The 61,368-nt window shown below is 36.2% G+C and overlaps 2 protein-coding genes across 2 annotated transcripts in view; one reads left to right on the forward strand and one right to left on the reverse strand.

Annotated features, from left to right (window-relative positions):
- Positions 1–25,843, forward strand: part of LOC306863153 (F-box/LRR-repeat protein 7-like) — a 36,306-nt gene extending 10,463 nt beyond the window's left edge. Inside the window, exons 3-4 of the mRNA XM_079406366.1 lie at positions 20,586–21,179; positions 24,555–25,843. Of these exons, the coding sequence (XP_079262492.1) occupies positions 20,586–21,179; positions 24,555–25,291 (1,331 nt within the window). The 3' untranslated portion in view covers positions 25,292–25,843. The remainder of the gene's footprint in view (positions 1–20,585; positions 21,180–24,554) is intronic.
- Positions 25,844–30,428: 4,585 nt separating this feature from the next.
- Positions 30,429–60,660, reverse strand: LOC306863508 (integrin beta-1-like). The gene is made up of 16 exons (XM_079406882.1): positions 60,448–60,660; positions 44,814–44,880; positions 44,415–44,500; positions 42,677–42,896; positions 42,412–42,582; positions 41,708–41,946; positions 40,979–41,134; positions 40,793–40,888; positions 39,677–39,766; positions 39,463–39,603; positions 39,162–39,364; positions 37,605–37,843; positions 36,415–36,637; positions 35,170–35,399; positions 33,984–34,150; positions 30,429–31,959 (listed from the first exon to the last, which is right to left on the reverse strand). The coding sequence occupies exons 2-16, from the start codon at positions 44,878–44,880 to the stop codon at positions 31,894–31,896; spliced, it is 2,394 nt and encodes a 797-aa protein (XP_079263008.1). The 5' UTR covers positions 60,448–60,660; the 3' UTR covers positions 30,429–31,893.
- Between the last annotated feature and the right edge of the window lie 708 nt (positions 60,661–61,368).

Consider the following 61,368-nt stretch of genomic DNA (forward strand, 5'->3'; position numbering starts at 1 on the left):
TGTATGTTGTGAAGGCAGTTCACCATATTTTTGGGTGTGGTAATTTTTGTAAAAACATACATCTTCATTAATTGAGACAGAACTTGCTTTTATGGGTTCTACTAAAACATAATAACTATAAATCCCATGATTGCATTATATTTAAACAATATGGTAGTACAGGGTCTAAAATAAACACAAAAATAAAACAAACACACAAAAAAGTTAATTAAAATAAAAGTATGTGTCCAATTAGTAAAGTAAATAAAATGGAGTAACTAACCCTATTTTTTAAGGAATCGCAATGTAAAAATGATGATCAAATGAAAGAATGAGGTCAAATTTTCTCATCGCTTGGTAAATTTTCCCACAAAAATTCTCTTTTATACTGGAGACACATTTCACATAAAGTATGAGGAATAAAATAACAACGCACTTTTGTGACAGGTCATTTATTGTATGCCATGATCTATGCTTTTATACACAACTAATGTCACTACTAAAAACAGCAAATAATTCATTTTCAAAAGGATTAATATATGCATATTTTAATGCAATTATACCAAACACAATTTCATGTTTGCAAATGGATAATAATGCCCAGCTGAGCTTAACGGGGAACATATTGTGCTCTTAGCATGAACACTTTCTTCTCTATTTATCATTGAACACTGACTGGCTTTCCAAAGTGTGGGAAAGTCTCGACCCAAACCATTAAAATGCTGAGAATGTCTTGTGCCAACCATCCTACCATCACTCATATAATTCTGGCCTCAAGGTCCATCAGTTTTGGACCTTGATGAATGTAAGAAGGATGATGCTCCTTACTGGTTGATTTTGAAAGACTGAGTGCTTCTCAGATCCAGTGCTGTCGAGGTTTGGTAGCGAACACACATTTTAAACACCTGCAGCCTTCATCTGTTTTCCACAATCTCTGAGGCATCTGGTTGTTCAGCTGGAAAGAGGAACAGTAGATAGACCACCCTCGCTCATCTGAACTTCAGCGGATATTTGAGAGTTTATTTCAAAGAACACCATGACACTAATAAAACCTCTTTGAGCCTACAAAAGATAATGCTCAACGGAACATCTCAAATATCTTCCCATTATATGGAAACATTTAAAAGTGGGACCGTTTTCTAGTGGAGCACACTGCTTTGCCATCTTAAAAGGAGTCTCCTGTCTCTGTTTTTCAAGAGAAATACAACACAGATTTATCATCTTATGAATAGCTAAATTTAGCTCCTTACGAATTGTCAATATGAGAGAGAATTTGACGAGGTGCTTAGCTAAAGTAGTTAAAATGCTCACAAGTCCACATTCCTTATTTGGGATGTGGTTCAAAATATACACTATAAATTCAGGCCTGGCCTAGGAATGGTTGTCCCTGGATAGTTTTCTTTGGCTCGCCGTGTGTTTGAGGTGTGGTTTCACTACAGATTGTTCAAGGACGAATAACAAATTATGAGACCAGAGCTGTTAGCACAGGAGGATTATTAACCCACTTTGTGGTGCCACTTGGTCAGTTTTCTGCAGTGAGGAATTAAACAAATACCTCTTTCAATGAGTCGTATTGAAGTTTTCTTTTTAAAGACTTTAATGTACTATGTAAATACAGTGGTGTGAAAAAGTGTTGGCAAAATATGTTGGTGGTAGTGTGATGGTCTGGGGCTGTTTTGCTGCTTCAGGACCTGGAAGACTTGCTGTGATAAATGAACCATGAATTCAGCTGTCTACCAAAAAATCCTGAAGGACAATGTCCGGCCATCTGTTCGTGACCTCAAGCTGAAGCCAACTTGGGTTCTGCAGCAGGACAATGATCCAAAACACACCAGCAAATCCACCTCTGAATGGATGAAGACAAACAAAATGAAGACTTTGGAGTGGCCTAGTCAAAGTCCTGACCTGAATCCTATTGAGATGCTGTGGCATGACCTTAAAAAGGCGGTTCATGTTCAAACCCTCCAATGTGGCTGAATTACAACAATTCTGCCAAGATGAGTGGCCAAAACTCCTCCACAGCGCTGTAACAGACTCAGTGCACGTTATCGCAAACGCTTGATTGCAGTTGTTGCTGCTAAGGGTGGCCCAACTAGTTATTAGGTTTAGGGGCAAGCACTTTTTCACTCAGGGCCATGTGGGTTTGGATTTTGTTTTCCCTTCATAATAAAAAACTTCATTCAAAAACTGCAGGTTGTGTTTACTTGTGTTATCTTTGATTAATATTTACATTTGTTTGATGATCTGAAACATTAAAGTGTGACAAACATGCAATAAAAGAAAAATTCAGGAAGGGGGCCAACACTTTTTCACACCACTGTATTTCACAGAATTGAAAATTTCCTCCCTAGTCCAACAGGACCATTTATCAGAGATTTGGCTCAGTCACAGTACTAATGGATAAATAGGCTACTGCTAGTCCTAAAAAAGTGCATTAAGCACAAAATGAGTTGTTCTAATTTAGCAGACTTTAAGTATACCAGTTCAGTATACCAAACGCACAACTGCAAGGTATTTTTATTAAGTACATAAATATTTAAATGTAGTTGTAGTATGCAGGGCTGCTGCTGGCCAAATGGGTGCCCTAAGCAGGATTGTATTGTTGTGCGCCCTCCCCCAAATATTACGGATGTAAAAAAAATAATAAAATAAAATAACACCCACTATAGGGGTCAAAATAGAACTTAAAAAAAGTCAATAAATAATAAATAAAATAATAATATAGTTGTCTGATTGATTTTGTTTTTTAGTCTCAAGCATTCAAAAATCACACAAAAGAAAGTTGAGCAGTTTTACTACGATAAAACCATGGTTAATTTTTGTAAGGGTTGTGATGTCCACATGTTTTGAAGACCGAGGCTGTAGCATTTCTATTGCAAAAAGGTGGCCAAAAATGAAAAGATGAAGTGGATATTTGAATTAGCGTAAATGTTAGGTCAATATTAAAGGACTTGATCGTTCTGTAATATATTACCAGACCTTTGTCTCCCTTTACAAGCATTTGTAAAAATATGTTATGTAAATATCTAAATTGTTTATTTTGTATTAAATTATGTATTTTAACAGTGTTTTTCAATGAAACCATATAATTATTAATTAACCAATCATTATTGCCTCATTGTTTTTATATAATGTATTTTAAGTTATTTTAAAGGCCGTTGTTGGCTTAGGTCTGTTTTTATAACCACAAAAAAATATTATCTTAATACTTCTTTGTATACTAGTATTTGAAGTAACAAAACCATTTTTAATATGTGGTTGCCATCCATGGCTATTAGAACCATGATTTTTGGTTTTATTCGTAGTAAAACCATGGCTAGTTTTCGTAAGGGAACATGGAAAGTCAGAGAGAATATTATATGCCTTGTTGGTGGTTAAATTATTACCGACATTAAAACACGTTATTAACGTCAACAGCCAAAAATGTTTTACAGAATTAAGAATGTAGCCTACCTAAAAATGATGCACGGGTTTTTTTTTTTTTCTTATTCTTTTCTCGGCACTGGATTGCTGATGTCTTTTCACGGGCATAGCTGTCCATCGATTATGATCATTTGCTTTCAGCCGCAAACATGAGGGAATGGCGCGTCATGGGCCTACTGACCATCGCGTCTGCGTTCACCATAAAACACATTTTTTTATAATTATATACATGTTAATGTTTAGGTTTTTATTTATGTTTATTTAACTTTCCAACTTTGAAAACTATGCCAAATATTTAAACTACTTCAAACTTAAAGCTTTTAAAACTAATTTAAATTTAACCTAATTCTTATTTTTTTTTTAACTGCTATCTCAAGTCAACAGAGAGTTTGCCCTCACAAACCTTTTATTTAAATAGATATATATATTTCATAGATATATATTGAGTGGTCCAGTACATTTTATAGTGTTCCAGTTGTTTCCATTTGTTACTGTAGTGATCTTATGGCATTCTAAGAGACTCAAATCGCTGTTACACACAGGGAGTAAAGTGTAAATCCTTCCATATATTGGAATTTCCTTAGAACAAGTTTATCTCAAATAGACGGACTTTCCCTTCCTCAGACAAATGCATGGAGGAATTCCCAGCAGGACTCATCAGCAGCCTCCTCCTGTGCTGCTTCTGCAGGAGTGATATGTGGACTCGTGTTTCTAGCTCTCTGTCCACACTGTGAGGTCAACGGAGGTGCAGTTTAACAGTCCGAGGTCTGCAGTGCTGTCGGTCTCTACTGTATTCAAGCGTTCTCTCTCCTCAAGGGCTCCTGTCATTAACAGTTATTTGTAAACCTCTAGATTACTAACATTCCCTCTTCATATTTTTCTCATCATACAGAATTGCACAATGTGCGAGGTGTCATTGTCAATCTTCTCATGTGCAGATAATAGAAGCATGAGTGGAAATTTGTTATACTGGGCTTCAGAGACCTGTGCTAAGGAGTAATGGGGTTTTAAGTGAAGCCAAGTGACAGCACTGATTACTGATGGCTAGCACTAAATAACAGCAGATTGGACAGATCAGCCCAAGTAAAACCTATTAATCAATTTCTCCCGAATCAGACCGACTGCATTGCCAAAGACTTTCGGCCTATTGCATAAAGAGAGACATGGGAGAGTACGGCAGATTTATTTAGCTGTGGATTAAACGGTACAATACCACAGTCAAATGTCGTAACTTAAACCTGGCGTGCAAGAGTGTGCGGTTTATGCAGAAGCAGTTTGGTATATCTATTTCTTTAGGACATTTCCTTCATAGATCATTGGGAACTGGCTACAGCGTTCTATGATGCAAACAATTATGGAAACTACCTTCCGATGGTTTATTGCTTATATTTCAAATGCTAATGAATTGTCTCTATGTCTTCAAAAACAGTTAAATGACAATGTTCTCCATCCAAACAAAATTTTAATAAAAGCATATGTATTTGTTTCGTTTGCAGTGGACCAGCATGATTGCAAATGTGATATTGCTTTAATATAGCAGTTCAATAAACAAGAAGTTGAGTAACTTACAATTTTGGACTCAAAATTCATCTTTCTCCATCAATGAAAATTGGTTTTAATGCATGATCAAATCAAGTGAATTATTCAACGACTCACAGAGACAGTTACTGAATTTGGAACCACATACTTGCATACTACTAGTAATATTTTTGCCATTTCATTATATGGCAGAAATAGTAAGAGTACAGTAGTATGCAGGTCCGAATTCAGCAAATCATTTATTTTGTTCCTGAACGAGTGAGTGGTTTTGAATGAATCAGTTGAGTCAATGATGACAGTCACTTGTCTCCACCTACTGGCGTAATGCTTAAAAATGTCTTGCACATATTCAAGATACCCTGCTAATACTTAATACATCAAATATAAAACTAGGCTTGAAGGTACTATATTGCTACTATATTTGTACTGTAGTTGCATTTTTTGTGGAACAGTTTCTATGTGTGCATTCTTAAGATCTGTTTCTGTCTAATTGACCCTACTCAACGTAACTCAAATTATACAAAAATGTTCGCTGAAGTTGATGGAAAACAGATATTGAGGTTTCAGTCATGTTTACACAAGACAGTGGAAGACCATTCAATATGGCTTTTTTGTAGAAGCTGTATGCATTTTAGATTAAATGTGTTCATGTGCATGGATGAATGAGCCTACCATGCGAGTAATTAATCTGGCACGAAAAACCGTTCACTAGCGACTATCCTGAGCAGTGATATGAAAGGCAGTAGATGGGAAAAGAAAATTCAGCTTTGCACTTTTAAGAGTCCTCCAAATAATATGTCACTGGCAAAACATCTACTATACTATAAAGAAATATTAGCTCACCATACCGCAGTATAAGCACCTTTTTTGTAGTCCTCTTAATTTGTTTCTGATGGACTGCAGGTGTTGCCGATTCAATTTCTCCACCTATATATGTCTACATGAATTGAAAATGGTGTTTCTGTTTTAAAACACTGTTCACACTAGCGTTTTCAAGCATTTTCCAAAGGTTTCTCATCCGCACTGAAACATCAGAAAGCGTTAAATTAGCTGTAGTGCACATGCGTGAAGCCTAAAAAAAAAGCACGACACACTGAACAGACATGATCCATTTTAATGCAATTCTTCTGACAGGGATCATTTTATTTAGGAAAATAACTCACCATTCACTGACGCGTCCTGGACGCACTCACTCACGATTGTATGTCTGATCGCAACGGCCCTCATCATGTTTTGCCGCAAACAGCAATCGCGAGTGAATTTTCTGTCATCTTTGCAGGACTGTGATATGAAGAGTGTACAGAGTAACACATATTTAGCAATAGTGTGAAAGTGAATAGCACATAACAGGCACAATACGGGTATGAACATAGATATATATTGGTACAATATGTGTCACATGACTAAACATGCGTCATCGTTTTCAAAAGCCTCCGTTTTCTCAGTCCATACTACAATGCGAAAACGCCATTTTCAAATTTATTTTCTTAATTTTCCTTGACAAAAACGCTGTCTCTGTGTGGACGGAAGGCCAACACTGAGAGACAAAGATGCGTTTATTTGTGTGGACAAGGCCCTAGACTCATGACCAAGTCGTTTTCATTTCCCAGGGCAATGCTGACATGTGCACAGGGCAAACCTAATTGCTTAATTACATGTTATTGGGTAGTGCAATCCACAATTTTAAGAAATTTCTGATAATTCCCTGCTTTATTGCACCGAGCAATTTCAAAGGATACACACCATTGTGTTGTTCCAGACCTGTATGGATAAAAACACTGAGACATGTTCTACAGAAGTAAGAATGTCATATTGGTTTGGAACGAGTAAATGATCACAGAACGTTCATTTTTAAGTGAACCAATCTCCAGACAGCCGTCAGCTGTCAAGTTGGTATTATGAATGCACTGGGCAATGAAAAGTAAAGGCTTCATTCAGTCAAATTTGTGGTTTTGGCTCTCGTGCACCTGGTTCAGTCAAGAATCGAACCTTATGTTCTCTGTTTCACCTAGACCTAGAGTTGTGTTTGGGCTCTTCAAAGGAGGCCCCCTGATGGTATGAACTTCTCAATCATTAAAAACACAACTGTGAAAATATGTAACTCCTTACCCTCTGATTGAACCATCACACGAGCAGGAGCTGGGTTTTGACGGAGCCAAGTTTTGGTAGAACTTCACAGGGACCCTTTCACAACGTATGATTCAACACCTCTCCGTAGAGGAACGCAATTTTAACTGCGAGGTTCCTAAACAACAAACTTTTACGATGTGTTTGGGGATAATAGTTCATGGAATGTTGGAGCATGGCTTTCTCTCTGGTTAAACCCGAATCTACGGACCCAATCTGGACAACATAGCATTACCTCATCAATCCCTCTCTTTCCAAATCAGAGGGCTTAGTCAGTCAGCCCTCCAGATGTCCATGACCACATTACAGCAGTTGCCACAATTTGCTTCTTGTCATAACTATATAGTGCAGGGGGCCTTCCCAGAACATCTTGCAACCCATTATGAATGTTTGTCTGTGATTTGTGTGATCTGCGAGCGTTTAACTGTGTCTGCTGTGCACATGTCTGGTAGATGTCATTAAGTTTCAGTCCTTGATATTCCAGGCAAGTTGCTCAAGAACTTTTGATAGCCTATATTTCAAGGTGCTAAATGATACTGCAGTGCCATGATAGAAATCGGATGGAGTTTGAGGTGTTAAGCCAATGATTAGGTGTAAAACGGACCAGATCTGCTGGACTGGGTCTTGAATGGTGAAATACAGCTTGGGAGGGATGTAAAACACAATAGTCTGGCGGTAGTGTTGCTTTTGCCCTTATATTTCTGCTGCATGTAAAGATCTATGAGCTGTGGAGAGGAGAATGGGACGGATCGAATATCCTTGCAGCAGATTTTGTAGGCCTTGGAGGAGGTCCTTTGGGTATTTTTGTTTTTCTTGGTGAACTCTCCAGAAGGAGGATCTCCTGCTCGCACATGCTCAGTAAAGACCCATTTCCCCTAGAGTCTCCTCTATTGAGGATGTGAAGGGAGATGCTTACTGTGTTTCAGTGAGGCCTTCATTGAAGACTTGGGCGGTGGGCAACTGCTTTTCCATGTTTTTGTCTCAACATCCAATTATTAGCTCATACTTATGGAAGTCCTCAAATCATGCAACTTGTTAAGATGAGATGAGCTATTTCTTCTCTAAGTAATCCAATTTTGCCAGACGTACAATATAATTGCCAGAAAAATCCCATAGACTTGCATTGAAGACTTGGATATCCTAGAGACTTGAGTGAGGACCAAAACACTCCTTTGAACACCTTGAAAACTGCATAGCAACACTCCAGCAGCTCCTTAAAGCTTGTTCATACCTAGACGAAAATTTGGTGTGGAAATTCAATGTGATAAACTTTTTACTCGCATGAAAGGATGCAACATGAACATTCACATGCAGTCAGTGTAACATAATTTTTACAGTCATTTTGAGTTGTAGAGTTTAAGACGACACAGATGTAAAACTAGATATAACTTTAAGCAGAGTAAGTGATGTTTTCACACTAAAATCATCTTAACACATTGTTTACATATTTTAGCTATACTATTGAAAATCTAATGTTTAAAAACAGACCCCATTCACCAAGTCCCTCATTGTAACCTATTTTATTTTTAATTTTTTTGGTAAACAACATTTTGCCAGAAGCGCTATTGATTAAGTTTAACTTGTACTGAACCCAGGAATATTCCTTTAATGAGTTCATTTACTGTAGAAACCATTTTAAATCACTGCTACACCTACCATTTATGTCCCAGACAATGTACTTCCCTCATTTTGAATAAGCGGCGTGTCTTTGCCAAAGTCAATTGAGTACAGAATAGTAGAGTGTTTCTCACACTCTACGAACAGCTTTCATTTGGCAGCACTGCACATGTGGAAAGATCTGATGGAAAGGAGCTCATCAAAAAAGCACTTGAACGGCGCTGCTGATGTGGATCGTGTGCATTAAGCTACTGGCAGTCAAACACCGGCTGCTCTTCACACACTTGAGTCATCTTGGCTCCAGAGCTTTAACTCATCACCAGACTCCCTGATGAATAACTTAACTGATATTTTACTGCTGCCTGGACCTTGGGAAAATTAGTTTTGAAGAGCCAAATTTAGCCTCCCCCACGCTCTCTCCTTCATCATCTGCATTTTTTAATAATTACCACTGACTTGTTCTATTCCCTGCTCTGTCATCACGTATTTCCTCACAGCGTGTGTAGGTGATACTTTTCACTTTGCTGATTGCAAACGCTAAAATCACTATTATTATTGGTCATATTTAAGGTTAGAGGTTGTTTACTTTAGGTACTAAGCCTCAAACTAATCTGCCCACACTGTTTGTGATAGTGACATGATTGATAGGAGAAGTCTTCGTTTGCTTTTCTAAGCAGTTACACCAGTAGTTTTCGCCTGGAGGACAATAAAAAGGCTTTAAAAAAATCAATAGATGTCTTGTCTAGAGATCAGGAGATGGATTTCCAAAAATCTTCTTAGGAAAGAAGTCAAGAAGTTTGTCAAGTGCAATCTTGAAAAATGTATAAGGTCTTAAAAAATCTTAAGAACATCTTTATTTATTTATTCATTTATTATTTTATTATTGCTAGTATTTGTTTCAAATTTGAAAAAGAAAATGAGAGGCTTTGGTGTTTTACTTTTTTTGTTGTTGTGTGAAAAACCACATTTTTTAAATCTGCCTTTTATTTTTTAACACTTGAGCTGAGAATTCTCAAAAATAACTGGTATTTTAAAATTGCTTGTAAATCTCTTGTTATGCTATTATTACCATATATATCGTATTCAGTCTTTTTTAACCAACTTGTGTTCTTTCAATTAGCACAGGTTTTGTGTTTGTTTTTGGAGCAGATTGATCATAGGCCTCATTGATCTGAGCTTACGCACTTCAATTTTTAAGTGAAAAACATTATTTGTGGATCATTTTGGCAATCTTCACTCAAAAACCAAGGCCTAGGATTGATCTGCTTCAAAAAGAAGCACAAAACCTTTACAAATGAATAAAAAGCTTGAATCCAATATTTGGTAGTAAAATAGCATAATGAGAGGTTTACAGGCAATTCTTTGTAGAACGGTCATTTTTGACTGGGAACACCACAAGTGTCATAAAGTGGGGGGAATCCTTAAAAAAAGTACAAAAAAGTCATTATACTCTGTGTGAACAAAGTTAGTAAGTTTTAGTCCAATGTGATAACACTAAATAGCATTTTTGGGGAAAAGAAAATCCTGTCCAGATCAAACTGACATTAGCACATGAATGTTTTGTGAATTTGGCTCCAGATTATCATTGAGACTTGGAATGGACTTATTAAACTCGGGCCAATAATCAAGCATACAGAACACCAACTGCATAGAAATGTGTTAAAACATTCAGAGCACCTGGATTTTGTAACGCAGGCTGAAAGTTTTTATCCCATTACTGTTCAGTTGCTGTTCCATTCAAGAACATGCAAGTGCAGTGATGTTCATTATCTTCAGCACTGAAGGCACACATCAAAGCGCTGCGTTGCGTCCAATGATTAGCTAATGGATGATCACTTCTTGTGAACTTTTTGATCGGTGCTGTTTTGTCCATCACTGGGGAATATGTTCAGCCAAAAGCCCTCGCTGTGGTTTCCCACTTGAAATGCGCGAGCTTTGCTTTGTCCAAGTTGAAGACCAGATGGTTAACCTGTTTCTCTGATATCTCATGCCTGTGGATTCCTCCACCATATGCAGACTTTGGCAGTTCACATCAAGGCCAGTCAGCTGGAAGAGATACGAGTCTAATTATACATTCAAAAACCGCTTGGAAATAGTGGAGAAATTGGCCAAGTGTGAAACATCATACGTGCTTCCGAAAACTGGCCTACAGACGAGCAGTTTATAGTCAGATAGCATTGTACCAGGTTACTTCTCATGATTTACTGTGCTAACTATATAACACTTTTTCCAGGCCTGAAAGATGTTTTGTCTGAATGGTTTTGGCTGTTCCTCTGTGTTTTGTCTAGCATGCGTGTGTTTGTTTTAGTTCTAAGTTTAGTCTACAGTTGGCAATTGGAAATGAACAGATAGACCGGCTTTGATTACGATTCCAAATCCAACACTGCGAGTAAAGTTGATCTTAGTTTCTGGCTTCTAGGCTTTGGATCAAACAGGAGAAGGAATGTGAGGCCAGCCACAATTCAATTGAAATTCATTTGGAAAAATGGACGTTATTAACTCTGCCTGCTTGGCTTTATATGGAACATTCCTTTGATCAGTGACACGTGTAATTATAGCTTATTAACTGCTTATTTGCCATCAACAGCTAGCAGTGGATCTTGTTTTCACAGGCTTGTATTCATTAAGAACTGTAAGAAAGGTCGCAAAACTATTCATTTCCTAGCAGTGTAGCTTGAGTGTCCTGCCAGTTTTGAGAGTTAAATGCACTAAAATGCTATTAACCCAAGCAATTCTCTCGTTCATACTGTATGTAGTGTTGATTCATTCTAGCAAATCGTTTTTTTAGATGATTCATGTCAATGAACAGACTCAAAAATGATTAATCTTTAAGTCACTGCACTGCAATTTAGGTCTTATTTTTATATCAAAATATTTAGTTAAATGCTTAGTCTATTACTGTTTTATCTCAATAATGGTCCTTTTTCTCACTTGAAGCAAAATATTTAGTTAAACGGTCTGTTTATTATTGTTCTCCATTCAAATATGTTCAGTGTACTGGAGTAATATATACAATAAGGTTAGTTATATAAATTATTATAGTTTGTATTAGTTGTATTTACCAAATTATTAATTTAGTTGTGTACATATACTGTCACGAATCTGGTTCGTGGTCTTCCGTCCGACTGCCACAAGAGGTCGCCTCTCCATCATATTGACTCTCACACCACACATCACACTGGACTGCATTTCCCATCATCCACTGCACTGCTCACACAGCTGTCACCAATCACACGCTCACCTGAGAGCTATTACACACGCTACATTACGCCTACTCAGATCGCCAAGTATTGTCTAGCGTTTAGCACTCTCCTAGTGTTAGCTGCCTTACGGAGCCATTTCCGTCTTAGTTTCTAATTTCTAGTTCTAGTCTTGGTCTAGTCTTGTTGTGTTTCCTGATTTCCTAGTTCCTGATTCTTGCTAACGTATCTTGGATTAACCCTTTGCTTGCTGTTTCGGACTGTGTTTGCTCCTCGCCTGAACTTTTGCTGCCGTTTACGGATTATTCCGCTTGTCTAGCCTTCTGAATGACGTTTGCTGTCATCTTACTCAAGCCCGTTTAGGATTGCTCGTTTGTCTTGCCTGTGCCATACCTGTTTGCTGTTTTTCGACCCTGTCTGTGTTTTTGACCATGTTTCATAATAAAAGCTTGCACATGGATCCGCACGCCTCCCGTCTCGTCAGCTCCGTTACATATACCATGTTTTATTAGTTTATTAATAAACTTAAAATAAAAAGTAATTATTTCATTAATAATGGTTTTACTGTAATGCTGCAATACTCTACATTGCATGTTAAGCAGACCAGTTATTGTTATTGTTAATTAAATCTTTTTTTATTAATTGAAATAAAGCTGAGATTAAGTAAAATATATGTAAAAAATAAAATAAAATAAAAAATGCTGCCTCTGAATCCAACTGAAATAAAAAAGGTTTGTGTGCATTACTATAGGTAAAAAAACTAAAACTGAAATAAAAATAAGCCAAATATAATAAAAAGATAAAATGACAAAAGCAAAATACTGAAAATGAATACTGAAAATATAAAAATCAAACTATTTCAAATTCTACAATAGTATATAAATAATACCAAAATAATACTGAAACAGACTCAGAAAATACAAATACTCTCTCAGAAAAAAAGGTACAAAGTCTGTTCAAAAGGTACTAAAATGTAGCTTTAAGGTACTAACATACACCTTTTAGGAGTAAATAAGGTACAAAAGTGTACCTTTTGAAAAGGTAGGCTTTTGTACCTTTATTTTATAAGAATGTATTTCATACGGAGTTCCCTCTAAATATAGGCAGCTTTAAAGATCAAATAGATCAAGTATATTTTCAAACATATATAAAGAACTGATTTAAATGTCATTGTGGCATGTTTCTGTGACAGACGTGTGTTGAATTGGCTAAATGACCCGCGGCGCTGGAGCGCTGTGCATTATGTCTTACGCTGGTTTTCAAGAGAGCGGTTAATTTAGCATCAGCACTCACTCCACGGTCAGCCCGAATTAGCTTGGGGTCAATACATTGCCTAAACAAAGGACACATCCATAAACACTGGATTCTAGCCAAAGTCTGCTCCATTATTTATGGAGTGCTTGAATAAACACATGGGCTTGTGGGACCAATGGTCATCATCATGTTTTTTTGTACAGGAATCCCAAGTATGAAAGCCAGTGCTCTGCTGAATAGAGCCAGGGCTTTGAGTGGTTGGGATATTTGATGGGCAGCTTGGTAATGACCCATTACACCACAGCAGGAACCAAACCTCCCGGGACTCGTTCCAGCTGTGTGCACCAAATCCATAGATGCTGACTGTATTGCACGCTACGTGTCCCTAGGGAACCGCAATATGAATGGACCACCCAGAACCGCCGCTTCGGTTGCAGAGCAAAGCAGGGGATCTAGCAGCGAATTCCCTCGGTGCAGTTCTCGAATGCTTAATCTTTCACGGTGTTTTCCTCTTTAAGCCTGAAGCTGATTGACTCTGTGAGCCGCTGCTGCTTGTGGCCGCTCAGAAAGCCTGTACTGAAGGTCACAGGAGGAGTAATTCAGAGCCCTTTCTGTAAAACCTGTTTACTCGGTCTGTCAACTTGTCCTACTGAGGATTTTTAGTGCCGTTGCACAATCAAAACAGGCCCTGGTTTAATATATTGATATTATGCAAACAGCTCGGCCTGAGTGTATTTATAGAGCAAAAATGGGAGCCGTTCCACGAATACCACAGTTGTCACAGACGCAGTACTGGAATAGCAATCATAAGAAACGAATGCATCAGCATCATTGTGCCAGCTGTTACAGTCTCCATTTATTCAGACTTTCCAAAAGAAACATGTTGATATGAATAAACAGATTATGATAGTCATCATGTTAAAACAGGAGGAGGAGGTTTCCTCATAAAAGAAGGCGGAGCCACAGAGACACACCCACCGATTACATAATCACCACAGACCAATGGGAGTTTGAAGGTGTTTACTGGGCGGAGCACACTTTTACATAAAGTTTGCTGTTGTGAACTGTTTAAAACAAACTCCATACAAACTTTGTTTTGGCATGAATTGGTTGGAAATTATATCACACTGATTCATTCTTTGGTTTTGAGTGAAGTATATCGGGGCCTTCCGTAACGCAAAGAAAATATATATTCATTAAATACTAACCTACAATATTTAATGTGTACTGAAATGTTACAGAAGAATATATTGTTAATATATTACAATATATATATAATATTATATAAAGAATTGCTACTTGTCATATATTGAATTTTTTTTTTACTTATGTGTTAATTATACAGTTGTGCTCATAAATTTACACGCCCCTTGCAGAATATGCAAAATATTAATAATTTTAACAAAATCATGAAAATTGCATGTTATTGTTTATTGTCCTGAATAAGCTATTTCACATAACAGATGTTTATATATTCTCCACAAGACAAAACAATAACTGAATTCATAAAAATGACTCTGTTCAAAAGTTTACATACCTCTTAATAATCTGGGTTGTTTCCTGTTGTAAACTTGTAAATTGGATGAACAGGGTAAATTGTACTTATTTTGTCTTCTGGGAAACATTTACGTATTTATGTAGCTTCTTAAGTGCAAAACCAAATGAAAAAAATATGATCTTTAAACAAAATAAGAAACTTTTACACATCATCATCGCCCCGCTCTTAATGCATTGTGTTGCCTTCTTGAGCATCAGTAAATTTATTTATTAAATGTATTAATTTATTTACAGAATTGATTCAGTTTTGTAGATATCCCAATGATGTGAACTCTGTGGCCATGATAATCGTGTAGCAGCCCTAATTCTGACCATGAAACTCCTATTTGGCCAGGAAAAGTCGTATGACATAAAGTGAGCAAGCACAGTACTTTTTGCTTTTGATGTGGCATTTAGGGGTGAAATAGATAAATAGAAACAGAAAGCATTACATCTGCATACTGTGTTTCTGGCCTATGTGGCCTCGTTGGACTGGCAGAGAGGAACACTGGACGAGGCATAATGGATTGAGTCTGTGATTTGAACCCAGTTTGTTTTATTTGTCTTGGATCAGTCTCGTAATGGTGTGGAACGTGGCCCCGGCTCAGTGAGTGTCTCTGTGAGGGTCTGGAGGGGTTTCGTGTAGCTGTCTTCTGTCAGGACGAAGACATTTAGCTCCCTCGAGAGTGAGAGTCTGTGTATGTCATCATGACCCTGTCGTGAATCAAACTGATCTCAGGTCAAGTCTGGAATACAAATCTCCTCGACTTACTGCACTTGCAAATACACACACACGCAAAAACTACAGTAACACACAAATCTGCACAGCAGAGGGCTTTGCGTGTCATTCATTCTCACATGAAGAAGAAGGGAAAGGAGTCTGTCTGTCCCTGAACATGCTGTAAATCACTGTGGGATGGAGCAAAAGCATTTAAAACAAATTAAAGTCATAATGTAATCCATCTGAAGACCACTAAACTCAACTTTTATTATAACCGATGGCATCTGATTTGCAGAACCAAAGTCAATAAGATGCCCTAAAATAACCAATAATCAATGCCATTACACCCCCCCCCCCCCAGATCCATTCATTAAACTGCATTAGGAAATGTAAGTCATATATACATTAAGTTTGATACACCTTTTGTGTGATGAAGGTGCTTTAAATGTCTGAATTGTTTTCTGAAGAATTTATGTATAAATAATATCATAATGTATAATGCAGTCATTTCATAGATAATTGTAACCACTGTTGCAATGCATTATAATTTTTGCATTCATAATTGTCTCGTTACATCTGAAATTGACTGTTTGTTGTTGAAGTATACTTTCTAAAGGTTGTAACAAGGAATAGTTAAGCATTCAAATGTATGCAAAGTATTATGAAATGCAATGTAAGATGAATTACAAGTCATAATTAAAGCAATAAAATACTTTTATAATGTATAAAGACTTCAAGTATTACCACATTAATTAAGTTGGTCAAGGTGATACAATATTAATACCATAATGGAGAACTAAGCTTCATTAAAAGCATGAAATTCTTTAAATAAAATTTGTATAAAATAGTTTGGCATAGTTGTTTACTGTTATAATAATATCATATATTTTGCTTATACAACTGCTTGAATCCTAATTGATTTTGTAGTGCGACCAACTTGCAGAAAAAAAAGTTATGGAAATTATGTAATTGACCCCCAGTTTTTTTTTTTTAAATATCAGGTAAGTTAGTTCAGGTTGTCACTCAACATATAAAGAAATATATAATCTTATATTTATAGATTTGTACACTGGATTCATGGTTTTTCATTGTACTTCTTACATTTCTTGCCTGGTTTCTTTCAATACATTGCTGGTGGCTTCCTGTGATAGTGCCGCATTCATAATCATTGAGCTTTTTGTTCTGATCTTTGTACTGTAAATGTTTGTGTGGCTGCATGATGGATGTTATGTTGGTGCATGTAGCTGAAGTAGCCAAATCCGTAAATTAGAAATGGGCGTCCACATACTTTTGACCATATAATGTGTATTAAAGGTGCCATAGAATGGAAAACTATCTTTATCTTGGCATAGTTGAATAATAAGAGTTCTGTACATGGAAATGACATGCAGTGAACCTCAAACACCTTTGTTTCCTCCTTCTTATGTAAATCTCGTGATTAAAAAAGACCACTGAAAAATAGGCCAATCAGAACATAACACCGCCTGTGACGTAATAGTCGGGATCACTAATAGTTACGCCCCCAACATTTGCATAAACCCGCCCATGTTCTAGGCCAGCCGCCAGCCGAACCATCAGAAGTTCTGCAGGTATTGTGAAGAAATACGAGCGAGGACAACAGCAAAAATGGCAGATCATGGAAATAAATGTTATGTTCCAGGCTGTGCAGGGGGTGTGAAGAGCAGGGATGGGTTGTGTCTGTATTCAGAAAGGCACGGAAAGCAAAAAACACGTTCTAATAAAATAACAGGAGCCACTAAAGAGACACGGTTAGCTCCTTGCTAGTGGTAGCCTGTTACAGTACATAAGATTTCCCTTACCACATAAACAGAGTAAGGAGAGATAACAGAGGATGATGGCGAATGATTTACAGATCCTGTGCACCACTGAAGCATCTGATCTTGTTAAATGTGTGGCAAGTACTGCTGCTCCATAGTATAAACAGAGTACATCTCGAAACTGAAAGTGAAAGTAAAACGCGATCATGCATTCCAAAGCAGTTTCAATGCCCAGCATATTAATAGTGGCTCCCTGATGCCCACATTTTATTTACAGTATAATTACCCAATGATATAACTGAAATATATTGAAATATATATAACTGAAATATATTGAAATATATATTTTCCCTCTGAGCTCCTGAAATGAGACGCACTGTGAAACAGCCAATCAGAGCAGAGCTTAACATTATTATTCATGACCCTGCCAAATAAGCCAATAACAGACCGTTTCATTCTAGGAGAAATATTAATATTAATATTAGAATATTAATATATTCTATGTAGATATCAGAGAACAATTTAAAATATTATATCAATGCATTCTATGGCACCTTTAAATACTTCTTTCAGCGCTTCATCTGAAAAAAGAAAAATACACAGGAGACTGTTAATGTAGCGTTTATAAATGCAAAAAAAAAATGGCTTGCAGAGGAAAATTCTGCTTCGACTAATCCATCATGTCAGAGGGATCTGAGCCACCAAAGTTCCTTCCTAAAGAAAATTTCCAGTAGATTTCCTGTAATTTCCTTTAATCTCATTGATTTCACATAAACCCTCACTTCCTCAGAAGAACCATCCTGAAGCTTAGCACAGAGCTATTAATCGAGATGTTAGGGACGGGAATCCATGAATCCTAAAGACAGCCTTTGGAAATGTTTTCATCCTTTGTGCTCATTCTTGTGGAGGAGGCTTGACTAGGACGTGAAATAGAGAGCAAGGGAAGACAAGAGCTTAATATAAACTGTATTTCCCCTTAATATTTCTCCTTATTATCTTTCAGTTTATGACTGGCCTATGAACCAGTTTCCTAAACGGAAATCTACACAGTAAAACTGTTCAGCCCCACACTGACCTAAGGAGAAAAAACTGTAATTAATCGTAAGACAATGGAGACATCAGTTGCGTAACTGCATTTAACTGTTACTTTGTGATGTATAATTTATATAACACGTTATTTTGCTATTTATTTACATATAATATATGCTCACTTGGAAACTATGTGGAATGAATCAAGCATAATATTCAGTAAACAATGAATTTAAAGTATGGTACAGTCACATTAGTGACACGCATTAGTCACTTTCCCAATTGCATGAATTCCTATTGAAAGTACTGGATTGTTCTCCATGAAAATTCATTCTGTCCTTTTACTCACCTTCGTGTTGTTTTATACATGGATTTCTTTCTTCTGTTGAACATAAAAGAAGATATTTTGAACAATGTTGATAACCAAACAGTTGACGGTAGCCATTGACTTCCATAGTATGGGGGAAAAAATACTATGTCAATGGCTACCGTCAACCCTTTAATGACCAACATTCTTCAAAACCTTCTTTTGTGTTTAAAGAAAGAAAGAATTCTGGGTGAACTGTCCCTTTAAATGTGATGCAGCGTACTTGTGTTGTCACATGACCTCATTATTTGTATCATCTCAGAATGCATAAACTTAAACTAGTCAGTGGCATCTAGTTAGCACCTGTAAGTAAAAACAGTGTGATGTTTCATTTGGTCTAGAAACATCCTAAAATCTTGCCAATCCAAGTTGAAAAAAAAGGAAAAAATTGTGGTTGATGTTGCTTTTGAGAGGGTCATATGTCATGTTGGAAATGCAAGGTCAAGTCAAGTGCAGTGCATTGTGGGATATATTAAATCTTTGCAGACGTTTTATACAAAACAATTACAGCACATTGAATCTAAGGAATCAAACCCAGGTGTTGGTTGTGACTTGTTTTATAGCTCAACATTTTGAGCTAAACCTTTTTAGTTAGTAGTTTGTGTCAAAAAAACTAAACTATAGGCAAAGCAGCGCAGGGCAATCCACGGTTATGATGAGATCTAGCAGAGGACTCTAAAGCTATGTACCGTGCCACACAGACTCCCTCTTGATCTTTTCCAAATCAGTGAAACATCTGCGAAGAATGAAAGCTTCACCATTAATGCAGACTCAAGCGTGGCAAGCCCTTCAAGTGCATTTGAGATAAACTTGACACTTTTATCAGCGTCCAATAACGAGACAGTTTTGAGAACAAAGAGCCTGAGAGCGTCGCTTGAGTTAACACCATTTGTGCTAAACCTGTGTCTCAAACCAGCTGATGGCTTCCATATTTGAGATCCTTTGAGCTTCTAGACATTTATTGCATTATCAGATTCTCTCCTAACAAGAATCAGGTTCTCTTTTACCTTTTATACAATAACTTACATTCATTTAAATGTTTATTTTGAGTAAAAGACCATTCTTATGTGAGAATACTTTGGTCGTTCTCAAATCTGACACGCATTTGCTTTAGATTTTAATCTCATTGATTGAAATACACTACCAGTCAAAAGTTATTGAACAGTAAGATTTTTTATGTTTTTTAAAGAAGTCTCTTCTGCTCACCAAGCCTGCATTTATTTGATCCAAAGTGCAGCAAAAGCAGAAATATTGTGAAATATTTTTACTATTTAAATTTTAAAATAACAGTTTTCTATCTGAATAAATTTTAAAATGTAATTTATTCGTGATTTCAAAGCTGAATTTTTTAAATCATTACTTCGCATGATCCTTCAGAAATCATTCTTATCATTAATAATTCAATCATTAATCACTCAAAAAAAAAAAAAATTATTATGTTGAAAACAGATTTTTTTTCAGGTTTCTTTGATGAATAGAAAGTTCAGAAGAACAGCGTTTATCTGAAACAGAAATATTTTGTAACATTATAAATGTCTTTATTGTTACTTTTGAACAATTCCAAAAAAATAAAAATTACACTGACTCCAAACTTTTGAATGGTATTGTGTATAATATTACAAAACTTTTTATTTCAGATAAATGCTGATCTTTGGATCTTTTCTGTTCATCAAAGAATCATGAAAAAATAAAATACTCAACCGTTTTAAATATTGATAATAATAATAATAATACATGTTTGTTGAGCAGTAAATCAGTATATTAGAATGATTTCTGAAGATTATGTTACACTGAAGACTGCAGTAATGATGCTGAAAATACAGTTTGATTACAGAAATAAATAAAATATATTTCACCATATTACTGCTTTTGCTGCATTTTGGATCAGATAAATGCAGGCTTATTGGTGAGAAGAAGAGACTTCTTTAAAAAAACATTAAAAATCTTACTGTTCAAAAACCTTCGACTGGTAGTGTAACTGAGATAAAGACACGTGATTTTTCTTTTTCTTTCAGATTCGGACCTGAGCATGAGGACGCTTAGCACTCCCAGTCCCGCTCTCATTCTGAAGTCAAACCCTCCTCAAATAGTCCCAAACGGCCATGAAACGTCTTCCACATCTTTTACCGCCACTGGCGAAACAGTGGCACTGGTTCACCCGCCTCCAGACTCTCACTCACGGCCTTCCAAAGTCCCTCCCACCGCCCTCATCGATACCCTGCCCGATCCCGTGTTATTACAGGTCCTGTCTTACCTGTGCACCCCTCAGCTGTGCCGCTGCGCTCAAGTGAACCACCGCTGGTATAACCTGGCCTGGGACCCGCGGCTCTGGAGCACCATCCGTCTGACCGGAGAGCTGCTGAGCACTGACCGGGCCCTCAAAGTGCTCACCCATCGCTTGTGTCAGGACACTCCCAACGTCTGTCTGACCCTGGAGACGCTGGTGGCCAGTGGCTGCCGGAGGCTGTCTGATCGAGGGCTGCGTGTGGTCGCTCAGCGCTGTCCAGAACTACGGCGTTTGGAGGTCGCAGGCTGCTATAATGTGTCCAACGAAGCAGTGTTTGATGTGGTATCCCAGTGTCCCAATCTGGAACATCTAGACGTATCAGGTAATATTGACAGACTTTGCAGTTGAGTGAATCCCATAAAACCTGTCAAAAACATTTGAAAAAAGAAAAGAATTCACTCAATCATTAGCAAAATACATAATAATAATAAATTATGATTAAAAACGTTTGTTGTGGCACTTTTGGCTTTTCAGCAGGGCATTTACATTATGGTAAAGAGAAATTGGGTTCAAATAAAAATCCTCAATGGAATTTATATTAGTTTTGTCTTTTGATTTTGGGGTGAAACATGACCCCTGAATATTTTGTTGCGTGAATCTCATGACACGTGTCAAGAATTTGTGATAAGAAAATATTTTATTCCAATTAAAAGGGAAAATTAGAAATGACATTTTACAAGAAAATTAAGCCTACTTTAGGACCTTTATTTTTCCATATTTTATGAAAATTCATTTTAATTCTCTTAGTGACAAATGTTGATATATGTCAGTATTCATTATATATAATGTATTAGTGTTCATCATTAAATAATTATGGTTTTGAAAAGGGGTTGTGGGAGCTGTGGCTTTTCAGCAGGGAATTTATATTACGGTAATGCGAATTGGGGAGAAATTAAGTGAAAAATTGCAATTTATTTTTCTTTTTGCCTTTTAATTTTGGGATGAAACATGGCCTCTGAATATTCTGAATAATAATCGGTCAAGAATATGTTATAAGAGAAAATATTTCACTTCAATTGAAAAGAGAAAATTAGAAATTATATTTTACAAGAAAATTAAACCTATTTTAGAATCACTTTGGGTTATGGACACTTGAATAATATATATAATAGTAATGAAAATTTGGGTGAAAATTTAAATGAAAAAAATGGCACAGTGCAAACAAACAAACAAAAAAATCCATGAAAATTAATTAAAATTATTTTTGTTTTTGTTTTTTTGACTTTAGAGTAAAATATGACCCCTAAACATTTCTTCATGAGATTCACCCAGGTGCAATTCATGTTTATTTATTTTTAGTAAATCTCATACTTGAGGTGAGATATTATATACTGTACCACTATGCCACGCATCGTTGTAGATTTGCATGAGATTTTTAAGATTTTCAGAATTCTAAGTATTGCACCACAGGTGCATTTATTATGTTTATTTATCATATGCATTATAAATATGCATTTGCACGGCACATCCACAGAGCTCTTGTGATGAATTAGCTGCCATTAAGCACCAGAAAGCCATGTTTGGTTGTGGATTTATTCAGGGAGTAATTCAAAGTGGTGAAGTTTTTCTGGGAAGGCTGGGAAAAACATTATGGGATCTAGGAATCACTGCCAGTCTTTCAGTCTTTCTCTGGGGGAAGGTGAGGTCTGCTCAGTTTTGAAAGATGGACTGCTAACCTCAACCAAAGAGCAAGAGTCCGTCTGCTGAGTTCATTGTAGGAGTCACACACTGTACAGTTATTCATCACGCAGAGGGCACAGCATGCGTTCTGCTTTCCAAAAGTAATACCCTGTGTTGCAAACGTTTCCTAAATTTCTTGCGGTTACATTTACTTTTAAAAGCAGGTGGTATAACTGTAATCGGAGCAAAAACAGATACTGCCTCGTTTTTGTTCCATATGAGGTTTCTGGGTTTTATTTCTTTATTATTTTTCTGTTTTGTCCTATTTTAGTTGGCCTATATTCACTATTTCATTCATTTACCTTGATTTGAAAACCTGATGTAGACTCTAAATTTCAGAATTTGAAAGTAATTTTATTACCGTTTTCCTGTTTCCCATGTGACTTTTCCTTTTTCTCAGCGGTCTCTGCAGTTCCAGTGCAGGATCTTGATTTATTGCTTGATAAAGGATCAAAACAACAGGAACTGATGCTCATACGTATGTTTAAGGACATCTTAAAAACAAGAAATGGTCTGATGGCTTTTATATAAGACAGGAAGAGTAAATAATGTTCCCCTGTATTAAAAGGTCAGAACAGTTATGTGGACAGAACATAGTTTAAACTGTACAGTGGACAGAACACAGCTTATAGTAGTAATTTGTATTCATTTAGCATAATAACCAGTGGTGCACATAAGTCTTTCAGCCTGGAGCACCTGGAGATTTGGTTTGGTCCTTACATTGCCATTGTGTGACCCATTAAATATAACTATAACAATTAATTAATAATATTGATGGTAATATTATTTAACTTTATTTTGTTTTTAAAATAAATAATAAACAAAATAATAAAGTAATAATACTGTTATATTTTAAAATAAAAAGGGAGTATTAAATAATAATAAAAAAAACAATTATTTTATAGTAGACTTAAAATAAAATGTAATGTAAATAAAATGCTAATATTTACTTTTTTAATGAATTTTCATCATTTTCAAACTTAAAATCGGCAAGCTTTTATTTTGGCGGGTTGCCTGCACGTAAGTATATGAGCTTCCAGGTTTAACACTTCTGATTGAAGAGCGTCTGTGAATGAAATGTCGTGAAATATTTTGCATTGTGCTTTAAAAACGACGCAGATAGTCTAGATTTATGGTTTCAGATGGAATATAAATCTTATACAGTATTACAGTTTGTCAATCTAAAATGGTAATGTGCATGGTAACAGCTGTCAACCATGTCGGTATGCAAATGAGCAGTCTGAACTCATTTACACAGTGCATTTTTTATTTTGGTCGCGCATGCGCACCTGCGTACCGCTTATGTGCACCCCTGACTTCAAGTCTAGCAACATCTTAGCAGCCACCCAGAAATCTCTAGCAATCAGCAATGTCCACTTATTTAATTTACATGATGTCTGTAATCTTTAAATTTGACATTTATATATTTTTTATTTTATGCATCTTATTGATTTTATTTTGAACCAATCATCCACTCGTTTCATAAAAAATAAAAAAGCGAGTTTGTATTTTTCAGTTAGAATATAACTCAATCTTTCAGTGAATTGACAGACTTTTCTCTGATGTCGTATGTCGGACTGCAATCAATGTTCGCTCAAACCCTGCCCCTTTCTTACAATCAACTGCAAAATTTCATTCAGTTCTGCTTTCATCCAATCAACAATCGATAGACAGAACCAATTCCCTGTCATATATTTCTTCCTTTTTGATATTCCGTTTCACTTTAATATACAGTATGTCACAATATGGAAGAAAAGATCTGTCGCTACTCTGAACTTTATTTAAACCTTTTTTAGTTGTCAAGCAAGGCTACTAAAGCAAGCAACCAATCCATTTGTTAAGCCTTGACGTATCGAACACTGTTTCCAGGTCCAAGACTCTAGTACCTTTCTGTTCGGACCTGGTAACGGTAACGTGTGGGATCAGACTTAACAACCAGCTATTCAAAGTTTGTCCTAAAGAACTTAACTTTTCTAGTAATAAACTGTAATTATGATAATATCTCCTTTTTCCCAAGGCTGCCCTAAAGTGACCTGTATTAGCCTGACGGAGGAGGCGTCTCTACAGCTCACACCTCTACATGGACACCAGATCGGTCTGCAGTACCTGGACATGACAGACTGTGTATCACTGGAGGACGAAGGCTTGAGGACCATTGCATTTCATTGTCCGCGTCTCACACACCTCTACCTGCGGCGCTGCAGCCGGCTAACAGACGAGGCCCTGCGACAGCTAGCACTGCACTGCACCGCTTTACGCGAGCTTAGCCTCAGCGACTGCCATCTGATTGGAGACTTTGGCTTACGTGAGGTCGTTCGCCTGGAGGGCCGCTTACGCTATCTGAGCGTGGCGCATTGTATGCGAATAACAGACGTTGGACTGCGTTATGTAGCACGCTACTGTCCGCGGCTCCGCTACCTGAATGCACGGGGATGCGAGGGGCTAACGGACCAAGGTTTGAGCCACTTGGCTCGCAACTGCCCCCGATTGCGGTCTGTAGATGTTGGACGCTGCCCGCTGGTGTCGGACGCGGGGCTGGAGGTGTTAGCACGTTGTTGTGAAGGGCTACGAAGGCTGAGTCTGAGGGGCTGTGAGAGTTTGACAGGGAGAGGGCTCATGGCGGTAGCAGCGGGATGTCCCGAGCTGCAGTTACTAAACGTACAAGAGTGTGAGGTGCCACCTGAGGCACTTAGACTGATCCGACAGCACTGCAGACGCTGTGTAATCGAACACACCATACCTGCTTTCTACTGAGGGCACAGGTTGGGGACGCCAGAGGTGTCGACCTCTGAAAAACAGATGTTTATACTTTTAGCATTCCTACGACTGCCTGTTGAGACTCAACAAGGTGGATGTGTCTCAAAACCTAGTTCAGGGGTGCTAAGTCCAGGGGTCACCAAACTTGCCTCAACACACCTGCCTGAAAGTTTCAAGTATACCTAGTAAGAGATTGATTAGCTGGTTCAGGTGTGTTTAATAAGGGTTGGAGCTAAACTCTGCAGGACACCGGCCCACCAGGACAGAGTCTGGTGATCCCTGACTTAGACTGTTCCAGTTCATTTTTTTTATTCCCTTCACTCACAAACTTCCCTCCGTCTCGTTTACTCGGATGTACATCATTGATTACGTTGCATGATTGCTCACTTCTGGCAGAACACTTGCAATGGACTGAATTGGAACGTCCTAAGCCCTTGATCACTTAGAATCCGCAATTTGTTGGTTTATTGTTTACATTTTTTCCCTTACGAATTAGTTTGGTGCAGCATTCTATATTTATATAGGTATGCTTGGGCTGTTATAAATGTGAAAAAAAAAAAAAAAAATATATATATATATATATATATATTATAGAGTTGTTTGGGGTTGGGATCAATTAAATGTGATCTGCGATGACATCATAATCGTGTTGCATTGCGGTCTATGGCGAGGCCTGAAGTGTGACTCGCTCCCTTTGTCAAAATCTGTCCATATAAACTTCCCTCGTCTACTTCACAAAGTGGAACGCACTTCAAAATGGCAGCGGGGATTCCCCCGAGGGGAAGTGCTTAGGGAAGTTTGCGAGTGCATGTCTAAAAGTGGAGTGGAACGCAGCCTCTGTCCTTCTCCTGGAAGGCCAATGCAGAGTTTAGCTCCAACACACCTGACCGGAAGTAATCTAGTTATCCTGACTGTAATTGGTTGGCTCAGATGTGTTTAAATTGGGTTGGAGCTTAATTCTACAGGACAGAGGCCTTCCAGGAGCAGGACTGGACATTCTTTACCTAGTTAATCAATTCGCTCTCTACTGCAGTGTTTCCTAACCCTGTTGCTGGAGGTAGACCAAGAGTTTACATTTGGGATGTCTCCCTTATCTGTTCCTTCCAATTCAAGTCTAGGAGTCACTGCTAACAAGCTGTTGTGTTTATTCAGAAAACTTTGATTAGGAAGAGTTTGAAAATGTGTACTGTTTCTCCACAAACAAGCATGGGAAACATCGGCCTACTGAAATTCTGGAGCAACTTACTGCTCCCGGAGGACCACTGTCCTGCAGAGTTTAGCTCCAACACACCTGCCTAGAAGTTTCTTGTAAGCCCAAATACCTTGATTAGCTTGTGTTTAGATATTTATTTTGGGTTGGGGCTAAACTCTGCAGGACAGTGGCCCTTCAGGTGCAGACATGTCACCTCTGACCTAATGAGTCAATTCACTGTCTACTTTAGTATTTCCCAACCCTGTTTCTGGAGGCACACCAACAGTACACATTTTGGATGTCTCCTTTATCTGACCATCCATTTCAAATCTTGGAGTCTCTACTAACAAACAGATGAGTTTGAATTAGATGTGTAATTATGAAGAGTTTGAAACAGACAGGTTTGGAAAACACTGGCCTCCTGCTGACTGAAATTCTGGAGCAACTCAAGGGTGTCAAACTCTGCTCATGAAGGATCACTGTTGTGCAGAGTTTAGCTCCAACACACCTGTCTAGAAGTTTCTAGTAATCCTGAAGACCTTGAGTAGCTTGTTTAATTCAAGTTGAAGCTAAACTCTGCAGGACAGTGGCCCTCCAGGTGTAGAACAGGTCACACCTGACCTAGTGAGTCAACTTGTCATCTACTGCAGTGTTTCACAACCCTGTTTCTGGAGGCACACAAACAGTACACATTTTGGATGTCTACTTTATCTTACCATCTATTTCAAGTCTTGCAGTCTCTACTTATGAGCTGTTGAGTTGAATCAAGTTTGTTTGACTAGGAAGAGTTCGAAAATGAGTACTTTGTCTCCATGAAATGGATTGGGAAACACTGGTCTTCTGCCTTCTGAAACGCTGGGGCAAATCAGTGGTATCAAACCTGCTCTTGAAGGACCACTGACCTGCAGAGTTAAGCTCCAACACACCTGCCCAGAAGTTTCTATTGATCCTAAAGACCTTGATTTACTTGTTCAGATGTATTTTAATTTGGGTTGGAGCTAAACTTTAATGGAAGGTGGCCATCCGGGAGCAGGATTGGACACCCCTGACCTAGTGAGTTCACTCGCTGTCTCCTGCAGTGTTTCCCTACCTTGTTCCTGGAGGTACACCAACAGTGCACATTTTGGATGTCTTCCTTAACTGACCAGTTTGTTCGGTTCTGGGAGTCTCTACCAATGAGCTGATGAGTTGAATCAGGTGTGTTTGATTAGGAAGATTTCAAAAATGTGTACTGTGTCTCCATGAACTTGTTTGGGAAACAAGCTCCTGCTGACTGAAATTCTGGAGCAACTCGGGTGTCAAATCCTGCTCCTGGAGGATCACTATTCTGCAGAGTTTAGCTCCAACACTCCTGCCAGGAATGTTCTAGTGATACTAAATACCTTGATAAGCTTGTTCATATGTGTTTAATTCAGGTTGATGCTAAACTGTACTGGAAGTTGCCCTCCCTCCGGGAACAGGACTGAACACACCTGACCTAGTGAGTTGACTTGCTGTCTACTGCAGTGTTTCCCAACCCTGTTTCTGGAGGCACACCAACAGTGTGCATTTTGGATGTCTCCCTTATCTGACCCATGAATTTCAAGTCTTGGATTATCTATTAATGAGCTGATTTACTGTGTCTCCACTAACAGGCTTGGGAAACACTGGTCTCCTGCCTACTCAAACTTTGCTCCTATAGGGAAGACACTGTCCTGTAGAGTTTTGCTCCAAGACACCTGCTAAGAAGTTTGTAAAGACCTTGAATAGCTTGTTTAGATTTCATTTGTTTAAGTTTGGTTGGAGCTAAACTCTGCTGGAAGGTGGCCCTCCAGGAACTGAGTTTGACACCCCTGCCTAAATAAACACACCTGAACCAGTTAATAAAGTTCTTCAGGATTACTAAGAAACTCTGGACAGGTGTGCTGGAGCAGGTTGGAACTAAATTTCAGGATGGAGGCCCTACAGGAGCGAGGTTTGATATTAATGGACACATAAACAGCATCTTAAGCCTAACCTTGTAACTGATTTAAGATGGAATTGATAGGCAACAACATCAGTAGCAGTTACATGTCATGCAGATAGCGCACTGCACATCAGACTGACACAACACTCACAATTTTGGCAGTAGCATGTTAAAGGAAGGTCCTTAGGTTTTGAGACGCATCTGGTGTGTAATGTTGCTTCTTGCAGAGCTGTACCATGCTCTTGTAATTAAAAAAATACATGCCATATAGCATAATATTTATCACATGAAAGATGCATTATTGTCACTGTATGTTACCAGTAAGCTGGTATTTCCTAGGTGTCTGAACTATGTTTATTTGGATTGATTTATGTTTTGTTTTCTACAAAAGCTATTTATCTGGTTGTCTATGTACACAGAGTCCATCCATTACATGATTAAATGTAAACTTTAAAACTTTTAATACTACTTGCTTTTTCCATAGATGTGGTGAATAAGATGAAAGAATTGTCTTTTTGGGTGAACTATTCTTTTCAGAAAACTGATATCTGATTTCAAGAGACCGTCTTGGTTCAAAATGACTAGGAATATATGGGCATTTGCACTTTAAAGGGCATTACTGACAATCTCAAAATAATCTAAAAGCCTTAAGTTTTGTATTTGATATCCCAGATAACGCTAGTCAAGGATTATATGAGATTTGTAAAGGTTTCATTTTGTGAAAGCAATATGTTGCTGCTAAAAATAATCAATAAAGGGCTACTTATTTGAAATCAAATGTTTTCTTTCATTTGTTGTATCTATGAACAATTAGGAAAGTGACAAGTATAACAGGAAGGTTTGCATATGTGTTATGTGACATTATCCTTGAAATAAAACCGCTTCCAAACAGGCATCCAGATGCATCCAAATGTCAGTTCTTTGAGAGATTAGCTATATTTGAATGAGATGTATCTTTAAGAGGATCTGAAGTCTTGCTTTTTCTCACCAATGAGCTCAATGACACTTAATGGATTTTCCCCCTAAATAAATCCTTAGTAAAAACCATCAACAGCTGTACCTAAGAACATCTTGAGTCAGATGTGCATCATGATAACCATAAACTTATTTCAGTTGTTAGTATGAATCACTACTATACAAACAAATGGATCACGAAATGGCAAAGATGAAATCAATTACTCAGCGAGATGGATGGTAAATATGTGGTTGTTGTTGCAGCTGAATCACACAAAACCTCATTTTGCTTGCATGGGTAGGAAAAAAAACTATTTGTATATTAAAAAGTGTAATAGACTACATAATGTAGTGATGTCAGTGTGCATGGGTAGGAAAAACTATCCGTTTATATATTAAAAAGTAACTTGCTGACATGCCAGTGCGTGTTCATTAAAGATTAGTACAATTAGTAAGAGGCTGTATCTAATATAAAGCTAATCAGTTCACAGGCATGTGGTTTCCACGTGACCACATGACCTCCCAGTGTCTTCTGTAAATGAATAGAGGACACAGCCTGAAACACAGCTTAGTTGTGTTGTGTATATAGCTGTCAATTATTGTTCTGTGGTCATAGTCTATAGTGTGTTATGAATGAATCGGTTAGTGGTACAGTAAGTTCTGATTCAGTGAGTCAATGGTGATGGTGTTTCTGTCTCTCTATGACTGTAGTTTGTCGTAGTCAGATGCATTTATCTGCTGCTGCCCTCTGTTGGTTAATGTCTGTTTCTGCACTTAATTTGCTCTTGTACATGGAAGCAGTGTACAAGTACTCCATTATAAGTATTTATATGTAAAACCGCATACAGTATGAAACAATTTGTTACACTGCTGTCATTAAACCTCTTAATGTGGCATGTTTTGCGTAACGAGTGGTAATCTCAGAAATAAATATGGATATTAATTAAAATTGTAATAAAACAAATGCCCATTTTAGGTAATCCAGTCAAACAATGAGTCAGGAAATAGAAAAAAAAGTTAATTCATAACACTCAGAGTCGAGCACATGTAGGAAATAATGTTCTGTATAAAAAGTTTTGTAATTTTATTACATCTTAGAAAAACCTGCTGCATATACAACATGTACTGAACAATTTTCATAGAGCAAAAATGGTATAGTCTATTCTGAAGTTATATTAGAGAAGCATTAATAATAATAATAATAGCAATTAAGTGACATTTTAATTCAGAAAAGCATGTTTTTTTTGTTTGTTTTTTTAAATGCTAAATAATTCTTAATATTATTGTTATAAGCACATGTATCAGTAACATAAACATAAACCTTTTTGATGTCTAAGTTTGAAAGAAAGACATGATCAAAGTCTTTTAGATTTTGTTTTAATAAATAAATTATAAAAATTGCAATATTGAGAAAACCAGAAAAAGGCACTTAAAAAAGCTACTTAAGCTAGTAGATAAGGTGTTGTGGCAGGCCATCGTTTTATCCTCCTTCAGCTTTCCTGTAGATTTAAATGACTGAATCTCCTGATTACATTCAGTTAAAATAATTAAAATAAAGAGTTGTTGTACCTTTGAACATATGATATGAACATCTGAACACAAACTACACTTTAAATCTTTTTTTTTCAGATAAGTGTCTTAACAACAAAGAGCTTTATCTCTGATTTCAAATATGAAAATTACAACATCCTTTTTTTCAATTAAAATATACTAACTGAAAACATATTTGAAATCTGTAGGTTTCAATAATTGTGCTCATTTCTAATGAGCGGTTTAAGGACATTTGGCTACAAACTACAGGATATCACCTGAATACACTGATACTCATCAAGAGCCACATAATAATTCAACAAATAATCCTTCATAACACATAAAATACACAGACATTTTCAGCTGAACACAAGACACGTGCCATAATGATTTTCTAAGAGCAACAATAAGATCAAAAACCTTTTTGGCATGTAATGCAAGATGCGTCTGAGAGTAAATGCATAGATTATTAGCATATCAAACCAAACTTACATCAGCCCCCCCCCAAAAAATAAAATAAAAATAATCACATATATACTGGTCAGATACTGGTCAGTTTCTTTTGCCAACATATGAGTGTTGAATGTACATGATAGAATATGAACAAAAATTCACATGATGATTTTAAATGGCATTTGATTAGTTTTTGCAATTTTTGGGGTGGGACTCAAGGATCCCTTTGCACCGCAACACTTGATGCAAAGGCACGAATGTCTGTTCAGTTTGAAAAGAGCGAATGTGTGAATGTACACAGGGTTTAAAAGAAGAAAAACTGATGTAAATAAAAAGACTATACAAACTGTACACGTTTGCAAGGGACGAGAAGCAGCCAGTCCGTCATAAAATACTGCTACAAAGCTACAATACTGTTCTTAAAGAATGACATACAATGAGGAAAATAAACTATTTCAAAGAAAACTGAGGATATCTGCAAACCTATCCCTTCCAAAACATTCACGCGAGTGATACCCATGTCCATTATTTGCCTTCATATTTGGGGTTGATCACAGTTGTGACGGCACTCTTGTAGATGGGGTTCTCTCCCTGAGAAACACACAAAAATCAGATTTTAAAATTAAGAAACAAATATAGAGCACAATTCAACTTCAACGTCTCATCTAAATGCATTTACACCCCAAGAAAGTGCAATAAACCTTGAATTAAAAAGGTAACAATAAAAAAAAAAAATCACCGCATGCAGCTACAGTATATATTACTCATATATATTTTGATGAACATATTAATATCCAGTGAAGAAAACCAAATTAGGTGAAACACTAATATGACAGAGCACTGTCAGATGCTCATGCTGTAGCTGATTAGTGAGTTACACCTTAAACACTTCACTTTAAAAATATATCAACATTTCGTTTCAAGGATGGAATATTATATATATAACAAATGGTGGTCAGGTATAGAAATGCACACACACACACACGCACACACACACACACACTGAAAAAAGCAATGCAGAAAGAGGAGAAGTATACAAACTTATAGAGCCACAGCTTTACGTCCATAGTTTGGGTTCTTGAATTTATTAATAGGGCTCTTGTAAATTGGATTCCCTGTCTGAGAGTGTACAGATCAACCGCAGATGAAGCAACAGAAGAGCTGAAATTATGGACAATAAATGGAGAATAAAAGGATGTAGATCATAGAGAGATGGAAAGAAGATTTCATGAGCATCAAGGGAAAAGGAGCCAAAGCATGCATATGGAGTACGAATGAAGATGGAATAGAAGGTTCAACAAAAACAAAAATAATAACTGCATAAAACATGGTTAAACCCGGACAAATAAGCAAGGAGTCTTTTATCCCATCAGCTGCCACTAAACACATTGTGTTTAAGTCTGAAGTTCAATTTCATTTTGATCAACTTAATAATTCAGAAATAAACTATTTATCTTATAATTTAATAATTTATTAACAATGAATCTTATAAATTAGAATGCAAAATATTTAAGTAATTTACACTGGTTATAAAGACTTTTTTTTGATAAAGATGCACTTTCTGCTCTAAACACATCCTATTCAGCAACACTGAATAAATAAATACACCACATTCCCTGTGGATCAGCAGATTTTGAACGGCACTTGCCTAAGAACGCCCTTCTGAAAAAGAAATACACTTCTGCATACTTTAGCCTATTTATTATGGCAATGATATATTTTTAAATTAATATACTATAGTGTGAACTGAATCTAATATTTTCGGACACTATTGAACAATGTTATTTGAACAATTAAATGAATTGTCAATTAAATTAAAATGTATTACAGATTAAATGTATATTGCAAGCAATTCGTTTTTACATCTTTATGTGTAATTTTATAATTACTTCTATTGCTTTTGAAATATAAAGTTTATAAACATTAATGGTGAACTAAAATACTTTAATGCCATTTCCATTGAAACATGAATGTCATGTATTTAAATATATTTGTAAGAGTTGTAATTCAGTACATTTAATATATATTAACCATAAATGTAATGTTGAATAACACTACAGTTAAAATTATAATTCAACATAAAATTATGATTAAAATCAAGTGTATTTATTTAAAGCATGACAAAAAGATGATTAAAACAATTATTTAAAATGCACTTCAATTGTGCATTATTTGACATTATTACAAAAGTGAGTTAAACCGTCTTGAAAGTGTCTCTATGCGGTCTTTTATTTAATTTAAATTATATTATCTACAAGTACAGATTTGAAAAATATACTTTTGAGAGTTAAACTACATTACAAGGGCTCATTCAGTACAATTAAGCGCACTTTATTTCACTTGTGCACACAGATGTGCTCAGAAAGCGAGCCAGCAGAGGGCAGCAGTGCATCATCCTGACTGGACGACCGCAGCTGCCCACGACACACCCAGAACAACCAGGCTCTGACAATCCAGAAGCCTTTATCCAGACAGAGTGCTCGTAAAGAGGAAAACCACACTTCTGATGAAGCAATCTTTGAATTTTGGAAAGATTAAAAACAAAACTTCAGGTTTTAAAGCACGAGCTCAAATAAAAGATTTCTTGGTCATGTTTAAAAGCCTTTGTTTCATACCGTGTCCCACTTGGCGTTCATCTTCTCCTTCTCAAACTTGGCGAACTCGCGGCGGTCGTGAATGATCATGAGCAGCTTCCAGATCAGGAGCAGAGCTAGACCAATCAGAACGATGCCTGTGACCACGCCCGCTACGATGGGAATGATGTCAGGACCCGCCGGACACTCTGCCAAACCAAGCACACATCACTTCAGTAAAGGGGTCATATGATGTTGCTAAAAAGAACATTATTTTGTGTATTTGGTGTAATGTGTTTACGCGGTTTAAGGTTCAAAAACACATTATTTTCCACAAACCGTACAGTATTGTTGCTCCTCTTTGTCCTGCCTTTCTGAAACACATTGATTTTTACAAAACTCATCGTTCTGAGAAGTGCGGTGTGCTCTGATTGGCCAGTTATTTAGTGCATTGTGATTGGCCGAATACCTCAAGCGTGTGACGGAAATGTTACGCCCCGTACCATATTTGGAAACACACAGCGTCTCCACGACAACAATACTACAGCGAGAATAAAAGTTCCGCCTTCTTTCTTTGCGTAAACATTTGAGCGTGTTATGCAGATCTTCCCACACAGTGACGTAGAGATGTGGGGCGTTTGAATGAGCCGCTTTAGACATGGACGAGTCTGAACCTTTATAAAGAATATCTCTTTGGGTTTGAGACTTTAGTCTTTGAAACATTACTGATCTTATATGTGTCCCTGCAGCACAAAAGCAGTCATCAGTAGCACAGGTATATCTGTAGCAATAACCAACAATACATTGTAAGGGTCAAAATTATCCATTTCTCTTTTATGCCAAAAATCATTAGGATATTAAGTAAAGATCATGTTCCATGAAGATATTTTGTACATTTCCTACTGTAAATATATCAAAACTAACAACTTTAAAGGAGATTTTCTCAATATTTAGATTTTTTTTGCACCCTCAGATTCCAGATTTTCTAAAAGTTGTATCTCAGCCAAATATTGTCCTATCATAACAAACCATACATCAATGGAAAGATTATTTATTCAAAACTCAATTTCAACAGCTTGCAACACTCCCAAGACAAAGGAAACTTGAAATGGCATCGTATGACCCGTTTAAAGCAAACAAACACTCATGCGGCTGAAGTAACAACACAAGTGACACAAACTCCGATATTTAAACCATGGCTCTTCTTTGTGTTGATGCGAAGCCTCACCTAAAGTCTCCACCACATGGACCTCCTTCTCTGTGTTGTTGACGGCGTAGGTGTAGTAGAACCAGCAGTCGTTGGCGTCTCTCTCCTTGCAGTGCATGAGGGGGAAGGCCTGCACCGGCTGAGGGAGTTTATCTCTGTCCTTCACCTTGATGAGGTTGAAGTAGCCACAGTCTCTCTCACAAGTGTCTTTCTTCTCTCCTGTGCCAAACGCCCGGCACTGCACGCACTCCCTGAGACAGAAAAGCGCTGTTAACACCACGAGTTCAAGCGTGGATTGTGAAACTACTTAGGATGGTGGGGTTTTTTCCAGACAGCTAAAGGCAAAGATATATAAACGGTAGCATTGCATTCCTTACAAACTCTGTAAAGAAACAGGGCTGATATTGACAAATAATGAAAAACTCAGTTACACTTAATTTTAAGGTGTCCTTTTTACAGTTTAGAGCTTTATTTATCCCCTTGGGGCAATTAATTCAGACTTTCGTGGTGCTTCACATATACAACACTTAACATACACATACAAATAATCAAAATACACCAAATACATAGGAGGGGAAAACAATAATTGCCTACATGTACTTATTATATGGCTAGCGTTAGGATTAGGGTTTGTCTTAGGGTTACCTTCATGTAATTATGCATAATGTATCGTTATTATAATGTAACGTAATGTAACAAGGACACCTTAAAATAAAGTGTTACCAAAAACTCTATTAACTGTAGTAATGCCACAATAGTTGCCCATACAGCAATTAATAACCATAAAAAATAATAATGAATACAAATATGAAAATATATTTTGAAATATTCAAAAACTAGCAAAAAAAAAAAAAAAAAAAAAAAAAAAATATATATATATATATATATATACATGACATTGACATTCTATCATCTTTAATATATGCTATAAATAATTGTTTGAATGAACTGAGTTTAGTTTATATATTTAAAAAAACATATTTTGCTAAATATATTTTAATATTGGGAATGTACTTTCTTACCACTTGCAGTACATTTTATAATATATTTTGGCATTTGAAGATTTAAACAAAAATATTTGAAATTTGAAAAAATATATATTTGATAAGCTGTGCTGTTTACACCATATATTATATCTCGAAAAAACATATTTTGCTGTGTAAGTGGTAACCAGCATATCACAATGTTGTGCTACATTTCATCACTGAAGCTGTGCATGTACTGAATGTAGTTTATGTCACAGATGTGTGCATGTTTTCCACTGACTTGTGCTCAGTACAGACTCCGGGGCAGGTGGGGCAGATCTCACAGGTGGGGCCCTGGAACTTGGGGTCGGTGCACCTGCAGGTCCCGCACTCACAGATCCCCCGGCCGTTACAGATCTGCTTGTTGGAGGCCAAGCAGGTGGAGGTGTCCAGAGAGCAATCGCAGGCGCTTCCCGTGTAGTTAGCGTCACAGATACACACCCTGCACTCACAGTGGCCGTGTCCTGCAGGAACAACACCACATTAACCCATTTAATCACACATTTATTTCTCAGACATGAGAATACCAAAATGATGAGTCATTAGTAACCCCTTGAAATAATTAATAATTATTATTTTTTAAATTTTTATGGAAATGTGTGTGTTTTATGGTGACCGGTGGGATCATGTATATACTGAAATTAAATTATTTCTGCAGTCATCAAAATTCTTATACATCCCAGCCCAGTTATTAACCCACTTTAAATGGTTTCATCACATTGTATGGCTACTATTATAAATAAAAAAGCCTTATACAACACTGAATAGGTATACTAAGATAAAAAACAAAAAAAACTAATAGTTTATTATAAAAATAATAATTGATTGCTTTCATAAATTGCATTGACTGCTCTAAAATATGAGACACCAATGTTTCAGGAGTTTAGGACACATGATTATTCGAAAACTGTTATATTTCCTATTTGGGTTTATGTGTATGCTTTATTTATTTTATTTTATTTATTAACTGTTTTTTAAGGGAAGTTGTGGCCTAATGGTTAGAGAGTCGGACTCGTAATCCAAAGGTTGTGGGTTTGAGTCTCCGGCCGGCAGGTATTGTAGGTGGGGGGAGTGAATGTCCAGCGCTCTCTCCACCCTCAATACCACGACTGAGGTGCCCTTGAGCAAGACACTGAACCCCCACCGAATGGCTGCCCACTGCTCCGGGTGTGTGTTCACGGTGTGTGTGTGCACTTAGGATGGATTAAATGCAGAGCACGAATTCTGAGTATGAGTCAGTAACATTTTTAGAGCTGTATAAATGAAAACCTTCTTTACGGTCACTATTGTCTCCAGTTAACCACCTTCTTCTGCTCATTTCAAACAGTCTTCCTCTGCTACCCAAGCTGCTTTTCTTCTATTAACGGTCTGTCGAGTGATGTATTGGTGATATGCATGGTCTAATAAGAAACCAGCTTCCTGTTTGAGTACCTCCGCAGAGTTTATTATTGGAGCGGTCGCAGTTGAAGTTGTCACACTCGCAGAATTTGCCGCTGTAGCGTTCTTCGGGATTGTCCCTCTTCTTGCACTCGCAGGTGCCACACACGCACTCGCCGTTATTGCTGCAGATGTCTGTGCCGTTGTCTTTGCGGCAGTTCTTGTCCAGGTCTTCGGTGGACACCTCGTCTTTTCGACATTCACACTGCCTGCCCACACGTCCCTTATTACACCTGAGAAGACACGAAGTACACAGCTCACATTTACTCACATAAACTCTCTCGCTTATATGTTTATGGGTCAAAGACAAAAAGGAGTTTTCAAGCAATGAAAGTTTAATTCAGCTTTATTATTTTTTCTGTGCATTAGAATGTGTCCTGTTTGTTTTTGTAAAAACAAAGCAAATTTGTTTTTATCATGATTATCAGAAGACACCCACAAAAAAATGTCAGTCAGTGTAACAATAGTTCACATAAATGCATTAACAGTTCATTTTGTCGTATTGTTTTCACAAAGATTATTTACATCAAACATTTGGTGTTATATTTAACCCTAAATCAACAAAAACAGTATTTTTAAAAGTAAAATTTTTGTTTTGTATTGTGGCATTATTTTCATTGACATTGTATCATCTTTAATGTATGCTGATATAGACAAATCAGTGCATTCTAGATTTTTTTTTTTTATTGTACAGTAAATTAATGTATTATGATAATGAGAGTAATGAGAATTACAAAGAAAAAGTCAATACAATACAATTAACAGTTACAGTTGTTTATTGTAAATGGGAATTTTGTGGGAAAATATGATATTCAGTGAAAAAAGGAATTTAAAAATGGTCTTAATTTTATGCAATATATATTGTTAATTGTTGTTATTATTCACTAAAACTATTAAAAATGATTTCCATTAATTGAAAAAAGCTGACAAATATCTAATATAGTCTTGGATGAAAAACATGGATGAAAATTAGAAATGTTGCAAAGGTTTGTTTAACCTGAAGTGCTCAAATTTGACTAAAAATAACTACTAACTAATTAGGAATAGAAAGACTAAGAAAGAGAGAAACGTACACAAACCATTTAATATAGGATTGTTTTAAAGGGATAGTTCACCCAAAAATGAACATTCTGTCATTAATTACTCCCCCTCATGTCGTTCCAAACCCGTAAGACCTTCGTTCATCTTCAGAACGCAAATTAAGATATTGTTGATGCACTCCGAGAGCTCTCTGACCCTGCATAGACAGCAAGGATCCTAACATGATCAACGCACAGAAGCGTAGCAAGGACATTGTTAAAATAATCCATGTGACATCAGGGGTTCAAGGATCCTTGCTGTCTATGGGAGGGTCAGAGAGCTCTCGGAGTGCATCAAAAATATCTTAATTTGCGTTCTGAAGATGAACGAAGGTCTTACGGGTTTGGAAAGAACTTTTAAGCTGAGTATTTGCAACTTGCTTCACCTACCAGAAAAACACATAAAATGTAATTTAGCAATGAAACAGTGCTTTTCTGAGCAAACGCAGGAGTGTTATGTGGTCGGTCTCACCTGCAGGCTCCACACTCAAACGTCCCGTTGCCGTTATGACACATGTCACTGTTCTTGATGCCGTGTTTGTGGCATTCACACTCGCAGATGAAGTTCAGCATGATCTCCACCTCCTCGGTGAAGCCCAGGGGCTTGATTTTAATGCTTCCAGGTTTGCCTTGTTTGGGGCAGCCTTGAGCCGTGATGTTAATGGTGAACGATACCTGGGAACACAGTGGAAACAGAAAACCACTCAGAAACGAAAGGCTGGCGGTTTCTGCTGTGGATGACGGATGATGCATTTGTGTTGATGTGGCTTCACCTCGTCTCCGATGGAGATGTTAGAGCACCTCCTTCCGTTCTCTCCCTCATTCACCACTCCGTTCTTACAGCGGGATTGATAGGTGATGGTCACTCCTTCAGGAAGCTTACTGTTCTCAAGGATCACCTCTGAGGAAAGAGACTGAGAGAAAACAGAAATCAGGCCAGTTCCTTTAAAGACGGCAGATATTTCTAAAGAAACTTCATCCACTCACATTGTAAGCATTAACGATGAGATTGATAACATTGCTGGAGTTTGCAGAAAGCGTCCCCACTGCAGACTTTGGGATCAGGTTTTTAAGTTCCTGTGGAAAGAGAAAAAAACAAAAACATCCATGGATCTTCAGCAAAGGGACTCGGGGTGTTTGTTTTACAACAGTCCTGTTAAACTGCAGACAGGAACTTGAAATTATGACCTTGGCGTTCGGATCATTCCAAGCTGGGAAGCTATTTTGGGCTCGTGGCTTTCCAAACACAGAGAAGTTGGATTCAAACTGTTCAGATGCCTGTGAGTTTTAGTCTCGCAGGGGTGAAATATTTAATATGGGATTTCATATTACAATTCATCCATTTGTAACACACTCTTGTCTCCAGCGATGGCTCTTTCAATGCACATCTATGGGATTTCGTTGCCTGTTTTATCACTCAGCAGGTAAATAATACAAGACTGATCACTTAGAAAAGTAATAGCATATCTTACCTCAAAAAGTCACATCCCGTACAGGCAAAAAAAACTAAAAAACAATTAGATATATGCTAAATATATGTTGTAAACAGTGAAGCTCAGTTACATATATTTTAGAAATTGAGAATATATTTAGTTTCAACCTTCATATACCACAAAATATTTTAAAATGTATTTCAGGGTGGAGAAAATACATTTACAATCTTACATTAAATGCAAATATGGATGGAACGGCCTACTAGAGATAAAAATAGATTTATAATGATTTAATAATGTTTAAATAATATATATATATATATATATATATATATATATATATACACAGTGCTGCTTGAAAGTTTGTGAACCCCTTGCAGAATCTGTGAAAATGTGAGCAATTTTAACAAAATAAGAGAGATCATACAAAATGCATGTTATTTTTTATGTAGTACTGTCCTGAGTAAGATATTTGACATAAAATATGCTTACATTTAGTCCACAAGACAAAACAAATTGCTGAAAATATTCAAATAACCCCATTCAAAAGTTTGGGAACCCTTGGTTCTTAATACTGTGTTTGGTTACCTGGATGATCTACGACTGTGTTTTTGTTTTGTGATGGTTGTTCATGAGTCATCATCATTACGGTAATCATCTGCGGACCTACTTTGTAAACAGGCTGAAACTCCTCTGTGACTGCAAAGATGGTCTGGATGTTGTTTTCACTCAGTTTCTGAACCAGGTGGGCGATGGACGGGTAATCCTAGTCAGGAAAGGAAATGAAACCTCTGCTAAATCTGTCAAACATCCCATAGTCTGCTCTGAAAATCACCTGAAGATGTCTTATACGTACATAATAATGGCTCATGGTGTACACGTTGTTTTCTAAGTGGCATTTCCCATCATTGGGAAGCACGATTCCACCTAGTTTGCCATCGCCGGCAAAATGGAAACCTGCGTCTGTGGAGAAAACCAACAAACGAGTGACGTTTCTCCAGCCGATGTGCTCCTGAGAGAGAGAGAGAGAAGAAAAACAGGAAGAAGGAGAAAAGTGAGGCCAAGGGATACAAAGAGTGAACTGAAAGCACAAAAATAAATTACTGCAGTATTTCAATTCATCCACTGAAAATAACTATATGTGACCCTGGACCACAAAACCAGTCATAAGTGTCAATTTTTTGAAATGGAGATTTCTACATCATCTGAAAGTTGAATAAATAATCTTTCCATTGATGTATGGTTTGTTAGGATAATATTTGGCTGACATACAACTATTTGAAAATCTAGAATCTGAGGGTGCAACAAAAATCTAAATATTGAGAAAATCACCTTTAAAGTTACCTAAATGATGTTCTTAGCTATGCATATTACTAAAAAATTACTAAAAATCTTTACTTAATATCCTGATGATTTTTGGCATAAAACAAAAATCAATAATTTTGATCCATAAAGTGTATTTTTGGCTATTTCTACAAATATACCTGTGCTACTGATGACTGCTTTTGTGCTGCAGGGTCACAAATAAGGACACATATTCTCAGTGCATAGTAAATAAACGTCCTCGGTGATGTTATCCACTCACTCCACAGACAGCTACTTGCATGATGGCATCAAACCCCCCCTCAGGCGAGTCCAGGTTGCCAGATATCTGCTGATTTCCCACCAGAGTGTTGAACTGCTCCCCGTTGCTGGTGAGTTTCAGCACGTTCTTGTAGCTGAAGGGGCTGGTGCAGTTTTGGTCCCCTGTGCAGGGGTTCAGGAGCTTGGCTGGAGTCATGCTGATATACGGCATCACCGTCTTCTCCACAAAAGAGCCGAAACCTATCCGGAAATGAGAAATGAACAAAACAGCATCTTTGCTTGAAATGCATGCCTGCTCTCGTCTCTTTGGCAGTGTGAGGAAAGTTTTGATTATCTCTTATTTATCATTTAATTATAGGTTATAATAATGTAATATTCAAGTAGTGCTGTCAAACAATTAATCCCAAATAAAAAATGTTGTTTACATTATATATGTATATGTACTGTGTATATTTATTATGTATATATAAATACACACACATACAGCATATATTTTGAAACTATTTACATGTTTATACATTTATATATTCATATTCTTATATTTTATATTATATATTTTTTTGGATGTGATTAATCGTTTGACAGCACTACTATATATACATATACGTGTGTGTGTGTGTGTGTGTGTGTGTGTGTGTTATTACATGTTTAATACATGTATATAATATAGCCAAGTGTTTTGTTTTGATTGGATAAGACTCTCACCTATTCTGAAATCTGAGGTGATCTTGGACATTTCCTTCATCAGACTGGTCCCTAGGTTCTTGACGTTCTCCAAGTCATCCTTCATGGAGTAGGACAGGTCCATCAGGTAGTACAGGTCTATGGGATAGTCTTCAGCCCTCTTGAACTTCAGTTTGATATTCTGAGGTTCCCCTACAGGAACAACACAAACAATCCATTAGTATTCCCTAAATTACGTGCACAGATCGATAAAAAGCGACAAGGATTTCAGATTGTGAGTTGGCACCAGATCTGAGGTTGAGGCTGAGTTTCTGAGGCTGGATCTGAGTAATGTCCTCGGGTCGGAGTTTCTCTGCTCCTTTCTTGCGGTTGGTCACTGCTTTGTTCTTGAGGATCCTTTGGCTCCCGTGAGGGTTCTCGATCTTGGCGGCGGCGCAGCCTCTCTTTCTGAGCGACTCCAGCTCATCACAGCGCGCTGACGTCGGCTCTCCCTGCTTCAGAAACTCCTGGTGGACAGTAAATATCACAGCTGTACTGCTTGTATTGGGTGAATTAAGCATGTCAGATTATTTGAAGATGTTGATGAAGCAGTGAACAACACAAATACATTGTAAAAATGATAACAAAAATTCTAACAAAAAACAAAGAAAAAACGAACAGAAAAAAAGTTGTAGTTCTTTAATTTTTTTTTTTATTTAATTGCTACTTTTGTCATGTTTCTTGTTTCCTTCAACATCTGTTTGTGGTGAATTACCTTGATTTCTTTTTTTATGAGAATTATTACTTTAATATTGTAAAATATTATTGCAATTTAAAACAGCTGTTTTCTGTGTGAATATGTGTTAAAATATAATTTATTTCTGTGATCTGCTGCTGTATTTTCAGCATCATTACTCCAGTCTTCAGTGTCACATGATCTTCAGAAATCATAATAATATACTGATTTACTGCTCAACAAACATTTCTGATTATTATTAATGTTGAACACAGTTGTGCTGCACAATATTTTTGTGGAAACTTGTCCTTGCTGAATAAAATGATTAATTTCTTTTAAAAATGAATGGTTATGTACATGTCTCATAGAAAACAATAAAGAAATGAAGTACACCTTATTAAATTAAAAACCATGAACTGTCAGAATTTAATTAAATTTTTTATTTTTCAGAGAATGTCTAAAAAGAGAACATTCTAGAAAATAATATCATCAGAGTTAATTAATCTAAAGAAATAACTGTTTTATGACAAATTTATATGTAAAATTCAGTCATGGAATACACTTTAAACTGTAAATTTAGTTATTTATGTGAATAAGACAATATTAATATTATCCTCTCTGGTGCCTGCAGTACTTGTTTGCAGTCATTGCAGGGTTATTATAGTTAACTAAAACTGCAATTAAAATTAAAATCATAAAAAAAATATTTCCATTACTTGAAATAAAATTAATGTTAACTGAAATTAAAATAAAATACTAAAATACTAAAATATTAAAATAAATTGTATTTTAGTTTAACTTAATGTTCTAAAATAGCAAAAACTGAAATGATAATAGTATCTCAATGAGACTTGTTTGTGGACTTGATGCATGGAAACATCTCGATGCTTTATTGATGCTTGACATTTCTTATAAGGACTGCTATAAGGAATCTCAAGCATCACCGAGATGTTTCCATGCAGAAGCAGTTGGAATGAGGTTTCCTAGCATGAATGGAATGACAACATTCATCCGTCATTACTGTTTCCTGGCAAATCTGCCATACCTATTAATATCTGATGTCTTAGTTTGAGTCATTTTGTTCGGCATTATGTCTGTTTGGTCCTGCAGCACCGGCAGGTTACTTAATATTAACCTCCTGTTTAGTGAAATACTGTATAAAAACAATATCAGACTTATAATCATGCATCAGTACAGCTCTGATTAGTCAGCATGAAAATGAATGTAATTCTGCATTGATATATTGTGTCAATAAATGTGTTTGGAGGGTTAAAGAACAGATTGACCATGGTATTTGAATGCTACTCACTGCATCAGTGCACCATCCACATTTAGCCCCCACTTGTATGCATTCTCCACAGGATAAAGCGTTGGCTTTGATGCAGTCGTTGCCCTCTGCAGAACAGAAGAGACGGAGAGCGTTTCACATCTACAGCTTCGATTCATTTCCATCACTCCGGCTCGCTGTAATTGGAGCCAGAGATGACTACTCTATGTTTTCCATTATGGATAATACTCCGACCGCGCTGGGTGGAGCGAGCTCTGAGTAATGACTTCAGTATTTAACTGCTTGCTCTGAAGAGAGAACGATTAGTTATCCTCATGGAAACCCAGAGCTTATTAATTCTGACCGAGTTACAGTCCACTGGACAGAAATACACTGAATTAGCATTAGAAACAACAGCGATCTGAGAGTTCATCACATTACCTTGCTGTGCGCTGCTGCAACAAATCATCCCTAATAATGTTGATAGGAAAAGTAGCTTCAGGTCCATCTACAACAAAAGGATAATTATAAGCAGTGGATTCACTTTCAAAACCAGCAGTAGGCTAACAGTATAAACTGTTATACAGAAATATATGGTTATAAATATATGATTTAACTTGACTGAATCAACCTGAAATCATTGGACTATGACAAAAAAAATTATAAATAAATAAAAAATTAAGGGTAAAATGAAAAAAGTAGACCCTTAAGATATCTGTTTCACTGTTTACAGAGCATTACCGGGATTTTTGGACATAATGGTAATACCTTGTTTTCTTTTCTCTTTTTTTTTCTTCTACATGCTAATACCATGGTATTCTTTAAATATCTTTCACTACTATATAAATAGCATACATGACTATAACAATCAATGATGAGTACTTAATGCTTTTGATATAGTGCATTGTTGGAGAAACGTCATAGCTGTTTCTCGAAAACACTGGAACACATCCAACAACAACTGATGTTAATGAGGCAGTGCAGTGATTACTTCTGTTAATTAATCAGTTTGAGGTGAAGATTGTTGCTGTAAATTACATGCATGGCATCTGAGGACTGCTTCCCTATTTTAGTTTCCTGTTATTTTGCAGGTTTTCTTACATCACTCCAGGGTTTCCCGGTGGTACTAGAGCACAAACGCATATGCACTTTAATTCTATTAACAAACTAAAAGACATAGAATGAAATGCGTATATGCACTAGATATTAATATAGAGCATGATCTATTTAAGTCCACATGTCATACTCACAAGAAACGACACTTCTAAGCACAGTTTGAGAGCTGTAGCTCAACCACAGAACTTTGCAATGTTCTTGGAACTTTGTATTCAGGAAATACTAAATCATTGAACTATGTTGGTAACTATATAACTTAATATAACATAACTCACGAAATCACGTGTTGTCTGAGTTCTGCTTTTGGTTCAGTGTTAATCAATTAGTCCCTCTTGTTCCTAATGTTCTCTCTCGTTTGTCTTGTGTATGTATACTGCTAGTTTTGTTCAGTTCTTTGTCTGTTCTCATCTCATGAGTACATTTACCAGTTGCAACTCTCCTTGTCTTCACAAGCTCACTAGCTATGTTTCCATTCAAATTGCAAATTTAACTTAACAGTGTGCACAAAATTGGAATATGGCATAAAAATAAAGCACTGTTTCCATCCAGCAAGACAAAGAGACCAAAATAGTCACTCACTGATAAACTGGCGCCAAATATCACTAAGAAAAAGGTCATTTGCTGCAGTAGGACAAGTCACGGTTGGTCTTTTTTCATAGAAAATAAATTGCTTGCATCTCAGAGCATGCAGGTGAAATGCAATAAATGCGGTCATGTTTTATCTTGCTTTCGGTTATGTTATGCCATCCCATTGCACAAAGTCACATTACTTTTTTAATGTGCATAGAGGAATTTATTCAGTAAATGTATTTCCATCTAATTTATGTGCAAGTTTTCTCATCGGATAAAACATTAGTCCTCTCAGTTGAGCACAATTTTTTAATGTGAATTTTTGCACATCTCTGCATTTCCATTCAGCTTTTTTAATGCCATATTCCGAAATGTGCATAAAAATAAGTTTTACTGCGCACATTTTCAGAAAGATGACCTTGAGTTCACTGGACGACGTCATAAACCTTCATCACCCAACAGAGCTCATCTATTCTCAGCTCCTGCAAGAGGAACCGCCGGGCTGATTTAAATACCGCCTCTCAGATGCCATTCCTGGGTAAGAGTAACCATCATTCACCGCTCAGACCGTTTCCTAGCGGCTCTTTCCCTGACAGAAATAGTGCTGACTCCTTTAGACAAAGGGTGCTACTCGAGCGGACAAACAATATCTTTAAAAAACTTCAGAATTCCAGAGAAGTACACTGTAAAAAAATTAAAATAAATAAATAAATGAATGAATGAAGAAGTATTAGGAAAAATACAGACCAGCTGTAGAATATATATATTTTTAATTTCTATTTATTTTAATAAAATATTTTTTTGTCATTGTGACGTATGTTTATAAATAAATAAATAAGTATTAGGAAAAAACAGACCAGCTATAGAATACATATCTTATTATTTTATATTTATTTTATTATATATTTTAAATATTTGTCATTGCGACGTATGTGTTTTTAAACATAATTGTATTCTGATGACACAATGATTCGAAATGAGGTTATTTTAATCTATAATGATTATGAAAAACTCAAGTTCAAAACTTCAGCTCTGTTCAATAGTCTCTATAGTTCCTGTAAGAGAGATCTCTCATTAGATTCAGAGCACTTTAGCCTGCTGAAAGCATAAATGGCTGTTGTCTGTCCGGCCAGGTATAAAGCATATTGATTAGTGTGTCCAATGAGACCGTGTGTTGTGTCTGGTTAATAAATGATCCTCTGTTTGGCTCCACGTGTCAGTGAGGGGCTCAAAAGCACTTTGGATAGAAGTCTTCAGTAGAATGAAATCTATTAAAAAGTATGAACGGCTAAAATGATCATGTGGTATAATAGAGTTTCCTCATATTGAAGTAGAAGGCTTGACAAATGTTTTCTTTCCTGTACTGACATATCCTAAAAAACAGGACATTAAATAATTAATTAAAAACTTCCTGGAGAGGAACATACTAGCCCTTGTGAAAAATAAGAGTATGTGCACTTGTAGTGTACTTCATATCTCAAATATATATATATATATATATAAAAAGTACTTAACATAATATTACATAAAATTAAACAAAAGGCCACTTAAAGAGATACTTTTATGACTATGCACTTTTTGCACTAGCATTTTTTTTAATAAACTGTATAAATGTTGAATTTAGTACATTTTAAATCTTTGGTTTAATTGTGTTCATGCTTTAAAGACACTTAATTTAATGATGATATGTTACACATTTAAAGTACTTGTTATAATTCTAACTATAGTCTGTTATTTCATATTACATTTTAAAGTTAATATATTTCAAGTGTGCTAAATTACTTCATAATTACAAATGTGTAATAACAAATATATTCTAAATTGACATACATTACAATTTTTTATTGAAATTACATTAAAGTATATTTTAGTTTACACTGAAACAACTTTGGTATGGACACAAAAATAGCTAGTAAATAAAAAATGTCCTAAAACCATACTCCAATATACAGTTTTTTTTTTTAAATACAGTGAATAAATATATACTAAATAATAAATAGAAGTCCTACTGGGTCAAATAGCACTCTGAAGTTCATGCTTTTGCATTTAATATAATTTTTCCTTTTTATTTAACATGCAATTGCATGTCTGAGACTTTACATTCAGTTTGCACTTAAATATTTCCCTTTAAGTTTAAATTAAGTTCCTACCCAGCATTATCCAAAAGTGTTGACAGACGCTCATAACATGATACTGGCTTGATGTAAGACATGTCTGATGCCACTACCTCTGAATTACACATTACATTAACGGCAGTCCAAAGAAATCACAAATATAACTAGTGCTGGAAACAAAAATACCCTTCTGCCTTTTACTTCCCTGCTGAATGTAATGCATGTGGTTTCCATTAAACTCGATGGGCAGAGATGAGGTGGCTTAGAGGAATTCCTCCCTTTAAATGCTAAAGTGGGCCACTGTGGGATCTGCGGCGGCCCAGATGAAATCTCAAGTAACTTGGTAACACCTCTAAAAGTTATTAGGCTGTGAATCTGTTCTATAGTAAACTAACTCTTCTGTAATTCAGTCAGTGAGTTAATATGTGTGTGTGCATGTGAAGAAACGGTTCCTCTCAGTGTGCCGTTTATACACCCAGCGTGCAGACAGCATGTCGGGCAGAGCGACCAGATTAGACCTTGTGTCTCTGAGAGTTTGGCTCTGTGAGGTCACTCGAAACTACAAGGGTACGTTTACATGACAACGATGTGCTAAAAGCGGAAAGGTTTTTCCTTTGCATTTTGAAAAGTTTTGCATACAGATGGGATCCCCGTTCCGACGGATCTGTGAAAACACTGTATTACACATGCCAAGCCAGTAGTTTGGCGATATCTCTTTGTAAAGAAACACTACGCAAGCACATTATATGCATTACGTCACAGTTTTCAAAAATTCACGTTGTTATAGTTTACAAAGAGATTATAAACGAACGGCCAAAACTCATAAAATGTAGTTAAAAATGGTGTTGTGTAAACACCCGCTAAATGACAAAAAATCTAGTATTATTTTATTTTATTACACAAAACATGCCTTAAAAGGCATTTCATACTTCAATAAATAAATAAATAAACAATTAGTCCTAATTAAGAGTGTGAACATAAACCAACTTGTAAAACATCAATTAGGTGTCAAACTAAAAACATAAAATAAAAAGCTCTGTTTCTGTTCAATGAGGTTTCACAACTGGACTCAGGAATGCTGGGGGGAGGCTAAACAGAGAGCATCATGGGAATGATATTGCTATCTCCACAATGCTCTGGTAAAAACTGTGTGGTCCAAAACACAGATAGTGTCACAACAAGACTCAGCTGTTGCTGAAAGTCTGTTCTTTTTGACCAGAAGTCAACTTTCTACTCATCCTACTGTAATTTTCTTTGGCTTATGAAGATAGCACAAAGATAAACGCAAAAGCAAATAATAAAAAAACACTCAAGAGCTACAAAAAGGAGCAAAGAGAAAAACAGGAAAGGGGCGGCCGTTCTCTCCAGGACACTGAAAGCCCACCTCCAGTCCAGAACGTAACTTGCGTGGAAAGCAGAAACCCCTCTTTCTTCTCGGCTCTCTTCCCTCTTTTCCATTCTGGACTGGGAATGAGGGATCAGAACTAATGCCCACGAATGCCCCATTCAACCTCTGTCCTGAAACGAGGGCCAAACACAACCATGAGATAATGTCCCTTTAAAACACGGGAGCGTGTAATGAGCTCCAGGTTTAACAATCCGCCTGCAGCGCTGAAGAAAGTCTCTTGACTGCTTCTGGTGCTCATTTAAAGACTCATTTTTGGTCTTCTCAAGCACTCGGAAATCTGCTTCTAAAGATGTGTTATATCTTTTATATATTACTGTTTTACTACAGTACACCTGTGGAATCAAACTCACGCAGGATGCAAGGCTCTTCCCTTGTTAAAAAATACACTTTAGCATCTTTTAAAAAATAGTAGTTATTACAGAAATAATATACGTAGGAATATACTAAGTGAATGTAATGTTTGCAGACCTTTAAATGCATGTTAATTGCAATTAAATTAATATTTATTATAGATTAAATACATATTAAATGCAATTACCTGAACTTTAGAGTGCTTTTGGTCCCATTTAAATGCATTTGTATGTGTTATTTTATTACTTTTATTAATCTGGAAATATGGTTAAATTGTAATACACTATTGGTTATACATTACATGTACTTACTATAGTAATAACAGTAAAATATGAATAATTACATACAATTACCCTAAACTAAACCCTAATCCTAACCCTATAGTAAGAACACGTTGTTACTTAATATTACTCAGTACTTAAATGTACACAATTTGTGACAAGGACAAGTGTAACTCTTTATTTTAAGGTATCATTGTTACAGCGTAATTATACAAATAAGTACCGAGCATTATTATTTAACAACATGTATTTACAGCATTAGGGTTAGGGCTTGGTGTAGGGTTAATTGAATAATTTACTATTATTATTACTATAGTAACTACATGTAGCGTTTAACAGGGGCACTTTGAATTGAAGTATTACTGAAACTTGTGTATGTATTTAAATAATGTATAATCATGTATTTAAATAATTTTTAATAACACATCTGTAATGATGTAATATTGAATAACTCACTACAATGAAAAAAATTATAATCAAGTACATTACAAGTTAGTCAACAAATTGAACAAATTTGAAATGTACTTGAAAATTAAACATTTAATTAGACATTATTACAAAGTGCACAGTCGTGAAAGAGTACACCTGAGTGGCTTTTTGTTTCATTAATGTAATATTATCTGCGAGGGTAGTTTTTAAATAAAAATATACTTGAACTATTCATGCAAATATAGATACCTGAGGCCCTACTTTTGCTGAAACATGACTATTTCAGTTTTCTTGTGAATACAATAAATTACATGCATGCTGTAAACAAATATTAATAACCACACACCAATATTTTAAGTTAAAGAGGTCTGGCTGACAAAACCTTGAGAATCCCTGCTGTAAACAATGCATTTGCAAAACTGACCTTATGCTTGAATTTTAAACAACAAAATCGATTGTGAATATATAAGAGTTACGTTCTTTCTATAAGATGGACCTTTAGGGGAATATTGACCATGCTAATGCTCGAGCTCAAGCCCATCCTTCACAGTCATACTGGATCAATACCACTTTCTGCTGTACTGGACATTACTTAGACAACCACAATTCAACAACGACACAAATAGAACAAGATGTATGTAATCACCAAGCAGCAGAGAGACACCAGCACAAGAGACAAAGAGAGATCATTCATTGTGCAGGCTACCACTAAAAGCAACTCGGTTTTTACATTTCCAAATATACTGTGATCATCCTTTACTCATACAAATGTAAACACCATGATGATAGGGTGTTTTGGTCATTGCTAAGTGTTACAAGTCACAAGTCAGTATGATTAGGCTTGGGTTCCTCCTTCAATGTAAATCAATGGGATTTTTCTCATTCTGTCATTTTGAGTTAACACCTCTAAGAATAGCTAATCAGTAGCACCACAGAAACGGCCTGCAATGTAGTTATAGTTCAAGCAACTCGCTTGATGCTAAAAGTCATCTTATGAATATAAATATGTGCCTACGGAGACATTTCTGCAAAGTTACATTACATTGCATCTTAAACATTTTGCAACATGTCCAGTGGGTGGCAATTAAAGCGCAATACAGTTTTATCCAAAACAGATCAATGTGAAATGTTTTATTAAACTGGTTGTTGTACATTTTGTGGCAGTTTGGAAAAGAAAAGTCAGGTAAGTGGTGCTATAATTTTTATTTTGCCTGAAAATTATATACTTTCTACACTAAAGCTGACCATAAATGTAACCAATAGTGTTAACTTAAACAAATGTGAAATAATACATTTGCTGAAGCAACCGTGTCACTTTAACTTGTTTCTACAAGTATGTAAGCTGTTTTTTTTGTTACTTGTGATTCAAGGACTTTGCAAGTGCAGTGCTGTAGCTATTGAGCAAGTTTACTACATCAGAAAACCTGCAAACTTCAGTGTATAAGTTTACAAGTCATGCACTATGATAAAAGTGTTTTAAGGTCATAAAATAGTATTGTGCATGGAACCACGTGAAAATAAGTCTTTATTAATCAATAATCTGCCATTGAATTCATAATTTGTGTGAAGAGGAACTGTGTGAAATGCCATGTGTGTTTATTTGATCCTTTTTGGAGTTTTGCAAAAATGTAGGTATAGGTATGGTTTTTCCAATGAGATTGGGTTGAATATATGGTTAAACTCATCTAGCTTGGTTCCACCCTCAGCCCAACCCCTTCATTTCATCTTCTCCGTCCTCAGTAGTCAACCACAAACTCCACCATCCTCCTAAAAAACAACTCAGGAATCCCTAAGATGTTTGACCAGAATAAAGGCTTCTCCGCTAGTATCAATCAAATGCACCCCAAATTAATCAAATTGAAGGCTGGGTGAGAGTTAGACTTCTATAAAGCTTGCACACATATAATGCATTGACTACACTGAGCATGATATACAGTATTACGCCTCTGAGACCTGAAGCTGGGAGTACAGGGTTCAGGGCCGTCGTAATGTTACTGCTTCTGCCTGACTAGTCCCGTTTAACCGTTGTGTTGTCTTCACAGGAATCACTCCTATCACACTGGAAACCATGCAGTTTGGCAAACAGCCAGAAACCCCTCGCAGTGAAGTCCTGCCCATGAAAACCACCACCAGGACCTTTGTCATACCTACCACACACACACACATATATATATATATATATATATATATATATATATATATAAATGAGGATATATAAGGGGAAGTGGTTGAAATTGAACATATATGAATATTTTTAATTGAGAAATGTACAATAAAATAACAAATGAACAATTTTATGCACTGTTTCTCTTTCATAGCGAATCCCCTACAGGCTTGAACTGATCTGATTCATATTCCACCTGGTGGATGCATCGCCGAGGTCAATTGCATGATTTAAGTGGTTAAAGTGGTTTAAGTGGTGACGCAGTCACATGCTCATCTATCATTTTTATTATTGAATATGAATGAATAATTCACTGTAATAGTGACAGAGGACAATAACACTTCTGAACAAAACCTTTCAGTCGAACAAGGGTAAAGCAGTTTTAACAGGTTACAGCGGTACAGTTAAACTTTAATTAATTGTGAACATTGAACAACAATCTGTCTAACATTTCTTAATGTAAGTTAATGTTTATTGCTAAATACTATTGTTCATTTCAAATTTATGTTCAGTTGTAATTCATAGTTTCTTGCATTAACTAATGTTAAGCTGTAAAGTGTCAAATTATATCACTTAATTCTGTTCAGTTAGACTTCTGGTGCAAACTTGTTTCAAAGGATTGCATGGTAAACAAGACTACACTTTAAAGCCTTAAAATGAATAAAAATTCACACACATAAATTATGTATGACATGCCATATTTCATATTTCAGGTGGATATTGTAAGTATCTATAATGGTGCATGGTTACAAATTATTGCCATTGCCATTTTTTTTGAAGAGTTATGTTTATAGGGTTAAGAGATGTGCAATACTGTATACCTACACAACTGTGAAAATTTAGCTATATACATATAATTGTGATGTAAAGGTCTTGTAAATATTTAATGTTTCTACTGTTTAGTTTTTAAATGCTGTCAGTCCTTCCATATTTTAGGTTTCAGCATCCATCCCAATATACAGTCATGGCCAAAAATATCGGCACACTTGGTAAATATGATCAAAGGCGTCTGTGAAAATTAATCTGCATTGTTAATCCTTTTGATCTTTTATTTAAAAAATTCATTGCATAATAAGAATTTAAAATGGGGGAAAATATCATTATGAAATAAATGTTTTTCTCTAATACACATTGCCCACGATTAACTGCACCCTTTTATTCAACACTTTCTGAAACATCTATTTGTCAGTTTAACAGCTCTACATGTTCTCCTATAATACCTGATGAGGTTAGAGAACACCTGACAAGAGATCAGAGACCAATCCTTCATCCAGAATCTCTCCAGATCCTTCAGATTCACAGCTTCTTCTCTTCTGTTCACTTCACTCATTTTCTACAGGGTTCAGGTCAGAGGACTGGAATGGCCAGCAGACGCTTGGTTTTGTGCTCAGTGACCCATTTTTGTGTTGTTTTTGAGGTTTGTGTTTGGATTATTGTCCGGTTGGAAGATCCAAACATGGCCCATTATAAGATTTCTAACAGAGTCAGTCACTTATTAATTTTTTATCTGTTGGTATTTGATAGAATCCATGATGCCATGTGTCTAAACAAGATGTCCAGGACCTCCAGCAGAAATATAGGCCCACAACATCACAAATACAGCAGTATATTTCATTGTACACATGGGGTACTTTTTATCCCTGTGTTCACCAAACCCATCTTGAGTGTTTGCTGCTAAAAAGCTCATTTTTTAGTTTCATCTGACCATAGAAGCCAGTCCCATTAGAAGTTCCAGTCGTGTCTGATAACTGAATATGCTGGAGATTGTTTTTGGATGAGCTAGGAGAATTTTTCTTGAAACCCTCCCAAACAACATGTGATGATGTAGGTGCTGTTTGACTATTTTATTTTAAGGTTTTCTGACGCCGAGACTTTCTGCAATTCTCCAGCTGTGGTCCTTGGAGAGTCTTTAGCCACTCAAACTCTCCTTCTCACCGTGCATTAGGACGATATAGACACAAGTCCTCTTCCAGGCAGTTTCCTAACATTTGCCAATAATTGTGTCCGACGTGTATTTGAGAAAAACATTTATTTCATAATGATATCCCCCCCCATTTTCAATTCTTATTATCCAATGAAAGTAGGGATTTGTGTGAATGTTTTAAATAAAAGATCAAAAGGATTAACAATGAAGATTTATTTTCACAGCCGCCTTTGATCATATTTACCAAGTGTGCCGATATTTTTGGCCATGACTGTACATATTGGGGTACAACAACAATATACATAAAAGTAATTCATTCATTCATTCAAAAAGTATGTTTTTGTACCTGGTTACATATAAATGCCTACGCATAAACAATGAGACTAGACTGAATAATTCTAATGAATAATGCTGCATTCTCCATACAGGAACTTTCCAAGTACACAAGCCCTACTTTGTTGTTCAGAGATTGATTTCTTTCCAATCAGTTTCAGTGAGAGATGAATGACTTCCAGCGACATTAAACCGATCTGAAAGTAGTTCACATGAGGGCAATTAAATTCTGATTAACGTTCCTGTTTGGTGAGAATTTATCCCAGATGAGGAAGAATATAATGTCTCACTTTGTAACTGGATTTCTTTTTTTGACAGATGTGTCTGAATGGTTCTGCATTTCTTCCCACAGCTGTACAACACCAGATGTTCACTGTGCACAATGGATTCAAAACTTTCCCAAACTAATGATACTACAGGCCATCTACTTGCCCAAAGACCGACCTTAACAAACCTATTCATGCTCATTTTAAAAGCAAGAATTATGGTACACCTTAAAATTGTATGTGAATAATGTACCTGCTAACATGTGGAAATAATTAGCATACAAGCATTTACTGCAAGCACTTCCTGTTCTATTCCCTTCACTCAGCATGCACAAAAACAGTTACACAATACTGCATTGACCACATGCCACTGCAGGTCAATTTCAAGCTAATTTACTGTGTGACCTCAACTGGCTCACATGAATACTGCTTACATTGTACACCGGCAAAGAAAGGTTCTTTCTCATTGGCTGACCGGTAAGAGCAATGAGAACCGAGATCAGACAAGAGCGGACGGCTTGAAGGATTAGGGAGGGGACAAGAAGTAGATCAGATTAGACAGGGTCCTGTTTTCCAGACCAACATCAAACAAGAGATGTTACCAGTGGAAAGCACATTCTGAGCTCCTTTATCACAACACGAAGACATACTTTTGAGAACAGAGTTTAAAAGAAATGTGCCCACAGTCAACGATTTCAATCCTTTATGAGCCAAAATACAAGCATTAATGAATACTGAAGAGGAATTTAGAGAAGAAAATTTGTGGCATTTAGAGCTGAGTTTCAAGATTTAAGTCTGACATCTTTACAACAACCCTACAATAAAGAAACAGACAGTGAGAACAACATGCAATCTTTGTGAAAGGAAGACAGTTTTTAGGCAGCATATGGTCTACAAGAATAAAAATCAGAAAATGGGTAGAGAAACTAAAGTGTCTCCAAAGTGTCCAAGCAACTTAAATCCATCCATTAAAATAAGACTGCCAGAAATGTCCAAACATGACAAAAAAACCCCACAGAACCAGCGACATGGCTGTGTGTGAAGCTTATGTATAACTTTTGTATACTCTCTTGTTTTTGTATATTCAGATTAGTGCCATCAAACGATTCATCAGGATTACTCGCATACAAAATAAAAGTTTTTGTTTACATAATGTAATTAGTATTTATAAATACAAGCACATGCATGCACTGTATATATTTCAGAAAAAATGTTGTTTATATATTAAATATATTTATATATGATATAAATTATATGAATATATACTGTATATATTTTCTAAATATATGCTGTACGTGTATGTATTTATACATTCATAATAAATTTACACAATACACACACATATATTATGTAAACAAAAACGATTAATCGTTTGACAGCACTAATTCAGATATGACATTTCAAGACGTTACATCAGGTTTGATGCCATGATCCCACATTTCTTTGACTATTATGTATTGTATAATTGATCATACTTTGTCACATTAAAATATGAAGCATATTCAATCAATAAAATGTATAAGGTACAGTGGAAGATTTGCTGTGAAAAAACACATCAGTCTGTTCCTAGCTTAAATCTTTTGTATGAAGTCTTATTATACAGCACATGGGTCATATAGAGACTACTTTTATGGCATTTTTTTGTGACTTTGGGGAGCTTGACAGCCCCTGGCCACCGTTCACTGTCATTGTATGAACACGAGTAATGAAAAACATCTTCCAAAACAATTTTTGTATTCCATGAAAGATAATTATCCACCCTTTTCCCAATGAGCCCACAGCATTTTAAATGATGGGAGGCACTTCTGGTTTGGGGACGGTCCGCTCAAAATGACTGAAACAAATCACTTTAATTCATCAGAATCTAAATGTTTTAACCAATCAAATCTGCAGACTTTCGCTGTCAAGTGCCGTGATTAGGAAAGTTCTTAATAAGATATTTTAATATGGTTTAATGTTTAAATGTAATTTTTTTTTCTCTGATCAAAGCTGTATTTCAGCATCATTACTCCAGTCTTCAGTGTCACATGATCTTCAGAAATCATAATAATATACTGATTTACTGATCAACTAACATTTCTGATTATTATTTGTGCTCAGTTATTAATAATGGTTCTTATTATCTCAATACTAATACTAATCAGAAATGTTTCTTGAGCAAATCAGTATATTAGAATGATTTCTGATCAATACAGCTGATCAATACAGCTTTGATCACAGCAATAAATATTTTGTTTTCTATATATTTGCATAGAAAACAGCTATTCTAAATTGTAACTATATATTTCACATATTACAGTTTAGTTTACTGTATTTTTCATCATCATGACATTCATAATATATATGTATATAAATATAAACTCTTGTCAAGCAATTGAAAGGCACAATAAAAACAGTCCTCATTCTTCATCCCAAGTCTTCCAGAGCAGGCATTCAACTTCAGTGATATTAAACGGTCCCTCTATGGGTAAAAGAGATGTGTAAACATATTTACAAAGCGCTATATACACCAGGAAAGACTAATTATAATGTAAAGAAGTATGACAGTCATTCATTAATGTTAATGATATATATATATATTTTTTGTGTGTAATATTTGTTTGTTAAGTGGTGTTAAAATAGCTCTAATAAGCCGGTGGGTTTATGGTGTCAGGGCCACTTTTTAGCCCCAGTTCGGCCCTGGCTGAAACAATATAACAAAAGACATATACTGTACAGATTTAATTGATGATATATCCCATGAATAATTAACTAGTATGCACTAAAAATCTTTTTTCTTCCTAAATCCTGACGTCTCTTTCCAGGTTTGTTTTAACACAGAAGCAGTCAAATTTAATGATAACATTGATATTTAACATGTCTGTAATGTTGCTGCGGACAGAATCTAGCTTTAGGAGTTATCCATGGTATGTTGAATGTAATTTGTTAAAATTTCCTTTTAAAATTGTGTGGTTGAAGGGTGAGTAGAGTTATCTCTCCTCATTGTACTCAGTTTATTGTGTTCATAGAGCAAACCTTGTGCTGATTACTTACTGTTTAGCGGAAGTTACTTCCATTATTCATGCAAAGCGTCATGGGGTGAAGGAAACAGGTGGATATGGGTTTAGAACAACATAAGTAAATAATGACAGAATTTCCTTGTACTTTTTTTTTTTTTTTAAATCCTTTAATCTGGATTTTATATTTTTGGGTTAGTCCTATCCATGGATTCAGGACCAAAGCCTGGTTCACAACGACTGCCAAACAAGGGCTGGAAAACAATGACTGGATCCGTTCCTATAAATATTTTTACTAAGATCAGAACTGACAAGAAATGCTTGAATAAGACTAACACTAAAGCATTATTATCTACATCCTACACAAGAAATGCACCAATGGAAAGATTGGACACACATTCGACAAAATGTATGCTTTGCATGATCTTCAAAGAGCTTTTGATCTGAACTCATATATTTGAGATTAGTTTTGTAGAAAAATAAGCATATGAATTTTAATATGTTGGACCAGATAAAGAAGTCAACAAGTGTCCAGCATTAATCGAAACTCCAACACTTTCCTTTGCATTTGCACTTAAACTTCACAAGAAAAACTAACCACTAATTTAAAGTTAGAATCATGAGTGATTCCTTCATACGCAAAACTATTTTAAGCATCTATATTAAACAACCAACAAAGCAGAAACACATCACATGATTGTGTATTCATTCTCAGAGATGACACAACTGATCAGCACTTATCTGTCAAAAGGACTCGCTGGTTAAAGGTCCAACAGTACATTTGTTTTCTGTCCAGCTGCTGTTGTGAAGGTCAGAGGTCACGTACCATCAGCGAACAGATGCTACTGACCACACATCTGATTTATTCCACCTACACTGAGTCTTACGCCATTTACGTGATTAAAAAAGCTCCTCTGCTGTCAGACGCAAGGCTGTTCTAAAGGACAGAGTAGCCAGACGTCCTCTTTAGATTAAATAAGGATGTCACTGCATCCAATGAATCAATGCAGACTGTTTCCTGGAGTATTGACGTTTCAAAGGAACATGTCAGCTTAAGGAAGCAGACTTTTGGTCATATTTAAGAAACTGATTGTAGACAAACCATGACAGATATCTTGTGTGTGTGTGTGTTTCTCTCACTCGTGTTCTCCATTTGTGTCCAATATGAACCCTAGTTATACAGTAAAAGGAGAAACGTCTGTAGATACAGTATACAGTCATTCTGTAGGGTATAGTTAGTCCAGATAAACACCATGGGCTGTGTTTAAATACTGGATGCATTTACCCAAGAAAACAGATGAGCAAATCCATTACATAGTCATGTAAGCTATTTACTTGCTCAAAGTACTTCTTTTTGTTTATTTCTCATTTCATTGCTCATTTATACAATACCTAAGATTTGAAAACTAATTAATAAGTCCAAATAAAGTTCTGGTCACACGTTATTTTAAGGACCAATTCTTACAATTAACAAAACATTAACTATGGCTCAATAAACTACTAATTTGCTGCTTATTAAGGTAGTTGTTAAGTTTAGGTATTGGGTATGAATATGTGCTTTATAAGTAATAATAAACAGCCAATATGTTAATAATAGGCATGCTAATAAGCAACTTAATAGTGAGAATTAATAAAAGTGTTACCCACAGCTTGAGCTCTAGATTTAACTCTAAAATGACATATGCAACGTTATATATGTCATTGTTCCTTTTTTCATTTAGTCTTAGATTAAGAAAAACAACTGTGGAAATTAAATAATAATAATAATAATCACTTTAAATAAACCCTTCGACTCAAATAAAAATAGCCTAGTATAGAGGCACAACATGCAAAGAAAGATTCTTCTCCCAAGCCACAAGAGTAACTTAGATGTGCTGCTTTCATATGGATATAAAAAACAGATGACAACAGAAAAAGTGTCCTTCGAGCATTTCTCTGATGTGTGCTAGAAATAAACCAAGTAAATAGCCAGTATTAGTGCGTCTTTGTCATGTTTTAATAAAGCACCTAAAATATGACCAGCAGCACATTTCACCCAGGTCTGATTTAAACACCACTTTATCATGTTCTGTACAAGAAAACCCCGATGAAAATGCGTCCTTTCATTCAGACGGTAACTTTACCTTATGACTTTTATTAGTATTTTTCTCTCTTCGCTTTTCGAAGCCTCGACGTGTATCCTTCAGTTTAACCCTTAAATCCTTCGGTTACGAAAAACAATCCATTCTGCGTCCATCTGCTGTGAAACGAGAGAAGAGCTGATGAACCATGGATGAAAAACTATGAGGTCAGCACACAGGCCCCGCCCCTACAGGAAATACCTCCTGACGTCACCCGCTCTGCCTGATGACGCCACGAGCCCTCTCAGTCCAATACGTGCTTTTGCCTTTAAATACTAAATAACTCAAAGAAAGTCCAAACGATTAGATTATGAATGAGAATGCTGTTTGTTTGCATGCTAATCTCTATGATTTGTTATTATTTTATTTTATTTATACATTTTGTATAAAACTAGCATAACATGTGAAGGCAAATATTTGTAGTAAATCTTGACCTGCTATTTTCATTGGAGGTAAAAAAAGAAGTGATGGATTGATTTCCCTGTATAACAGGCAGTTATTGCGTGTACTGGTCAGTGTTATTTTAGTATTAATGATAATATCATATGATATTGATACTTTTTGTTAATATTTTAATAATCCGTTTTTTTATCATTTTAATTTTAGTTATAAAATTTTAGTAATTTTGTTGTGTGTTTTTGTCACAAAAATATATATATATATATATATAAATTCTATTTATCATTTTAGTTGTAGTTATTTTAGTTGTTGTTTAGTAATCATTCTACAGTTCTTCTTTAAATTACTATATATATATATATAATATTAAACTAGTAATATGATGAATTAATCTGATTAAGATGACTAACATTATTTGTACTGTATGTTGAAGTGTATTAATGTTCACCCAACCCTCTTACAATCATATCACTTTGACTTAAAGTCATTCTCATGTCTTGTCTTTTTTATTATAACTGTATTAAT

This window comes from Barbus barbus (genome assembly GCF_936440315.1).
Source record: "Barbus barbus genome assembly, chromosome: 44".
Classification (NCBI taxonomy): Eukaryota; Metazoa; Chordata; class Actinopteri; order Cypriniformes; family Cyprinidae; genus Barbus; species Barbus barbus.

Bases quoted from the DNA above. Each gene is read 5' to 3' on its own strand.
- LOC306863508 (XM_079406882.1), bottom strand. From the start codon at position 44,880: ATGGACCTGAAGCTACTTTTCCTATCAACATTATTAGGGATGATTTGT. The intron at 40,889-40,978 runs GTACGTATAAGA...TTTCCTGACTAG, and splicing joins ACACCATGAGCCATTATTAT to GATTACCCGTCCATCGCCCA. The intron at 31,960-33,983 runs GTATGAAACAAA...TGTGTTTCTCAG, and splicing joins TGAACGCCAAGTGGGACACG to GGAGAGAACCCCATCTACAA.